The sequence below is a fragment of the Barbus barbus genome (assembly GCF_936440315.1).
Source record: "Barbus barbus genome assembly, chromosome: 29".
Taxonomy (NCBI): Eukaryota; Metazoa; Chordata; class Actinopteri; order Cypriniformes; family Cyprinidae; genus Barbus; species Barbus barbus.
In genome coordinates this window covers 12,326,145-12,398,233 of record NC_136757.1, presented here as the reverse complement: position 1 = coordinate 12,398,233, position 72,089 = coordinate 12,326,145, and the positions used below count along the sequence as shown (strand labels likewise).

The window sequence follows — 72,089 nt, the reverse complement described above, 5'->3', positions numbered from 1 at the left end:
AGGTAGTCATATGCAACAGTTGTTTCTGTTTCTCGAAACTTGTTTACTTTAACTCATGTATCTGTGATTAATGCATATATGTTTTAATGTTTTGTAGCCTAGAATTGCCACATTCGAGGACTCTTTTTTTTTATTTCATCCTGTGTTTTCTGTTTATTTCCTGTTTCCTTAGTTGCCTTGGGTTGTGTGACAATGGGAATATTTTAAATATGCATATTTGTATTTCCCTGAGAACCTCAGCGACCAGAATGACCAAAGTTTAATACTGGTGCTTTAACAGGTATGAAGTGTATTTGAAGTTACTTTTGAATGATTATGAAAGTGAAAAAAAAAAGTGGGTGACCTTACATGTGCACACACACCCAGAGCAGTGAGCAGCCATTTACTGCAGTGCCCAGGGAGCAATTGCAGGTTTGGTGCCTTCCTCAAGAGCACCTCAGTCATTGGTACTGAAGGTGGAAGAGTGCGCTTCCTCTCCCCCCATCTACAGTTCCTGCCGGTGGGACTCAAATCCACAACCTTTGGGTTGAAAGTCAGACTCTCTAACCGTTAGGCCACGCTATTGAAAGTGAACTGATTTAGATGTGTTGTACTGTATTGATTTGACTTTGTAATGTTTGTATTTGTGTGTATTTTGAAGACAGACTGCCATGGTTTTGATTTGAGCTTATGTGAATTTTATGTGGATTTTTTTTTTTTTTTTGAGTAAATTGTTTTATTATTTTGAGTTGATTTGGATTTTGTATTTTGGTTTATTTATTGCCATGCAGCAGTGATTAATGATTTATTGGTGTTTTTCCCAGTGGGTGTTTATAAGGGTGTTTTAAAGGTGCCATAGAATGCATTGATACAATATTTTAAATTGTTCTCTGATATCTACAGAAGGTATGTGGCTTAGGTAAGTGCGAACATTCTCCAGAAAAAGTTTGGCATGTCCATTTACAACCCTAGAATTTCTCCCCAGAATGAAACAGTCTGTTATTGGCTTATGTGGAAGGGTCATGAATAATAATGTTGAACTCTGCTGTGATTGGCTGTTTCACGATGCGGCTCAATGTTGAGCTCTGCTCTGATTGGCTGTTTCACAGTGCAGCTCATTCCAGTAGCTCACAGGAAGGAAACACAGGGAAAATATATATTTCAATTTCACTTTCTCGCATAGTTATATTGTTGGGTAATTATAATGTAAATAAAATGTGGGCATCAGGGAGCCACTATATGCTGGGCATTGAAACTGTTTTCAAATGCACGATCGCATTTTACTTTCACTTTCAAGATTTGCGATCGCATGTACTCTGTTTATACTATGGAGCAGCAGTACTTACCACACATTTTACAAGATCAGATGTTTGTCAGTGGTGCTCAGGATCTGTAAATCATTCGCTATCATCCTCAGTCAACTCTGTTTATGTAGTAAGTGAAATCTTATGTACTGCAGTGTAACAGGCTACCGTTAGCAAGGAGCTAACCATGTCCCTTTAGTGGCTCGTGTTATTTTATTAGAACGCGTTATTTGCTTTCCGTACCTTTCTGAATACAGACACCAACCTATCCCTGCACTTCACATCCCCTGCACACCCTGGAACATTTATTTCCATGATCTGCCATTTTCGCTGTTGTCCTCGCTTGTTTCTTCACAATACCTGCAGAACTTCTGATGATTCGGCTGTGCAGGTTTGGCTGGCAGCTGGCCTAGAACATGAGCGGGTATATGCAAATGTTGGGGGGCGTAACTATTAGTGATCCGAACTGTTACTTAACAGTCGGTGTTATGTTCTGATTCGCTATTTTCAGTGGTCTTTTTTTATTCACGAGATTTGCATAAGAATGAGGAACCAATGGTGTTTGAGGCTCACTGCATGTCATTTCCATGTACAGAACTGTTATTATTCAACTATGCCAAGGTAAATACAGTTTTCCATTCTATTTTATCCATCTATAAAAGTTTATCCACCCCCTAGATGTGGATCCAACCACGCCCCATGGATCTTGTGGACTGCAGCGAGCCCTACTTGGGTTGTACAGGAGTGGATATTTCACATGAATCAACTGTAATTTGCGCAAAACAAATTGCGGTCTATGTCGAAGACTTAAAGTACAGGAGGTGAATAATAGCCTTTTTAAACTGATTAATTTTTCTTCTTTATTGCACTCTAAATCAATAGTCTATTATTACAATGATGAATGGTCATAATATAATCTGTCCCCCTACAGTTTGTAATGAACACTAATCGTACAGAAAATAAAATCGCGATATAGAGTGTACTTATCATTTGGCAAAGGATGGTTGCCAATCCACTTAATCCACGCCAGCGCTCATATTTATAAAAACTGTCTTTGACGTGGAAGAGTGCTTAATGTCACCTCAGGGTCTGAGCAGTACTTAGCCTACTGCAGGTGTTTGAAAAAGTAAGCTGTTCTTGCAGCTCGCTGTAAGATTTTATATATATATATATATATATATATATATATATATATATCTATATATATATATATATATATATATATATATATATATATATATATATATATATATATATATATATAATTAATTTTATATGTTAATGACATTAATTAGGACTCGTTTTCGAGGCAGAGAGCTGAAACCATTCAATTGCGGGCAAATTTAAGATCATTTGCGATAGATTTCACATCTGAAAGAGAGGCGTACGTGCGATTTCTGTTTGTGCGTTCATTCTATGAATCGCATGTACGCATATCTGAGAAATGATCGTAGGATCAAATTTAGTTTCAAAAATTTGTTTCTACATAACATTTTATAAATGAGGCCCCAGATGAGTAAGTACCGCATGTGCTGTGAGTTTTACCTGCTTATTTTACGACTCCTCCGTATCCAGTTTGTTGCATCATTTTGTTCCTGCATTCATGTAGCAATTTTGCACTTTGGCAGTCAGTTTAAGATAATATAACAATATAATTATACAGTATTTTATTATTAAGTATCGGATAGTTTACAAAATCAAATGATTGGGACACCTTTTTTGTCATTGCAATAGCTTGGAAAAGTGTCCCAATTAACCTGAATTCACCCTACTCTTTGAAATCATGATTGCATTACAGTCTAAAACCCAAATATTTTACTTTTATATTATATTATATTTTACTTATAGCTTAATTATAATTATTTAGTTATTTGTAATGTTAATTGTAAAAAACAAAATAAATAAATAATAATATTAGCCTAATAATAATACAAATCGAAAATAGTTTCAATGTAGCTTGCTACTTTTTGATAGTAACTTGTAGTGTGTACTATGGCGTTATTTTATGGCATAGTATGGCGTTATTTTAATGGCAAATGTAGAGAGCGCATTAGGCTATTGTAGGGCGAAAGCACATTAATATAATGCGCGAGCGCGAATCTCTCCGCTCGCACGCGAATGGGATTTCCTTTGCTCTCGCACAAAACCGGAAGCGCGCACTGAAAACGTGTCTTTACTCTCACTCAAACTGTCCTGTGCTCTCACAAATCTCTCTGTGCTCATGCGCTAGAAATGAATTATTTTCGCACCTGAACTAAAGGTTGTCAAATGTTATCAACCAATCAGATTTCAAAGATGGCTCTGTAATTTATTTATACTAAGTCATAATAATGAAATATTAGAAATTAGTCGGATGCTTAGATTATTTGTCAATAACCTAGACTAGTTAAACAGTTTGCAATTTATCTAAACACAAACAAAAAAAATAGGCCTATATGATTCTTAAAGTTCATGTGGTCATATAGTGTGGGCACTTGGATTGAAAAAAAAAATAAAATAATAAAAAAAAAAATATATATATATATATATATACATATATATTCCACATGAAAATAATGGAATAGTGCATCTGCCCCTTATCTAAATAGTTCTAGTCTTAAATCAGAATATATATATGTGAATGTGAATGTCCCACTTCAGGTCCTGGGAGATGGTGCTGCCCAGGAATCTGAATGACTCCACTGTTGTTACAGTGCTGTTCATGATGGTGAGTGGGGGGAGAGCAGGGGGGTTTCTCCTGAAGTCCACGATCATCTCCACAGTTTTGAGCGTGTTAAGCTCCAGGTTGTTGAGACTGCACCAGACAGCTAGCTCCTTAACCTCCTGTCTGTAAGTAGACTCGTCACCGTCCTGGATGAGGCCGATCAGTGTGGTGTCGTCTGCAAAGTTCAGGAGCTTGACAGAGGGGTCTTTAGATGTGCAGTCATTGGTGTAAAGGGAGAAGAGCAGTGGGGAGAGAACGCAGCCCTGAGGAGCTCCAGTGTTGATCGTCCAGTGTTGATCGGTGCTGGATGTGTATTTTCCCAGCCTCACTAGCTGCTGCCTGTCTGTCAGGAAGCTGTTGATCCACTGACAGATGGAGGTGGGGACGGAGAGCTGAGTTAGTTTGGGCAGGAGGAGGTCTGGAATGATGGTGTTAAAGGCCGAGCTGAAGTCCACAAACAGGATCCTCACATAAGTCCCTGGTCTGTCCAGGTGTTGCAGTATGTAATGCAGTCCCATGTTGACTGCATCATCCACAGACCTGTTTGCTCTGTATGCAAACTGCAGGGGGTCCAGTAAGGGTCCAGTGATGTCCTTCAGATAAGCAAAAACCAGTTTTTCAAATGACTTCATGACCACAGATTTTAGAGCCACAGGTCTGTAGTCATTAAGTCCTGTTATCTTGGGTTTCTTTGGGACGGGGATGATGGTGGAGCGTTTGAAGCATGAGGGGACTTCACACAGCTCCAGTGATCTGTTGAAGATCTGTGTGAAGGTGTGGCCCAGCTGGTCAGCACAGGATTTCAGTAAGTCGGAATGTAAGTAGGATGTAAGTCGGAATAAGATGAACCAAACAGTGGAGATTAGCCAGATGGATGCTAGGCAACAGCATTTGAAATCCATGCTGTCTGAGCTTCACGAGCGCGCCGGCTCGCTTCCCCCGTCTGCGCGTCCTGAAGCATCTAAAGAGCGCTGCAGCTCTGCCGACTACTATGTTCAGCAAAACATTCGAATAATCGAAAACCAGTTGGAGATTTTGTGTTGTGTTCTGCCCAATGTTCAGCAATGTAATTACATAACTGTCATATAACTGTCACTGTTTTAGAGGAGAATGCCATTGAATGTGTAGCTATATGAAGTGGGTTTTCATGAAAAAAAAAAAAATCAATCATAACTAAAAACAAACACTTGATTAAAAAAAAAACTCCCAATAAATGAGATTCTATCAGAACATTTATTGTGTAATATCTTCCATCATTTACATCTATTTTTGCATTTGATGTTGATTGAATACTTATTATTGCCATCATACCAACTGAGAATCTATTGCAATGATTTTAAATTCTGTTGAGGTATCTAACATATTATGACATAACACTGATCTTTTATATGAAGTCTTTAGAGCCATAGGCTATAATATGTTGTTTTTAGATAAATTGCTCAGAGATCAACCAGTTGGACAGAGGTTATTTATATGTACAAATCATCCAAGCACCCAATTCCTAGCCATTTCTAATATAGGCCACATTTAATTGACATTGCTAAATATTATTAAACTGGAAAGAAATTAAAGATCCATCTTTGATTGTCAAAAGAATTCCAGGTTCAGTTCCCTCTCAGCCAATTAGAATTCACATAGTATTTTCATAGGTCAGTTGTGGAGGTTAAAGGTTAAAGTTTTATTTATATAGCGCCTTTTAAATGTGTTTACAAAGTATATTACAGAGAGATGCAATGTGCATTCATATAAAATAAAATACAAATACAAACATAAAAGAGATGAAGTAGTAAAACAAAGTGCAATAACCAGTTTATGTTAAAACAAAAATACAACAATAAAAAATCAAGGAAAGGCCTTTAGTAAACAAATCTGTTTTGAGATACTTTTTAAAAGTGCATAATAACTTTTGGCAATGCTTAATTTAGGTGCAAAAAGAATTAATATCTAGCGCATGAGCACAGAGAGATTTGCGAGTGCACAGGACAGTTTGAGTGAGAGGAGAGACACATTTTAAGTGTGTGCACTCTCACTGGGCGAGGGTAGTTTGTAGCTGGTCAAGCTACAGTTTCAGAGTAGCTTCCCCAAGACTGCTTCCTAAAGCATTAACATGTGAGAGATTTTTTCAAACCTATAATTGTTCGGAAATAAGAATCATTACTCCTTGAACATAAAGAAAGCACTTTGAACAGAGAAAACAAAAACAGTTTTAGGCCTATTAGTCGAGTCTCATGTGGTCCACGGTTAAATCAGTTCAATTTCATTTGGAATGCTATACTAAAATAGTCAATTGAACATATACACTAGGAGACAAAACATAAATCACAAATGTTTGTCTCATTACTTTCAGTGTTTAATTACTGTATCTTTAGTTGTATTTAATTTTTTATTTTTTTTTTTACTTCAAAATTGCACAATTATTTTATATTAGATGCTCTAAAGGAAAATAACTATAATTCTTCTTACCTGCTTTGGTGACTGTAAAGCATGTCAACAGACACACACAAAAAGCATTCATTGAGTAAATCAATCCATTTTTTCCAAACAAGTATTGCATTTTTAAAAAAATATTTTATATACAACGCTTTTTATTGTTTTTGATCAAACCATATCGGCCTGCTCAGTTTCATATTTTTAATAGTACTTCCCCAAACTAGTTTCTGACACTTTGCCCTGAAGTCTATAATTGATTAACTTGATGCAGTCAACTGACAAGAAGGCTTATAATTCTCTTTAAAAAAGGATGTGTTGAAAACAACAATTTGTCTCAAGTATGTGCTATTTTTGTTATTTTTATTAAACCTGCTACATTTATCTACATAAAAAGTCAAAATTCAAAAAAGTAAATAATTAAAATATTGTAGGCTAATTTAAACATTAACCATGTTGCTTGAGTGAAAAGGGAAGAGTTAATGGTTAATCAAGTTTGTACTTTGATGAATTGAGAAATCAAATTTTACTATAAAACTTCCTATAAGTTTCAGAGCTCAAAACTACCTCGTTAGTCAAAAAGCAGTTTTTATTGAAACCAAGCTCAGAAAATGAATTGTTTCATATTTTGTCACATTATGACATAATTTTGCAATGAAAGCCCGCCTCTGCAGAATCAGATCAAGGCCTACTTCTATATCATGGCATCTTTGGCCCCACCCACTGGAGCATGAGTGAGATGACCAGGAGAGAAGAGCAATACAGGATCACTGACTAAAAATAACATTGTCTTCCAAAGGATTTTAATCAGAGGAAATTGCATATTTATTTTCAACTATGTGGATGTCTCAGTAGAGCATTCTTTGTTTAGAGCATTCATTTCACTGTGGATGCTTTGTTTAATCAGTTGCAGTTTATCATTCATTTACCAGTGCGGTAAATTGTTTCTTAATAGCACGAAAATAATCAGTTATTAAAATTATATAACCTATACAGAAAATCATCAAAGAATGCTCTCTTGCTGAAGCTGTCAATCACACTGCACAATTATACATTCAATGACGTTGTGTACACTGCACTATGAATCGATTATTTACATTGTGTTTGCACTGTATGAAGCAAGCATTTGTGAAAGTGCAATGACGAGACACATTCATGCACTCAACAGTTTGTCGGCTATAATGCTCAGCGAATTTCCAATCCGTGGCGAAAAGGCTAAGCCTTGCCCAGCCTTACACACTGTGCGCCTATGTGCTACATTATATTTCTTAGCAAGGGATAAAGTCACTGTTTTTGAAGTAACTAAACTCACAGCTTCATTGTTTGTATAGAGAGACGCACAGATGCAGGAAATTCACACATGCAGCTTTCATCTCCCTCTAACCATACCTAAACATCTGTTTATGTTTTAGTTCCCTTTCGAGGGAACTTCGAACTGCGTTCTTTAGGAGTCTCTATGGGGGATGCCGTCAGCGTGACCCGTGTCTGAAGCATACATACAAAAACACCACATGTTGGCCGGCGACAGCCTATAACGTTACTACTGGCGCGACCACAGTATAAAGGGGCACCGGGAAAATACGTCATCCTCTTCTTCGTCTTCAGTGACTGTTTTGTTTGAAGCATGCATTCCACTGGTAAGAACGATTTTCTACTCTACTATGGCGAGCACTAGCAAGGCGTTTAAGAAATGTGTGCATCCGTGTCCTCGTTATTTGACACCTGATGACACGCACGATCTTTGCGTCTTTTGTTTGGGCGAGGAGCACGCACACGATGTCCTCGAGGGGGCAATCTGCGTGCACTGTGAGCTTTTTTCCATGAGAAAGCTCCGCTCTCGTCTCTCTCTTTTCGAGGAAGGAGGGACAGCCATCTGCTTCCCATGGTTCAAGACCCACTGATGCTGAGGCACAGAGGAGAATGAACTCGTGGGGTTCGCAGGCGGATCTGGCTGATGAGTTAGAGAGGGTGCTTTCCTCCTCGCGTTCGTCGGCCGCGAGCGAGGGCGAGCCACGGGATGATGATGACGCGATCTCGCTGACATCATCTGATCCAACGGCTAGTGCTCTGCTGGATTATGCCCAGGAAGAGCAGGAGATGTCTGAGGGTGAAGAAGTTGAGACTGAGCCCTATCAATCCTCCTGCCCTGCGTATGATGAACTGTTGGAGGTTATGGAACGCGCCATGGCAAGGCTTGACTTGCCGTGGAAGCGGGCCAAGATGGTGGCGCCGCGGGGTCGTCTCGATGAGCGTTATCTTTCTGGCCATAACCGCCCAGCTCAAGTGAGCCTCCTATTTCTTCCTGATGTCCATGCGGAGGTTGAGAAGGAATGGAAGAAGCCGTTTTCTTCTCGCATTCATAGGTTTCAGCATACCAGTTATGCTAACATTGAGGGGATGCGTGAAAACGGCTATGAGAGGATGCCCCCTGTGGAAGAGACGCTAGCCAGCTATCTCTCTGAGGGTGAGACGTCCTCTCTCAAGGCTCCTTCCTTGCCATCTAAGCCCCTTCAGGAAACATCTCGCTTAAATGGCAGGGCATACGCAGCAGCAGGTCAGGCTGTCGCTTCGTTGCACACGATGGCGGTGCTTCAGGCATACCAGGCTGATCTGCTGAAAGACCTGGATAAGGGTCAGGACTTGTTGCCTGACGAAGTAGCTGAGCTGCGCCGCACCATGGATTTGGCTCTCCGCGCCACTAAGCAGGCCGCCACTGCTATGGGCAGGTCTATGGAGGCCATGGTGGTAACGGAGAAACATCTATGGGTGAATTTGTCAGATATTGGGAAGAAAGAGAAGGGCTTTCTTCTTGATGCTCCAGTCTTGCCTTCCGAGCTTTTTGGTACCTCCGTCGAGACGGTGGTCGAGAAGTTTAGGAAGGCGAAGGCGCGCTCAGCGGCCTTCAGAACCTTTATTCCAAGAAGGTCCAGGTCTAAGCATGAATAACGCAGGGGTCCTGGCCCATCTCCATCTGGGGATCAGAGATGGGCGCAGAAGTCTAGTGTCGTTACTCGTGCCCCTCCCCCGCCTGCGGGTAGGGCTAGAAGGAGGCGTGGGTCAAGGAGAGGCAAGCAAGACCTGAGGAGGGAGGTCAAGACCTCAGCATGGTGGCGTGGGTATTCCGTTCCCCATAGCGACCCCTAGAGGACGCAGTTCAAAATTCCCTCGAACGGGAACGTCTTAGGTTACGTATGTAACCATGGTTCCCTGAGAGTAGGGAACGAGACACTGCGTCCTCTAGGTTTGGTGCCATGGTTCGGACTCAAGCTTCAGACGAAGAAGTGAATGACCTATTTTCCCGGTGCCCCTTTATACTGTGGTCGCGCCGGTAGTGACGTCATAGGCTGTCGCCGGCCAACATGTGGTGTTTTTGTATGTATGCTTCTGACATGGGTCGCGCTGACGGCGTCCCCCATAGCGACCCCTAGAGGACGCAGTGTCTCGTTCCCTACTCTCAGGGAACCATGGTTACATACGTAACCTGAGACGTTTTCTTTGTCTTCTTTTTCTTTTTGCAGAGGCTATTTGTATTAGATGTTAATGAGCGATATTTTTTAAAACACTTCATTGAATTGTACACTATAAAACTATAATCAGTGCATATGATAAATAATAAAAAAGTAAATAAAAGTAAACAGCCTTTGCCAAAAAGACAAGCTATTTATATATATATACATAATCATAAAAGTTATCATTAACAAATTACATTGAGCATGCATTTACAGACACTTTTATTCAAAGCAATTACATGTGTATGTGTGTTTTTCACATCTAGTGTTATATGACACACCTTAGGGCTCAATAAAACTTTTTGAGCCGTTTTCAGTTTCCCCTTAAGATAAAGCGTATCACAAAAAAGCTGATTTGCAGTTCACTGGGGTTGTGAGAAGCTGGAAAAACAGTGAGATGTATCTGTGTCTCATGTTACATTTCAAAACATCATTCTTAATTCTAATTGACTCTAATTGACTCAATTCTTTAATATTTTTGTCACAACCTAATTTTATTGTGGTCATCCACTTAAATATGTTAAAGAGATTTTGTATTTGCTGCCAAGAACATATTTTAAATTTGCATTTAGCAGGCTTGTGTGTCCCACTGCTGGCTATTGGTGAACTTAACTTTGTTCCCTGATGTGTCAAATGAACTTTGAATTGCTGCTGAGGTAGAACAGACAATGTTAAGAGAGAACGTCTGTACACCAGGGTTAAATAACTAAAAGAATGTTTATACCTGCAGTCAGAGTGATTCAATCTACCACGATGAACAGCAAACTGAAGGTGATACAATATTTTGTGATGTGTATAACAGCATGAAAAAAATCGAGCATTTTATCTTAAGGGACACTTAACTCACACATGGTGAGAGCTCTAGCCTCTATAACAGTATTAACACACAAAACATTTAATAACAGATGTAGCTTCAATTGTTGTTATTTCTTTGAAAGATTTAGATGTAGAATTGAGAAAGCAACATGTACTTGTTATGGAACTGTCTGACACAAAGGTAAGTATTTCAAGTGATAATGTTTATTAACAGTCTTGGTGATCTCCCAGCACCGGTGGATGATGTGAGAACAGGTGAGTGGTGATTCTCCGTGAGTTTGGTGATCGATCGTCAGGATTCTAACCGTCCCTTTCTTGATTTGCAGGTCCGTGGTGAACCGGAGTTACTTCGAGCTTGGGGGAAGATGGTAGTCACCAGGAGCTGGTTCCTGAGAGCGGGGTGGATGAAGAGGAACAAGGCAGAAGGTAAGTACGACAGGTAGGGAAGTACAGGAAGTATACTCAGCCTAGTAGCTTCGTAAGCGGTCTCTCCTTGTAGTCACTATGTGACCTGAGGACGGTGCTCTTATTGAGGGTGGTGATAGTAGCGGTGATGAGGTGCAGGTGAAGGTGATCAGAACTCAGGTGAGGTGGATCGTGGTAATTGGTTTTGTGATGAGCCTGGCCATTCTGTGACAGTACTAGAGAGAATAATAATAAAAAGTGTTTTTATGTTGCGAAATATGAATAATGTGAATATGAATATGATGAATAAAGAGTCTTTAATTTCTTTCCATTTATGTGAAGGTGTACAAGTTCTTCAGAGACTTGCTGGATGTGAATTGTTGAACAATGATAAACCAGGTCCACTATATTTCTCGGATGGTTTCAGTGGAGTTCACTGTAGACATGGACAAACATGATATTCAGATGAAAATGCCATGGATGATAACATGAAACCAACTAAAATATCTTAGTTTAAAGTTTATGTATGAAAATGTTTATCATCCTATTTGCATTAAAGCTCTGAGACGGTATCTGAATTTAAAAAAGAACAACGCGATGAGAAAAGGTGAGAGAATTACTAGAATAAATAGAAAATAAGTTTTTGCAACTGTAAGACATTTTGTCCTTCTCTGTAGTGAAACCCAGACTCTGACTCATGAGGAAGATATTCCCAGACTCTCAGGGGCTTCAGATCAGCTGTCTGGCCACTGGTTTTTACCCCCGTCACATTAACCTGACCCTGTTCAGAGATGGTCAGCCTGTGGATGATGATCAGATCACAGGAGGAGAGATTCTGCCCAACGGAGATGGAACTTACCAGATGAAGAAGAGTTTGGTGATCAGTGAAGAAGAGCTACATGAGAAACATAAATACAACTGCACAATGAAGCACCTCAATCTGCACAACAAACTGGACATTACATTTGGTAAAAAATAAATAAAACAATTATCAACAATTAATCAAACAAAACCAAACATCAGTTCCTTTAGACACCATTTACACTTTGTGTGTTTGTGGGTGTGTTTCTGTAACTCTCTATTTATACCGGCTTAACTGTCTCATTCTTATTCAGAACGAGGTTCTGAGGAATTACACAGTAAATACTCCCTTACTCCATGTGAGTATACTGGGCCCTATCATTCCATCGAACAAGTTCTGCAAGTACGGATGGAACAACATGTGTCTGAATGGTAAGTTTTAAACTTTTTGCCAGCAGTCACGTATTAGCCTAAAACGGTTCAGCTCGTACCATACCATGTTGTACTGCTATGCTTACATCAGACAGTATCCGTTTCGCTGACAACCCAGTGACACAAGTGTACGCATTGGTTTGTCTATACGATTATCAAAAATCTAGGCTGGAATATGCAACAAGTTATGTAAAAGCAATGAATCTGTGCCTTCTTGTTACACCAGTACAATTTACACTAACTTGTTGGTAACCCAGGGTTCGAGTTGCAGTGTGTGATGGTTATGAAAATCACATTAACCCCCTTGGAATTTTTGAAAAGTTCTAAACTATGAAAGTATAATAAGCAATTGTACTGTCTCTATAGGGACTACACCTCATAAAACATAAATCCTAGTAATGTACATGATCATTAGCGTTAAAATAGTAAGGCCTGGTTTCACAGACGGAGTTTAGACTAAACCAGGATTAGGCCATAGTTCAATTAGGACATTTAAGTAATTTTTATAAATATGCCCTTAGAGAAAACATTATTGGGGTGCATCTTGAGACACAAAAAACAAAGGCACTGATATATTTTAAGATCAGTCAGTGCAAGTTTCTTTCAGTTGAAACAGCTCAGACTTTAGTCTGGGATTAGTCTTAAACCTTGTCTATGAAACTGGGGGTAAACATCTTAACATGAGCGTTATTAAATTGTTTCATTTTGAAACGTTCAAATTAATTGCACCTACAATGACACTTTTTAAACCTCTTTCCTGGCACAGGTGTACTTGTCAGAACTTTGCAACTATGCCTACAGAGTCAGAGAATGTGTGCTGCAGGGAGATACCACAGGTACTATGAATTATTTATGAATGAAACTTATGCAGTCATAATATTTTCTATACCCCATGTTACTTACCCTTTCTGCATGTCTAGGTTATAAGAAGACCACAACAAATTGAGAATCCTCCAGCATGTATGGTGGACCACCCTGGCCTTGAACTTGTATGTTTGAATGTATTCTCTCTGCAGAATGCATACAACATCTACAGAGCAGACTACGGGTCATTACGACTATGGGGAACACAGCAGTAATGATTTTTTTTCCTGTATTTGAATTGCCTGTTGTTTATTCAATAGAAATATGAAATAAAAGTCAACTACTTAGTTTGCTCCAATTTAGTTTGGTGTTTTTGTTTCATTCATCTTCTCACATGTAAGAATGGTAACACGTATAAAACACTCAAAGTCCACAAAACAGTCAAATAAAAAATAAAAAAAAAACTTATAAGTATTGCGTATTTTTGAGCCAAAGCTAGAATTTAACAAACCACTAGTACTGATTATCTCTACACTGTGCTCAGCCGTTACAGATATTTGGCCTATAGAAGTTTTGTAAGCTTGGTTTGGGGCTTCCTGGGCCGAAGAATCAGAGTGGTACTTCCCTCATGTGTAGTGCAACGTATACTATGGGAGTTCCCCAACACTCAGGCAGTCTATGTAGGATTCAGACCAGCCCTTGATTAAATCTCGATACATAGCTGGCTACAACTTCCATCTTGTCGGGCTTTTCAAATTGGGCAGAGATTGTCAGGGATGGGGATCTTCTGCACCTTGGCCTCATATGGAACAGGGTCCTCAAACACCTTGTCAAATATGTAAGGGGTAACATGTAATTTAAAGGGAAATAGTTTAATTTAGCTCAAAGGGAATCATTTATGATTTTATTGGGAATTTGAACAGACTCACTGTTTTACGGCTGATCACTGAGGCGGCAGCAATTCATTGAACAATCCGTATCACAGCAACTCTGCACTGGATATTAAAATCCAAAATATAGTGAAAACGCTATTTAATAGCACAGTAACAAGATCGGCAGATTAAGACATCAACTTGTGAGCACAAAACACAAGATACTTCTCTTTTCAATATAAATAAGATTTTATTTATATAAACCTAAGACAAACTAATCTAAAACATGAACAAGCATTCACACGTTGCAGAAAGAAAGGAAAGGATGAGTATAAGAGAATGAAAATGTGATATCCCAAGTTTACAGCAATATGTGCTATTGCATAGACCTGAACAACCAATCAATGGCTTAATTAACCCTCGCATTGAGTTTCTCAATGAGGCAAAAATTTATATTAAATGCACCAGCTCAGCAAAATTATGTAAGTTACTTGCATTGCCTGTATTAAGGGGTTCCCTTGTGTCATTGTCGTTGCAGAAAGGGGTTCCCCGAAGTTGCTGATTGGCTGGAAGTTCAATAGTCTTTGAAGTGACGTCTTGGGTGTTGGCTGAAGATGCGGAGTTGGTCTGGTTGAAGTCTGAAGCGATTGCAGTCGGAGCTGAACTTTGCAGCAAACTTACATTAGAACACGAAACTCCTCGGAAAGAAAAGAAACTAAAGTAAAAAGAATAAAAGGATGTAACGAGACTAGGTGGGTTTTCTTCTCATCGTGGTGTTAAGTAGCCGCTGGCATGTAGGCCAGAGCATGCTGGAATGGCGCTCAAAGAGCAGCGTCAAAACGCGGTGGCAAAAGCCAACAGAGAAGAGCAAAAATAGAAGAGAGCAAGAAGAAAGGTTTGATGGTGTCCTGAGTTTTTAAACTCAGCTTCTGGACACATCCCCTCTGGAGTCTTGACCAATTAGATAGGCTATTATCTTAGCTAGGGGTGTTCCTTCCATCATAAATCATCACACACTCTTGCAAAGTATACTTTTGGATGTGATTTCTATAACCAGAATATGATACATTTGACAAATAATCAATTGGAAGAAACGTTTCAAGCTAGAATTGTCAAACTCATACATACCAAACACGAATATGAATCCTTCAGCTATTCAATAATGATTAAAAAGACATACACAATATTTGATTAAAACATGATGTGGGTTACATACATAATATGGAGTGATCCATAAAAATGATTAGTTTCACTAAAATGAAAATGAAAATCTAGATAGTCTCTGCAAACAAAGGAATTTCAGTCTGGTTCTTTGTCTTCTATGTGTGGGGGAAAAGTCAATCTAAGGAAGCTCGTGATTTCTATCGTGGAAGACATGTGACGGCCATCTCTTTGACCATCAGCCTTGGTTACTTGCATCTCCTTCCTGGTTGGAATTGTCAATAAGTATTCTTTTATTTTAATGTTGCAAGCTGTTTTGTGAAAGGGTTGGTTGGTTCACTTGCTTCAGACTAGTGGCGCAAGAATCTAATTTATGAGGTTGTCCTGTTTTCTTGGGGCCTCTCTGTGGAATTTCAGCTCCTCATGGTTCTATGTTCTGATCGAATCTTAAATTTGTCTGATTCAGTCTCTGATATCCTACAAATATGAGGTCCATCAGTTCATCCATGTAATCTGTAAAATACATTTAAAGTTACCACTCATTAGATGTTTCTGTTTTGAAACATCAATTTACATTAAACATTATTCATTATTTTGAATTTATATTGTAAAAGACCTGTGTACGATAATGTCATCAACCGGACATTTCACAAGTGTCCCTCTTGAACTGCTGTTGTTCCCCTTGTTATCCTCATCCAGTTCCAAGCGGGGTCTCTTGCATGGTGTTGATGTGCATAATGGTCCTGAAGCTCTGATAGAAAACTCAAAAACCTGCTGAAGCTGGTTGCCTTAAAATTTTAAGTTGGATCAACTTTTTTTTTTTTCTTTACAGTGTAGGGACAACCCTTTTAGACCATGTGCCCAGCGCGCCAACCGTGTTTCCGTCGTTAAACGTGGTTAAAGTGGATTCGGACACGTGCTCAGTGCACCTGCGCTTCAGACCATGCGCTTAGATCGTTAAAACAGGACCCACTATGTTTTATATCAAGTCAGCAATATGTTAATTTTAAGGTTAATTTTTAGAAAAAAACCTTTTAGAAATGAAACCAAAGCTATGTTTTATTGATTTCAGCTTCTGTGGATGATGAAAAGAATCAATGTAAGGCATCCAATTAAAAGTCAAGGGCAATACATGCATAAAGTAACTTAGCATTTGCTTGGTGGATGTCATTTGGTTTGTTATGAAAATGACCATCAAACGATGAAACCACAAAAGGAATGTATTATTATTATATTATATTATTATTATTATTTTTAAACATTATCACTTTACTACTGTTTTTTTTTTCTTGCTGGTCAAAAGGACATTTGTGTTTTATGATTGTTCTTTTTCAACCTGTTTTCACTCCCAAGACATCTGATACTGCCACAGAAAAATGCATGTCCCATATACAGATGCCAAAAATAGCCTTGTTTTGACCAATAACCTTCAATATTTTTTAACAACTTATATTAACTTTTTTTGTTTTTTAAATAAAAAAAAGCAATATTTGTTTAGCATTGTTTGTTGTAGTAATGACCATCCAAAGATGTGTACAGTGTATGGTCGTGGTTTTAATTAACCACAATTCATTTTGTAACTCCATTATTTTCATAAGATATATATCCTTGATTCAATAAAACTGAACTAGTTAAAATAAGAAATATGATGTCAATTTATATCTTGTTTTTTTTTTCTTCTTCTTCTTGGAAGTTTGCTAAGGCCCTCTTTTTTTGTAAATAACAAATGTTCTGTCAAGGTGATCAAGATTAAAAACTCTTATGACGTTATTCATTTCATATGATACACTAAAAAAAGATAAGGTTCTTTACACACAGTAACAGTTCTTTTTAGAACCATATTTTCCTAATGAACCCTTCTATACTGAAATGGTTCTTTGTTCAAACGTACCTCAGTACTGATTTTCTGAAGCTCAGCCATCAAACTACACAAATGGTCTGCACACACTCAACGGGTAAATGGTTCTGATTTCCTGCCAATCATATCTTTTTCTTTATATTCAATTTAATTTCATTTAAATTTATTGTGTGTGTGTGTCTGTGTGTGTGTGTGTGTGTGTGTGTGTGTGTGCATGTTTATGAGGACACAAATTTGTATAATGACATGGGTATGACAGAGGTATTACAATATGAAGGTGGTTTATGAGGACACTGCCTATGTCCCCGTAATTCAAAAGGCTTAAAAAACATACTAATGGTGTTTTTTTGAAAATCTAAAAATGCACAAAGTCTCCTGTGAGGGCTAAGTTTAGGTGTAGGGTTGGTGTAGGGCAATAGCACACACAGTTTGTTCAGTATAAAAACCATTACGCCTATGGAGAGTCCCCATAAACCACAAAAACCAACATGTGTGTGTGTGTGTGTTACGGGGCTGACAAGACATGAGACGTGCGGATCCATATGCAAAGCTTTATTATAAAACATGGTCGGTAAACAGGCAGGGTCAGACAGTGGCAAACAGGTATGGCAAGGGCAAGACAAAGCAATCCGTGGAACAAGCGTGGGTCAACGATCAGCAAACAGTATCCAAAGGGCAAGGCAGAGAGATAATCCAAAATCGAGAGCAATAATCCAAACGGGGAGCGAACAGAGTCCAAACGGCAGAGGCGAAGGGTAAATCCAGGAAACACGGGCAGGGTCGGGCAGGGTCGGGCAGGGTCAGACACGGCAAGATAAACACGGCAAGACTAGGACTAGAACAATGGCTCTGTAGAGTTGCTATCGCTAGGTGAGTGATAAACGCTAACAATACTCGGCCCTGATGCTGAGGAAGTCCATGGTTTAAATAGTGTGTGTGATTGTGAAATGAGCATCAGGTGCGTGTGATGAGTGAATGGTGACAGCTGTGATCTGTGCAATGCATAGTGGGAAATGGAGTCCAGTGTGCTGTGTAGTGTGAGAGTCAATGTGGTGAACGGGTGACCTCTGGTGGTGGTAAAACAGGAGAGCATGGACCAGATTCGTGACAGTGTGTGTGTAATCCTATGACGATGATGTGTCACCCCACAGCCATGATCAACTGCAGAGAGAAACTACCACTCAAAATACACACACAATGATGGACATAAAGGCATCACAGAGGATTGAGACTTTACCGAAATATTATTTACTGAAATATTGAATGAAATCAAGATTATTTAAATATTCTCTCTCTTTTGCCATTAATTAGTTATGCAAAAATTTGTCCTACAATAGTGGTTATATAAAGTTTACATACACTGTTAAAATTTTAGATGAATGAATCCGAGAAAAATCTTGTCATCTTTCTCCACATTAAAAGTGATATCCATGCCAGTAAAATTTGGCCATTTAGTGGAAAATTTGATTTAGAATTGTATTATAATATGACATGTATAATTCAGTTATGAAATATCAAAAAGTCTTTCAGTACTATATATTACTTTTTCTGGAACTGTAATCAAATACATATTGAGATGGTTGCTGTAATGGCATAACCCACTTGCAAGACCAAGTAGCAGGAAATAGTATTTTATAAGATTAAATCCATAAATCATACATCTTTCATGTTGTTTCTTGCTCTGAAGCTAAAAAGAGAAACAATTTAAAGTTCAGATATAATGTAATTTAAATTTATTTTGTTGCTAAATGTTAAAAAAAAAAAACATCTCCATTAAACACTAAGAAACTTACTTGAAGTAGATGAATATCCACTTTTATGTGAAGTACTGGAGCCTGGTCCTGAATAAGAGTTAAACCATGATAAAGGTTAACTTTTTTATTTTATTTTATCTTTTATATTATTTTTTCCTCAGATGAAATAAACTTTACTAGGTTGCTTTTCTCTAAACACATTAAGAATGAAAACTTTCAACAGATAATTTACCAGAAGCTCGTCTCTTCCTCCATTTGATGAGTGCAGTTATGATGAGAACAGCCGCACACATTAACACCAGCACACTGATTATTATAGATAGAGCAGAGGATCCAAAGTCAGATTTTTCTAGATCCTTATCTGTGGTAAAATCCAAGAAAATCAGTCAGAAAACAAATGTTTATACTTTTGAGATTTAGATTTTGACTTATATGAAGAAACAGATTTACAGCTGGAACAAAATTAGTTGTTTTGGTTTGAATATATTATGGACAATCTGAGGACCTCATATGATGACAACCCTTAACCAACCTATAATACTATCATATCTTCCTATAAGTTTGATTGCAACATTAAATCATTGCTGTTAATAGAGTTCACTGTATGTTTGTATGGACATCACCTTGGCATACAAGATCTCACAGAAGTGAGTACACCCCTCACATTTTTGTAAATATTTTATTACATCTTTTCATGTGACAACATTGAAGAAATGGCACTTTGCTACAATGTAAAGTAGTGAGTGTACAGCTTGTATAACAGTGTGAATTTGCTGTCCCCTCAAAATAACTCAACACACAGCCATTAATGTCTAAACCGCTGGCCACAAAAGTGAGTACACCCCTAAGTGAAAATGTCCAAATTGGGCCCAATTAGCCATTTTCTCTCCCCGGTGTCATGTGACTCGTTAGTGTTACAAGGTCTCAGGTGTGAATGGGGAGCAGGTGTGCTAAATTTGGGGTTATCGCTCTCACCCTCTCATACTGGTCACTGGAAGTTCAACATGGCACCTCATGGCAAAGAACTCTCTGAGGATCTGAAAAAAAGAATTGTTTCTCTACATAAAGATGGCGTAGGCTATAAGAAGATTGCCAAGGCCCTGAAACTGAGCTGCAGCACGGTGGCCAAGACCATACAGCGGTTTAATAGGACAGGTTCCACTCAGAACAGGCCTCACCATGGTCAACCAAAGAAGTTGAGTGCACGTCCTCAGTGTCATATCCAGAGGTTGTGTTTGGGAAATAGACGTATGAGTGCTGCCAGCATTGCTGCAGAGGTTGAAGAGTACAGCCATTCAGCCTGTCAGTGCTCAGACCATACGCCGCACACTGCATCAATTTGGTCTGAATTGCTGTCGTCCCAGAAGGAAGCCTCTTCTAAAGAGGATGCACAAGAAAGCCCGCAAACAGTTTGCTGAAGACAAGCAGACTAAGGACATGGATTACTGGAACCATGTCCTGTGGTCTGATGAGACCAAGATTAATTTATTTAGTTCAGATAGTGTCAAGCGTGTGTGGCGGCAACCAGATGAGGAGTACAAAGACAAGTGTGTCTTGCCTACAGTCAAGCATGGTGGTGGGTGTGTCATGGTCTGGGGCTGCATGAGTGCTGCCGGTACTGGGGAGCTACAGTTCATTGAGGGAACCATGAATGCCAACATGTACTGTGACATACTGAAGCAGAGACTGGGCCGCAGGGCAGTATTCCAACATGATAACGACCCCAAACACACCTCCAAGATGATCACTGCCTTGCTAAAGAAGCTGAGGGTAAAGGTGATGGACTGGCCAAGCATGTCTCTAGAGCTAAACCCCATTGAGCATCTGTGGGGCAAGGTCTCTAACATCCACTAGAGTGGAAGAGGACTCCAGTGGCAACCTGTGAAGCTCTGGTGAACTCCATGACCATGAGGGTTAAGGCAGTGCTGGAAAATAATGGTGGTCACATAAAATATTGTCACTTTGGGCCCAATTTGGACATTTTCACTTAGGGGTGTACTCACTTTTGTGGCCAGCAGTTTAGACATCAATGGCTGTGTGTTGAGTTATTTTGAGGGGACAGCAAATGTACACTGTTATACAAGCTGTACACTCACTACTTTACATTGTAGCAAAGTGTCATTTCTTCAGTGTTGTCACATGAAAAGATATTATAAAATATTTACAAAAATGTGAGTGGTGTACTCTTCTGTAGCCACCACCAATAAGCTTATGTAGAATTTCATTTTCTGTGAAGATGCTTTGCAACGATTTGTATTGTGAAAAGCGCTATACAAATTAACGTGAATTGAATATGCTGTCCATATATTTAAAAATTATGTTCTAATGATTGTTTGCAAGTTTTTTTTTTTTTTTTTTTACCAAAAGCAATATCCAGTTTGTTGTCCAGGTTTAGGTAGCTTGCTGTGCAATTGTAATATGCGTCATGTAGTTCTTCTTTACTGATCACCAAACTCTTCCTCATCTGGTAAGTTCCGTCTCCGTTGGGCAGAATCTCTCCTCCTGTGATCTGATCATCATCCACAGGCTGACCATTTCTGAACAGGGTCAGGTTAATGTGACGGGGGTAAAAACCAGTGGCCAGACAGCTGATCTGAAGCCCTTGAGAGTCTGTAAGAGGCTTCCTAAAGAGTCTGACTTTCGGTTTCACTTTAGAAAGGAAGGTTAGAAACAGTGGACAGTAATGTGGCAAAATTCTATGAATTAATTATTTATATATGGCAATATGAGTCTTTTTTATAACATCCCAAACATTTAGTCTTTACTGTCAGTCATGCTTTTTTGAGTTACTTTATGTTGATATTTTTGATTATATCTTAAATAGTTAAACCTGGAATAAAAAATGTTACAGCCCATCAAGCTCTAATAAAGACAAAAAAGCATTACTAAAGTAGTTCATACAACTCATGTGCTATAATAGGTGAACTATTAGTTTTATTTAAACTAATGCTAACTTACATTTTCGCATCACAGTGTTCTTTTCTTTTTCCAGGAATGCCCGCAAAGTCTTCACGCAAACAGGATGATAAACATGTTCATACAGAAACTTCACATGAAGCCATTCCATCTGACCCATGCCTTTTATTCTCATCCATGGTAAATTAATTTGCATAGTTCTTTTTACCACATCAAAGGTGAACTCTTCAGTATTTTGTCCATTAAAAGCATCCCATGAAAGAAACAAACCTGGCTGATCATTGTCAAGCAATTCACATCCAACACGTTTCTGATAAACATGTAAACCTAAAAATGGATGGAAATCAAACAGATTCATTTTCACTGGCATATTGAAATAAAACACTGTTTTATGATTATATAATAGCAAATGTTGCTTCTTTAATCATAATTTAACTTCTAAAAAGAGCTTGAGAAAATATATTATGTGATAAATGTTAGATAACACTGAGATATGTTGCCAAAAATTAGATGATGCCCCCCAAAAAACGCATAAATGAATCTCTTAATATTGAATTTTTGATTGCTGGTAATACCAAAATTTATAGGGTTGCACTTACCATCTGTGCAATTTTGGTGGTCCTTAAGATAAAATGTTCGATCTTTCATGATGTCATATATATCACTGAATATACCTGCACCATTGTCGTCACTTAAATTACTCTGACTGCGGTGGACAGCTTTCAATGATACTGAGTCATAGTACATCACTTCCACATCATCTAACATAAGCACAAGAGTGAACTCTGGAAACTGTGTCTGTCCAGCAATGTATGTGGCAAAAACCATCAGCGAGTGAGAACCTGTGGAGACGTGGGCAAGGATAACATTTTCTGACTAAGCAGATGCATTATAACTTTGCTAAACTATACATTACAAAAATTATTACACCAGTAAGATGATGATTGATTATAACTGCTCATTTAGGGTCCCCAGTTCTCAGCTCAGCGATTAATGTGATCAAATTGAGGAAGTTATATGCATAGCCCAAGGCTGATACGTCTGAGGTTTACCTGTGCTAGTAAAAGAGGGAGTACATGCCAAATGTCACCCATGATGTCATAGACCTACCCTTACAAAAATAGTTTGATTCCATCTCTCCCTTGCTATAAATAATCAAAAACAAAAAGCTGCTCCCCCAAAAAATAATGTATAGTGGCATAGTGGCATAATTAAATTATTTTGTAAGAAATAATGGGTTTATCAAACAACACTGTAAAACATCAAGTTCCCCCTTTTAGTTCCCCTTTTTGATGGATAAAAAATAATACCGTTTTAGCATTTTGTCTATAAACTGACTATATTCAGATTAAATGCATGCTAGACATGTTGGAACAAACAAAGTTATCAAATAAAGATATCACTGAAACGTTCATTTGATTTACTCATGTAATATGAACACATTCTTTATGGAATCTAGCCAGAGATAGTAAAATTAATAAGAGCCCAAGATACCCCCTCTCGTGCCCCAGAGTATAGTCAGGGGGCCCATGTGCACATCATGATCACAAGAATAGCTGTAAACTGACTTACCTGCTTTAACAGCAGTCAAATATGACAAAAGACACACAAGAGACTGCATTCTCTCAGTAAATGAATCCCCGCACTTTAGGGTATGTTCTTGTTGTTGAGTGTTACAGCCTTCCAACTGCAAATTAAAGAAGTGACTTTAGCTAATGTTTGGAATTCTCTGCTGGTCTTACCGGTCTTTCCAGTCTCGGTTAAAAAAGTGAGATATGCTTTATCTTTAATCATTTCATATTTTCGTAATGCAGATTTCTTAAGAAAACCATGGATTAATGTGATCATGACGGACTATGTAAGGGTAGTATCAGCCTAAGACTTTCAAAAGTATGTGAAATATTTACAGTTCATGGCACAGAATCTTTAAATATGTCCAAGAGTTTTACACACTAGTCTGTTATTGTGGGGACATTACCATGCCCCTAAACATGACAAAACAAAATGGCACAAAACGAAAGGTGATTGGTTGCTTTACATATCAGTCATATGGCCTTTTGGGCAGGCCTTGGCAAGACTAATGATGCATTTGATGTCCCCGTGAAAATGAGATAGTGCCCACTTAGGTGCTCTACACAGACTCTGTGTATAGGGAGCAGCAATATTGATGCTACCTGTACTATCGCTATAGGTCAAGTATTTGGTGCAGAATAGGTTAAGGGGGTTTATTTGTTCAGCATAAGCAATCAGCACTGTGACTGACATGACAAAATAGCTGTGCTAAATCTGTTTATTTATTCTGAAAGGTTGTATTTTTGCTTAATAAAGCTATAGGCCTACATAGTTTTTCTCTGGCAAACATCACCTCAGAAGTGAATTTCCCAAAACCGTCATTAGCTAACTATGGTCATAAGTTCCATTGAACTGAGACATAATTGAGCAAAAACTATTTGAAAAGGAGTCACAACTAACTTGAAAACAACTGACAGAGGTCTTCATGTATAGTTCATTAATGTAGGTTATTTAGGGTACAACAATGGTACATATTGACAATGGTGGAACATGCGACCATAGTTGATTTTGGGAAACGCACCCCAGAGCACTGGGAAAAGTATTTATTAAAAAAAAAAAAACATCCAGCTGCCATGGAAAAACAGATTATGTACAATAATAATCAGAAACAGAAAGAGCTTAATTGCCAAGTGTGCTTACACACACAAAGAATTTGTCTTGGTGACAGAAGCATCCAGTGCACAGATGGAATAACAAGTGACAAGACACAGATGACAAAATAAACAAGTGATTAAAAATGTGAAAACAATACTGAATGGACAAAAAGACAACAAACAATATATTGAATACACAGATGTGCAATATACAAATTATGCAAGGGAATTTGGATAGATGTAACATATGTTAAACAAATAATGTATAATAAATATAAGTATGGATAATTGGGTATATAAAATTATTAGGCCTATAGTAAAAGCATTATTATGATTATAATCAGTAAGCCTACTCTTTGCTCTAACAACCACACAAATATTCAGCCATACGTTTTGTCACACATCATGAATCTGCAATGCAAACAACTTTTAGGCTCAATAAAATAATTTCTGGACCGGTTGTGGGCATAGATAAAAATAAAAAAATTAAACTCTCTGTAAATGCCAGATTAGATATTATTTGAAATATTTAATGTGCTCATTAATTACATATTTACAATTTTCGTAACATTCACGATATTTTTATTATTACAAAATGCATTGGCGTATGTGGTTAAATGCAAAGAGAGACAACCCTTTATATTTCATGTTGCTTATGGTTTTAGCAGTACCATCTAGTGGTAAAAAAACGAACTGACACAACAATACATTCAAACTTTCTTAACCTACTTGGGGCTTTCTTGGGGCTGCTCTAAATGGGAGAGACTGTATCTCTAAATGGGTTGTATAGAAGGTTCTTACCTAAGCCCACCCCTAAACAAAACCCCACTAACTTGAATATCTCTGTTTTATTGAAAATATACTTATTTGTAATACAGGCTTTCCAAAAAGATTTGATTAATTGAAAACAATTAAGATATAAACATGAGAAAACACCAAACAAGCTACACTTATAGCCTGAAACATAAAGGAGGAACACAATACATTCAAAATCATGGAACACCTGTTGCTTCTCAGTACAAGAAAGCAAAAAAGAGTTTGCAATAGTAAAGAGAACAAAAGCATTCGTTAGCAGTGGTGCAGTTAAACCAGATGACTGATATTTTCAGCTTGTGCTAGTAACTCATTCTGTTGGCTGCTCTTTCAAATTCAAATGTTGAAAAAAATTGTGTATAACATCATATTAAAGTTCATTTAGAAATCTATTATTTGTTAAAATATTAGATGTACATTCATAAATATGATGGGAGAGTTGACAGATCAAAAACTACTATCAAAAACAAGAATATCTTTATTAAGGCCTCATTAAGATGTCAGCTGACTGTAATGAAAAGTCTGAACACAACAAGATTATTTCAAACCATTGCTTGATGTATAAAGCACATTTTAGATATAGCCATTTTAACATTTTTAAAAACATTAATAAATTCACAATACATTTTATTTGAAATGGTAATGTCTCCAGAATTAATGAACAACCTGCTACATTTCCAACAAAATATAATTGTTGAATAAAGTTTTTGTTTGTTTGTTTTTTTGGAGTTCAAAAACAATGTGCATTTCCTCACAATAAAACATAGGTATCATGTTCTAATAACCTTTATTTAACTAAAAGTGTTACAATTATAGGCTTAACATAACTAACTTTTATTATAACTGCATTTTCTCTGAATAGCCATTTCTAATCTGACTGTGTGAAGAACCCGGAAGAGTGGCTGTTGCTTGTTTTGTGATGTCACGATAAATTCATCTCACCAATGACCATATTTAGACTTCCTCCTTCAGCTGCGGTCACTGGGCAAAACTCCAGTATTTCCAGCCAGCAGCTCAAGTGAAACTGAAAGAAAAAAATAACACCTTGTTTATCCGAACAAGTCATGTCATTGTTAATAATCAAACTGTTTATTCTTATTCATTTTTTAAATAACAAAAGACAGCAAGATAGACCAGATCATGGTTATTAAGACACTTACTGGCTCCCCTGTAGGGATGGAAAGATATTTGAGACTTCGTTCAGTGTCTTCTTGACGGAGATTACCTCCATGAGCAATGCCAACGTCTTCATGTCTGTAAAAGCTCTCCCGTGAAAAAAGTTTGTTACACACAAACATTCTTGATGTGTCGGGAGCTGATGGCCAACCCACCGCCTGCAGCCACAATCTAGCTGTCAGCATCTCGGGGGAACCAGTGAAAACCTGTCAAATTCTTACACCGAGCCAACAAACACTTGCCACCCATTCTGAATTCAGAGCCAGCCTGGCACCAACTCTGTTTTATAGAAAAAGGTCACATGACAGAAACCATATTTGAATTCTCTCAAGCAGAGACAGGCAAAGTCAGATTCACATATGCTGCATTAAACATATAAAGGACAACGGTCTTCTTCAGAGAGTGGAATAACTGCAGTATCCTCATTCAAAATATTTATTGTTTTTATCAAACAGGTGGCTTTTCCTGTTTCTTAGAGGGGTGGTTGATTGCGATTTCACTTTTTTCATTTTAAATAGTGTGTAATGTTGCTGTTGGTGCATGAACAGCATCTGCAAAGTTGCTGCGCTGAAAGTTCAACGTAAGCGGAGATATTGTCTTTTAAAAATCAGGAAGTTTAATGCCTACAAAAACGACTCAAATGGGACTACAACGAGATACTTCCCGGGTTTTATACATAACAAACCCATAAATTTACATCAACCCTCCCTCCAGAACATGCAAAACAGGGGGCATGGCCATGTTCTGAGGCTTTGTCGAAGAGGAAGAGTTATAGTGGAGAGCTGTAGCCATGCCATCGAAAGTGTGTTATTTTCACCCAGCTGTCAGGTCTTCTGTGTTCGGGCTTCCTACGGACACTGTAGTTCGTCAACAATGGTTAAAATTTATGTTTGATTATGTTCCTGACAATTACAATCGTAACTTAGCTCTCTGTGCTGCGCATTTTACGGAAGACAGCTTCCAGAATCTACACGAGTTCAATGTCAGATTCAACTAGAAACTATTATTAAAACATGGACCAGATCCAACTTTAAAACCAGAGGCAGCAGTTGTTGGGCCACAACCTGTAAGTAAGATTTAATAATTTTAAATGTATTTGCATGTATAATTTCAGACATAATGTTTTAGTTTTAGCAAGGACGTAAACAAATGCCAACGTTGGCTTTAGTAGCCAGTTAATTATGCTATTTCGTGTGTCTATGACAAACGCGTACAAACATTTTGGACCCGAATTTGTAATTATGTACTAATTTTGTAAATGTATTTTCCATGTATACTTCCATTATTTATATTTGACCGGAGCACATGCAACTGTCGCCCGTAAAGGTAATGGGCGTGAAGTTTCCGGACAATGTGCAGTACGCTGTTTAGCAAATCACAACACACCGGCCCAACTAACCAATCAGAGCCCATTGCCTGTTTCTGAGGGAGTGGTTTCATAGAATCAGGAAGTCAACCGGTCGTTCTAATGACAGAGGAGAAAGCGGCTTACTATAAAGGTGAAATTTATGAAAAATAAGGCGTTTTTTAACAAACGAAACACGAAGACATGTTATATTGCACCCCATAAACACAATCAAGCAAAGAAAAAAGGCAGTAAACCACCCCTTTAAACTTTACAGTAAGGTTTAATTGTTAACATTAATGCATAAACTAACAATGAACAACATTTTACAGCATTTAATAATAATTATTTATAGTTTTTTTATTGATGTCAAGTCAAATCTTTTAAAATTGCTAGACAACTCTGAGGTTACCAGTGCATTTAGGCTACATTTGCATTATTCAGATGTGCTAGAAGAGATTAAAAATTATACAAAGGCTTTCTTAAATTAAAAAAATAATAATAATTTAAGAAAACTACATTTTGCCAGATGAAGGCCACATTGCATTCTACTGCAAAATAACTGACAGAGCCAGAAAAAACAATTGTTTAACTTTTTAATTTTTTAATATGTTGCGTTTGCCTACCAGACCAAACATTTATAGAGCTAATTAAGACACAAAATGTGAGTTTAAGAAATACAATTATGCATCATAACAGGGTACAACAGGGCTAAAGGCACACCTCAAGAAAAAATGTGCTATTCACTGTGCCTAAAATGTATAATTGCAGAAAAATATAGCCTATACGCTTGTATTAAACATTAATGAAGCAACAGATTTTGTGCGAAAATAAATCATTCAAGTTGTTTATTTTATTTAAAAATCTTACAAATGTATGAGGAGGCAAGGGGGGCCTTTTACCCCACACACGGGATAAAAGGCTCACCAGCATGGAGTAAAAGGCACACAGTATTGATACAAATACTTCAGCTAAAATATATATATTTTTTAAATAATGTCTAAATTAATACTTGTTCAAAACAATCACTTTAGCAAAGTTTGTACTATTTTCTGCTTATTTTGGCAAATAAAAGAATTAGCCTAATTTTTGTTCAATAGGCTAAACACTGTCCTTAAAATATGTTAATATAAAAAATACATGTTAATATACAGAAACAAAATCATTTTAATAAGTAAAGATTCCGAAAGCATTGAAGAAAATCCAATAATAATTGAATATATATTTACAGTTGTAACAACAAATTATATTTTATATGATATGATTAATATCATATTTTTAAATATGATGGTTTCATTCTAAACACGGTAATTATCTATAATATGGACACCCAACATAATATATGATATTTACCATCTAAATCTAACCATGTGTGTCAACAAATGGAAAAGTCAGCAATCTATTAATTATCATGTTTATTACTGTGCGCCTTTAGCCCCAACAGCAGGGGCGCTTTTTACCCCAAATACCATATTTTACATATTCTTTAGTTATTTAAAAACTGTTGCTTTAATTAGCCTATCTTAAACAAAACTGAAAATTGCTGAGAAGACCTTTGTATCGAAATATATGCTTTAATGTTAGCTATTCTAATTTGCTACTTAAATCTACAACATTTTTAAAAAAAAAAAACATAAAATATTAGATCAAGCACAGAATCAACTTTGCGCTGCTGCGCGCGATCGCGTCAAGGACCAGACACGTGCAGCTTGAAAAGCGAATGTTTCGGAAAGTGCTATGCCACGTTTTTGTGCCATCTAGTGGTTTAGATGAAAATAATATCAAAGGCGCCTTATACCTCGGGGCGCCTTTAGCCCCGTTGTACCCTAAATAACCTGCATTAATGTACTATACATGAAGACCTCTGTCAGTTGTTTTCAAGTTAGTTGTGACTCCTTTTCAAATTGTTTTTGCTCAATTATGTCTCAGAGCAAGAATTCATTTGCGTGGTTATTTTAAAGCTCCAAATTGTCTCATGTTCTTATGATGAGTTTCACTTTCATAGAGGTGCTAGTTTAACATTCATGTAAAATAGCCTCGTAATAACTGTATTAGTTTTAGAGTAGCCTACTATTCCATCGAAACCCTCGAATTTGCATCTGATTGTGTATGTTAGAATAGGCCTATCTAAAGGAAAATAACCGTAGCAATCTTACCTGCTTTGGCGACTAGAAAGCATGTCAAGAAATATAGAAAAAACAGCATTATCTGAGTAAATAAGTCCTTATAAAATCATAAATCATTAAAATGGTTCATCTCGATTTGTTTTTCTATCCCTGATCTACCTCATTTCTGATCAAACCAGTTCCGCCTGCTCAGCAGGTTCATTGGTAACAGGCTTGATTTTCCACTGCCAGTAAGCGCTAACCCCGCAGTCGATTTCATTGGTCAATTTTAGAACTGGCAAGAAAATAAATAAGTAAAAAAATAAACAACAAACAAATAAATAATACAGCAGCGATGCATATTTCAGTCTCATTAAAATGTGTTGTGGATCGGTCAGTTTTTAATCAAATTCTCTGAGATTTAGATTTTTAAATGTTAATGTTAATTTTAATGTCGTTATGTAGCCTACGTCTACAACTTTTAAGACTTTTGCATCTTAATGTCTGTAATTATTCTCTAGTACACATATCACCTGATGCATTGATGTAGTCAGACAATGTCTGTCCAGCAGTACCATCTAGTGGTCAACAAACGAACACATGTCAAAATTCCTTATACTTGGTTTACCTCAAGCGCTGCTGTATTGCCCTCAACTTCCCGTAGAGACTATTATATCACAGCATGACAACTCAAACTATTGGATGATGTAAGTGAAAAAAAACTTGTTTTATGAAAAGTTGCTGACATGTTTTTCGATTCATCTACACAAGCTGTTCGCTGAAATGGACGGATTTTTTAGAATTACACTCATCGGTGTCTGTGTGCTTTACATTAACGCCCAAAGTAAGTATTACAATTATAAAACGATTTTCTCATTTCTCATCAACAGAGTAACATACTTACATGGAAAAAGGAGTAACACCTATTTGTGTCATATTTGAACAGAACATAGGCTATCAAGTAATGTGTTTTTTATAGCCTAGTAGAATGCAGGCCACAGCATCTACATTTAACATATGAGTGTAGTTGTAACTGTAGGTATATGTTTTATTATTATTATTATTATTTACATCCTGTAAATAGCTGCAGTTGTGCTTGTTCATAAATTATACATAAATCTTCAAAAATGAATATGCATCTTCATTAACTGCAAAAGAATATCTCTGTAAAGGGATCTGAAATTAAGTATAATCATATCTCTGTCTATATGTACATAGAATTATAATTTTATTATAATTATAATTATAGTAAAATGTATTATAATTATAATGAATCATAATAATAATCTGACTTGTGAAAATATTTTAGATTATCATGAATTTGGACTGATTGAAGCATACGGTGACTCAGATCAAGAAGATTTCATTGTCAAATTTGATGATGAACATATGGCACATGTAGACTTCAAAGAGCAGAAAGAAATCATCACATTACCTGACTTTGCTGGCCAAATTGAGCTTCCTTCACTGTATGAGGATGCTAAAAAGGGAGTATCTGTTTGCAGAACCTTCTTTGACATGTTTAAAGAGGTGTATGCCAATTCATCTGAACCACTTGGTAAGAGATAAAACAGGCATAAAAATGTTTTACTGAAATGTTTGAAATGTCATATTATGATTGATGGTTTCTATCTTTTCCAGAACCCCCATGGAGCTCAATTTATCCCAAAAGTGATCCACAGTTGAATGTCAAGAATACCCTGATATGTCATGTGACTGGATTCTTCCCTCCACCTGTCAGAGTCTCGTGGACCAAGAACAATGTGAATGTGACAGATGAATCAACTCTCAGCAGATATTACCCCACCAAAGATGGGACACTGGGTGTTTTTTCTCGACTGAGCTTCATTCCAGAGGAAGGAGACATTTACAGCTGTTCTGTGGAGCACAAAGCCCTTCAACAACCTCAAACCAGAGTATGGGGTGGGTTTATATTGTATTATTCACATTTAATCCCCTTTAAAACACATGATGAATTTCACAAATATTTGTGTCTGTGTGTACAGATGTGGAGATAACAGAGCCTAGCATTGGTCCATCAGTGTTCTGTGGAGTTGGTCTGGCTCTTGGGCTGCTGGGTCTCATCACTGGAGTCTTTTTTATTGCCAAAGGAAACTGATACAATTACACTGACAACTGTAGATGTTATTTTGTTTTTGTTCTCACGTTTAGTTGCTTATGTGCTAAAGTTAAAATATAATTTATTTTAGTGTTCATTTAGTTAATTTATGTTTTCAGGGCTCTATATTGTAATACGCAGCAGCAGACATGTTACACCTGCAATAATGTACAATACCTTTAAGTCTTCATAAGACACGATATAATATTCTACTTTTGCGTGGTGGCTATTTAATTCTATATAGCGTACATTAGCTGCATTATGGGTCATGACTCATGAGAAACTGCTGTTCTTATGTTGTAATAAATGTTTTTTCAACACTAAATTAGGTTAAAAGTTTAATATCTAGACTTGGAAAGGGACTTGTGACATGTCAATCTCATATATTTTTTTTGTGTTCAAAAAATATTTTATTTTCTCAAATAAAATGAAAGCGAAATAAAAATTGAAACATTTTGTAAGGTTTTTTTTCTCAATGTTGATGTAGATTTATGAGTGGTGTCAAAATTAGTGCGTTAACACAGAAGATAATTTTTTCAATTTAACGCAGGGGCAGAGCTAGGTTTGACCACCCCACTCAAAACTGCTCTGTATGCGTGCCCTTCCAACGACAGCTCGCTGTAGTCTGTATCATTTCATTTCAAAGCACGAAAGAAACTAGCATGTAATGTTGTGGTTATGTCATCAGTTAAGTCACGAAGTTACAAAAAAATGTGATTAAAGCTGCCTTAAAACTGTGCATGTAGTACAAGTAAAGCAGTAGGCCTATCAGATCCACATCAAGTTCAGCAGCGGCAGCTCTTAAAGTAACAACAGCCAAAATATCTTAATTACCAGCTGCTGTGATGTCCGCTAAACAAAGAACAAAATAAAAAAGAGAAAATCAATAACTTCTGTAGTTTTAAGCTTTAGCTTATTTAATTTATAATTTAGTGTTTGATAACTTTATTAAATTATATTTTTTACTTGCTGCAGGGCACGGGTAAATGTGGCATTTAATGGGTTTATGTGAAGATTGTTTTAAGTTCACTTAAATTAGATATTTTTATAAAGCCTAATAAATTATTGCAATATAAAAGTATATTTAAAAACTTTACTGTTAGGTGGGATTAATCGTGATTAATTGGGATTAATTTCAGAAAAATTTGATTAGTTTTAGTTGTTTTTTTATCTATTGACAGCACTAAGATTTATATTTAAAGTAACTGCAATTTGCATTGTGACTGCACAGTTAAAAAGGCAAGAGAAAATACTGTGATGCAGTGTCACAGTCATGGGAAAACAGTTCAGATGAAAATTTACATGCAACCTTATGCTGTGAACATAGCAAAAAAAAATTGAAACCTTTTTCTTACTGCTTCATTTATTATGCAGTGCAAAAGAACAACAGTTTTGAGGTGTCTCTAGTAATTTGTTGTAGTCTGTCAAGTGCCTTATTAGTGACTAAGAACTAGTCAAACAAATGAGAACTACAGTAAGTGGTGGATCACTCAATGGTATTGGAAAATTAGATGCTATTATATGCAGAGCATATTATTCTGAATGAGTACATTTAAATGTAATAGAGTAATACATATTTATTGTAATAAAACAGTATATTAAAAATAATCTATTATTTTGATTTGATATACTTTCATGGTTTATCACAGAATGTACTTCAAGAATGGAAATTTGCAGGTCTTGACAATAACAAGTTTTTCAAAAAAGAAAAGAAAATCTTCATCAGAAAATAAAGGGTGTAAACTTTTGGGGTAAGAACGGAAACTTTCCACATTTTATGGGATGAGAGGGTGGCCGACTCCTGTGCGTCCTCATTTGGAAAAACCCAAATTACAAAAACTACTGGAGTCAAATGAATGAACAATTACTTTATAGACATTTGCCATCCGCCATTTGACACCAAATACCCACTGACCTTTCACTTCAGTTTTTCTGCAGTTCAGCTCTTGTGACAAAAATGTCCCAGTGTAAGTTACATGATCACATGTTGTTTCGTGGTTTAGTGATCTGCTTGATTTTCCAGTTTGATGAGTTGCGATGGCAAACTAGGCTGGCGTTATAAGACATTTACTGTAACTGCACTCAGGCTCATTCCATCTCTATGCCACTAAAACAACTGAGTGCACAATGCGGTATGATTGTGTGATATACCTGGCCTTGTTATTGCCTGCTTTGTTTCAAACAGGTAAGGTATAGTCTTTTTAATAATGGTGAAATAGGTCTACATTACATTTTTGTTTATATTTGAATAAGTAAATATATTTTATTTTGTGATTCTTTTATTATTATTATTTATTATTATCTACTCTTTTATTATTATTATTTGCAAAGTTCAGCAGACTGTGTCAGAACATGTTCATTATTGAACTGTCTAATGGTTTGTTGGCTGCTTGTTTTCTCAGTTCATGGCCATTATGCATTCGTCCTAGCTCTCTGCCGTGTACTTGGTTCTCTACAAAATGTTGAGGTTATTTACTCAGTCTATTATGACAAAACTGAATTGCTGAGATTCAACAGTACTGATAACACAGTTGTTGCTTACACTGAATATGCAATGAAATGGGCGAATGAATTTAGTAAAAAGTGGCTACATAATCAGGCAGAGAAAAACATTAGAGACTGCAAGCACTTTGGACAGCTATTCCTCCCTATGATAGAAAAAGCAGGTGAGATGCATTGAACCAAACATATCAATAAACCAAACACATCAGTGAAAACACAAAATTAACCTCATTATTACAACAGTAAAACCAGAAGTCTTCATCCGGTCAGTAAGGCAAGCCAGTGGTAAAAGTCCAGCCATGTTGATCTGTAGTGCCTATGACTTCTACCCCAAACCCATTAAACTGACATGGATGAGAGATGATAAAGAGGTGACAGATGATGTGACGTCCACTGAGGAGATGGCTAATGGAGACTGGTTCTATCAAATCCACTCCCACCTGGAATACTTCCCTAAACCTGGAGAGAAGATCTCCTGTGTGGTGGAGCATGCCAGCTCCCATAGACCCATGATCTATCACTGGGGTAAGAACAGAGCTGATACTGCAAAATATGACCACAGAAACCAAACTATTTAGTTTGTTGCCTAAACAATTTAATCAACCACAGAGAAGTCTTGTTCAGGCCAGCATATTATTATTGCTCATTGGTGCATATTCTTAGTATAATTCCCACAGATCATGATAAAACAGCATAAATACATGCATATCACTGTAAAAAGTGATAAGTTGACTTAACTTAAAAAAAATTGAGGAAACTCCTTGACTTAAAATTATTAAGTAAATAATAATTTTAAAAAATAAGTTGACAATTCACTTAACGTATTTTTTTTTTTTTAATTATTATTTACTTGATCATTTTAAGGCAAGGGGTTTCCTTAATTTTTTTAAGTTAAGTCAACTTATCACTTTTTGGAGTGACTACGTTAAGTCAACTTATCACTTTTTACAGTGTATACGGAACAACATACATAAGTAAATACATAAAATAAAGGTAACACTTTACAATAAGGTTCCATTTATTAACATTAGTTAACAACATTAGTAAACATGAACTAAGAATGAACAATATTTCTACAGCTATTAATCTTAGTTAATGTTAATTTCAGCATTTACTGATGCATTATTAAATTCACAAGTTGTGTTTGTTAACATTAGTTAATGTAGTGTGAACTAACATGAGTAAACAATGAACAACTGTACTATTAACTAACATTAACAAAGTTTAATAAATAGTGTAATAAATGCATTGTTCATTGTTTGTTCATGTTAGTTAATACATTAACTAATGTTAATAAATGGAACCTTATTATAGGGTGTTACCAAAATAAAATGTTTATTAGGCATTCCTATCTTATTTAAAAACAAATGACACTCAAGGAATTCATTTGGTTGTTGGTTATCTACAGCAATATCTCAAGACATCTTCTAGGCTAATTTTAGTGACAGAATTATGTACATTGCATAACAAACCATGGGATATTTTAGCACAGTTTTATTTTGTTTGGCAGATCCATCGCTGTCAGAGTCTGACAGGAATAAGATCATTACAGGTGCTGCAGGGGTGGTGTTGGGAGTAATTATGGCAGCAGGAGGACTGATCTACTATAAAAGAAAACACACAGGTTAGTGTGCAAACACACTCATACAATTTTTCAAAAAAAAGGTAATAAGGCATTAGAAATCTCATGGTTTCTCCATTTTACGTATAAAATACTTATGACTGTGATGTACTTTCATTTATAGCACGTGTTATATCAGCTGGAAGTCGAGACATCAGATACTCTGAACCTCTGCATACACTGAGTGGCACTGAAGAGTGGTAGAAATACACTGCCTGGTTGCCATTTAGATTTAAATCAGCAAATACTGAATTTCATATAGGTGGTCCAATGAAATATTGGACTGTGCAACTTTTCTTTTGGATAGGCAATGTAAAGTCAACTCCAGCACATCCCAAAGACTTTTAATGGGGTTGAGGTCAAGACGCTATGGAGGCCAGTCTTTCACAGTTTGAGCCTGATGAATCCTGACATTGTCATCCTGGAATATAGACATGGGTATGTCTTCCTACACGGTTGTTTGAGAGATGAAAAGCTATGCACCACATCAGTTAGGGTTAAAAGAATTGTTGCCAAACATACAACATGCAAGAATCAAATTAATCACTGCAATTATGATTCGATTCTACGATTTTAAGTATTTGCTTAAGTACTGATGACAAGCAACTAGTGAATCACTCCAGTTGTTTACTGAACAGAACCAGTTTAACTGTAATAATTATTAAATAAAAATATCCTCATTGAGAACTACTTGTGAACTATGACCAATTGACATTTTTAAGTGAATTATCGTTTTTTATTATTATTCTATGTTTTTGTTTGAAATAAACAGAGAACATCCATCCTTTGGTAAGAGTAGTAGTCACAATTTCAAACTGTAGCCGACTTATTTGTGGGATATCATATTCATAGATTAGTTTCCACAAAGAACCCAATTGCTTACTTTTAAGACGTTACTGTTGTGATTAGTAATTAATTGGTTAATTGGTAAGTTTAATGTTAATGTAGTACTACCTATTACTTCCTGCATAGTTACTTGTTAACAACGGACCATTATTCTAAAATGTTACCATACTAATTAATCTATGTTCATCTGTTGATTCTGCATCTGTCTTTGGAGTGCATGCAAAGGAGTGTATGAAAAGTCTGATATTCAGGTTTTTTTATTGCAAATACATTGTAAATAAAATGTTTGTAGTATTTGCAACAATGTTTTAAAAAACATAAGGACAATGATCCTAAGGACAATGTCATGAACTGAGAAATCAAGATTTCCATTGATCTTTTGACATATAAGAGGTCATTGTACTATAACAAACATCCTGTAAGTTTCAGAACTCAAAACTTTCTCGTTAGTCTAAAAAACGCTTATATTGAAGACAATCTGCCAAAACAACAAGTTGTGGAAAGTGACACTTTATGACATAATAGTGTGGCTAAACACCGCCTCCGCAGAAGAAGATCAATGCCTGCTTCTACATCGCTGCCTTTCTAGCCCCACCCTCCAGTTTGTGCAGGCAGTTCATGACCCCTTTAAGACACAACAACAATCTAGCTAAATATGTGCGTTAAATAAATAAATAAAAACATGAGGAAGTTTGACAGAATAAATTCCTGATCTTTGTCATGCATACAGGAATCTGTTTTACATTTTGTTCTCCAAAGCAAGAAAAAATGAGAGACTAGAATTAAAACAAATAAGTGGATGAAACTGGATCTGCCTGCTTAGTGGGTTCATCTTAGTTACGATTTCATTGGTCAATTTATTCACACAGTCATCTGCTAAATAAATAAAGGTCAACTCTTTTCTTCCCCGCACAACCTTTCTGCAGCCAACATTTCCCATTCTCACACTACAGATCAGAAAAAAAGTTATTTTTGTGGATTGGTCAGTTGATGACATTCTCTGAGAAGACCAGTTTACAATTGAATGATAAAATGTTTCAGTGTTGTTAACAGTATGTAAATCTACAACTTTTGCGACTATTATTCTGTAATCTGTACAAAAATCATATGTTGCACCGCGTCGTAGCCCTAGTTCATGTTGTTGCTGATGGTTATCCAGTCGCACCATCTAGTGGCCAACAAACGAACTAGCACGTAAAGACAGTCAAAATTCCTTATATCCTTTAATTTACTTCTAGCGTCGATGTTTTGCCGTCCTGCCATACTTCCCGTAGAGAGCACTCAACAACACTGAATGTGGTATGCAAGAGCTTTGGGCAGCTATACCTCCCTAAGAAAGGAATAACAGGTGAGATGCATTAAATACACACAAAAAAACATTTTGAGAATACCTAGATCAATCAATATCATCATGTCAACAGTAAATGGCATGGATGAAAGATGATAAAGAGGTGACAGAGGATGTGACGTCCACTGAGGAGCTGATATTATATTTGTTTGCTTAGCCTAAACAGTTTAACCAATCAAAAGTTTTCAGGCCAGCATCATTATTACTAATGCTCAGCTGTTCTTTTGAACTTATTCTTAGTATGACTCCTCATGTTAAAACAACATAAATAGTAATACAATAAAGTGCCTATTTAGTCATTTCTTTCTCATTTTTAAAAACTGAAACTCTCAAGTGACTCATTGTGTTGTTACCTAGGCTAGCAATTTTATTTTCAATGTTTCATCTCAAGGCATCTTCTAGGCAAATGTTAGTGGATAACACTATTTTATCACACTTTTATTTTATTTTTATTTTGCAGGGTCATCTCTTTCAGAGTCTGATAGAAATAAGATTATAACAGGCGCTGCAGGGGTGGTGTTGGGGGTGATTATGGTAGATTATGACTGATTTATATAAACCAAAACACACAGGTCAGTTTACACACACACACACACACATGCACACATTTAAAAATATATATAATAATAATATATAGAACAAATAGAGCATTTAATATCTAAATTTTTACAGCACTACTCTTTCAATTGTTGTCTAATTTGATGTTTAATCATTTTTTGCAGCTTAAAGGGTTAGTTCACCCAAAAATAAAAATTAGCCTGTGATGTACTCACCCTCAAGGCATCCTAGGTGTATATGACTTTCTTCTTTCAGACGAATTCAATTGGAGTTGTATTCAAAATTGTCCTGGCCCCTCCAAGCCTTACAATTGCGGGTGCTTTTTGTCAACAGTCCAGAAGACGTGAAATAATGTGCGCGCATCCATAATAAAACCTGCCTCACACGGCTCCGGGGGGTGAATAAAGGCCTCCTGTAGTGAGTCCATGCATTGGAACCAAAATTCCATCGGTGACAGAATGGAGCAAAACAGCCTTGGGAGAAACCAGGCTCCGTCAGGGGGCCAGTTCTCCTCTGGCCAGACGAACCAACAGTTTGTGCTGAGGACTCATCTGGTTCCCGTGGTCTTGACCCAATGGCTGTCTATGGGACGAGGTCTTCACTGGGGATCTGTCTCTGGGGCTCATCTAGTTGTCCTCCTGACATTCAAGGATGTAGAGGTCGTCTCTAGGTGCTGATCCACCATCTGGGCTGGATACAGACTGGATCCGGGTGACTGCAGTGACCATCTGATCTGGACAGTAGCCCCTCACTGCAGAACAAAGGTCCAGGGGGCGGGGTTGGGTCCACATCTAGGGGGTGGTCGATTGGTAGGTTTAGGGGTGGGGATGGGTGAGTTTAGGGATTAGGGGGTGGAGACGGGTAGGTTCAGGTATATGTAAGGTGGGAGGAGTTGAATCTAGATCCATCCACGCCCCCTGGATCTTGTGTTCTGCAGTGAGGACCATCTCGATCTGGATACCGACTGGATTGGGTGGCTACGAAAAAGAAAGAAACAGACTAATATTAGCGTAGTAGATGCCATTCTTCTTACGATGTACAGTAACAAGTACATAGGGTGGTATGGGAAGTGTTGCCGGTTCCAGTTGATTTGAATAGAAACGTATTAGTGTGTTAGGTGTAAACCAGGTTAAAGAGATGGGTCTTTAATCTAGATTTAAACTGATAGAGTTTGTCTACCTCCCGAACAATGTTAGGTAGATTATTCCAGAGTTTGGGCGCTAAATAGGAAAAGGATCTGCTGCCTGCAGTTGATTTTGATATTCTAGGTATTATCAAATTGCCAGAGTTTTGAGAACGCAGGGGACATGGAGGACTATAATGCGAGAAGACCTCGCTCATGTTCAGAGTTGCTAAACGATTATTAACCATAATTTGCTAGATTTTAAAATCTATACGATGCTTAATAGGGAGCCAGTGCAGTGTTGACAGAACCAGGCCAATATGGTCATACTTCCTGGTTCTAGTAAGGACTCTAGCTGCTGCATTTGGAAGCCCAGTTAGGTCCTCTCTCCAAGAATGTATGCAAACAAATACAACACATTAGTGCTGTTAGTAAAGTTTTTTAAGATGAGATCAATTGCCAAATTAAAATATATTTTTGGGGGGGCAAATAATTGTAATTAGTGATCCATGCACCATGCAACATAATTAGATTTCTCTTTACTATATGGCTGCAAGGCTTCATCTGTCTGTTCAATCTGGAGTGTAATCTCTGTCATAGACATATCAGTGAAGATAAATTAACTGATTCTTTATGGATTATCTCAACTGATATCTATTTTATGGAGAATTAACACAGTGGCTCTATTCTAAATATTTGTTTCAAGGTCCAGTGACAAGTGACAAGAAAAAAGAGAATGCAGGTAATCAAGTTACATGCAACTGCAGCTCTTGCAGACTTTGAATTATATCAAGTCTGAAATTCAAGTTTAAGGATTCACTTTTTTTGTTGATCAGTAGAGGGCGCAAATAGACAGATTTTTGTGTGCTTCAACACTGAGAAAGATGAAACATTAATGGAATTTTAGAATAACATACATTTTCCAGATCCATTTTTTATTACAGTTTTTTTGGATTGCTTAAGCACGTTTTTCAAAACAGGGCCCGTGTTTTCAAAACACTACACACAATTAGCACAACCACACACCCAATTAGCAAAACACTACAGATCCTTTGCATAATTAAAAGACTCTTGTAAAAACTATACACTTCTGTTTAAAAACTACACTTTGTTACCATATGAAACACACGGTTCACATTTTAATATACTCTGTTTGCACGAGTTACACTCTGCTGTGATAAACCTAAAACACTTTTAGCACTTCTACTTCCCTATGATTAGAGTAGGCTACCATTAACAAAGTACAAATATAAAGTAAATCCACCAAACACTACACAAGACCAATGTTGCAGACTGAAGAAACTCATTTATTTCTCAACACGCCCAAAATGTTGACATGGAGATTCATAATACTGTAACAAAATGTCACTTTACGTATTGTACTGCAAGTTTACGGTTACAAAAAAAAAAAAAAAAAAAACACACTAGACATTGTCTCTTCGCCTAGCTGGATCTGGCCAGAGAATTTCATCAACATCGCAGGCAATGTTGTCATTAGCCAGACACCTTGGAAAGAAACGTCTTGAATGACGAATCCATCCTTGCATTGCTGCTACCTCCATCTGGTCACAGGCCTCCTTCATGGCTTGGATGAGGGGTACCTCAGCCTGGAGATGGAGATCATATACCTTCAACCGCCATGCCGAGAAAAACTCTTCTATAGGGTTGAGGAATGGAGAGTATGGTGGAAGATATAGGATGGTGAAATGTGGATGTTGCTGAAACCAGTTCTGAACCAGAGCAGAGCGGTGGAAAGACACATTGTCCCAGACAACAATGTATTGCATATGATCGATTTGATTTGCTGCTGTTATGTTGTGCAATTGGTCCAAGAATGTAAGTATGAGTGCTGTGTTGTAAGGGCCCATATGGGCATGGCGGTGGAGGACCCCATTCTGTGTAATGGCTGCACAGAGTGTTATATTACCCCCACGTTGCCCTGGGACATTGACTATAGCCCTGTGGCCAATGATGTTTCTTCCCCTCCTTCGTGTTCTTGTCAGGTTGAACCCAGCCTCATCTACGTAAATGAACTCATGCTGGATCTCCTCTCCATCCATTCGTAAAACTCCCTGAAGAACAGTGTCAGGCAAAATTGTGTAGTTCAGTGTAGATCTAGTATACATATTACAGTACAGTAAAAGATTGAGACAGTATGCAAGATCACACTGCTAAAGTGAATACATACCTCTGCATAATCATGCCGCAGTCGTTTCACCCTTTCGGAATTGCGCTTGAAAGGCACTCGATAAATTTGCTTCATTTGAATATGTTTTTTTTTTAGGATGCGTGCCAGTGTTGATGTTGAGACCTGATGGATATCGTTGAAACTGGCATTGTTATTGACAATGTTAGCTTGGAGCTGATTGAGTGTTATAGCATTGTTGGCCCAAACCATGTTTACTATCTTCCTCTCTTGCTGTTCTGTGAACATAGGAGGCCTTCCCTCTTGTCGTTCCTGACCTTGAAAAAACAGTATACAATAGTACAGTAATTGCACAGGAAAAGGTAACAGAAGTGCTGATACTGCATAGAATACAGTACTGTAAGCAGTTACTGAAACCGTGCAGATGTTTTTGATATGGTGATATTTTTACAATACCTATTTTCCAGTCTAAATGTTCTTATCACACTTGCCACTGTGTATCGGCTTAGATTTGGCTGTACTCGCAGTCCAGCCTCCCTCAGCGTCAGGCCGTGGTTGACAACGTGGTCAACCAGTGTTGCGCGGATCTCATTTGTCAGATTCGGTCCTCTTTGAGCACCTCCTCCCCTTCCTCCTCCTCCTTCTCGTCCTCCTCCTCGTCGTCTTACTCTTTCTCTGACTCTTTCCATTGTGATTGAAGACCGATGAACTCACCTGCTGCTTTTTATAGTGCTTATACACCTGATTGGTGTGTCTACAATTAAGCAAACAAGTGTTTGCACACCTGATGACTGTGTTGAACCAATTGGTTGGACGGTGCGGTAATTTGACAGTCAGTGCTTTGGTATTGCAAGGAAGTGACTTCATGATAGATTTTTGTGTGTAATGTATGTTAAGTGTGTTTAGTGTTTTGCAAATCACTGTGTGTAGAGTTTTGCAACAAGTGTGAGGTTGACAATGTGCTTATAGTTGTGCAAATATGGGCTGATGTTTTGCTTCTTGAGTGTAAGGTTTTGCTAATAGTGTACTACTTTTAATTTTAGTGTGTAAGCAATCCAAAAAAACTGTAAATGATTTGAAGGACTTCCCCATGTGAAACTTGAATAGTATAGAATTACATGTCTCACACTGGAATGTGCTCTCTCCTTGGTTTAAGAAAAGCACCCAACACATCAAAACATACATTTACTCTTCTGGCTTACTATGACAGCTTATGTCATAAAAGTCATTTGGGCCTCTCATCTACATGACACAAACATTTACTTTATTCTTCATCTTTAAACATTAGAAAATATAAAAGAATATTGACTGAAACCTCTAGCTGAGAAAAAGGACTTCATATCTGGATGTTTGTGGAAAGTTTCGGATTAGAGCTTGGGTTTTAACAACACAGACTTGAAGAAGTTGCGTATTCTCTCTCTCTGTGTGTGTGTGTGTGTGTATGTGTGTGTGTGTGTGTGTGTTTGTGTGTGTGTGTGTGTGTGTGTGTGTGTGTGTGTGTGTGTGTGTGTGTGTGTGTGTGTTAGAATCTGTCTGTACAGGACTGGTCTCCAGGGAGATTCATAAACGGCACCCAATATATGGCATATGGACCTCTTCTTTCACCCTGACCCATGGGTGGCAGATATACGTCTCTGGAGAGACCTATTGCATCTGACCTCTGATTGCTTGTCACCTAAATAATCACTGAAGATATGCTTATGTCCAAGTGTGGAGATTTTTGAAGTTTATCTATTCTTCGACCAACCAGAATCCTTTTTGTTTAGCAACTAAACAAATGTCAAACTAAATTGTGATGTAATTTTTGAATGATTTCCTGACTACTGTAAAATTCAAAGGACCTACTATAGCAGACTTTACAGAATCAAAAAATCATCAAATTCTGATTCACTATATGTCTCTTTGTGACAAGTTTATTACAATAAAATATCTTATTTTAATGAAAATTATAAGATAAGAAAATATATTTTATTTTTTATTGAAAATTATTTGTATTAGTCAATCTTTGTTTTTATGTCAAAATGTTGTTTAACCTTATCTTTCTTTTTTCTGTTGTCCAGAGCATGGACATTACGGATATTTCCAAATTCAGTGTCGAGTACCTGACTCTCAACAAAACATTGAATTTATCTTCTCGGTCACCTACAACATGATAGAATATCTGAGATACAACAGTACTGAGGATAAGGCTATTGATAACACCGACTTTGGGAAGAAATTGGCAGAGGACTATAACAAAAACAAGATTTTACTTGCACAAGCAGAATTTGTGCTGAACCAATGCAACAAAATTGGAGAGTTAATTGTCTCTTTGTCAAGGATGACAGGTAAAACCATTCCTTATTCACTACATTATTAATATTAAATACAGAATATATAATTTTATTAGTTTCAAAACTTTGGTATTTTGGTTTGATATAAATAAGACATCTGGGCCAACTCTTTCTACTTTTACAGTACAACCAGAAGTCATTATCCGGTTAGATTATGTGAATCAGAAAGCCATGCTTGTGTGCAGTGCCTATGACTTCTACCCCAAACCCATTAAACTGACATCGATGAGAGATGATAAAGAAATGGCAGCTGATGTGACGTCCACTGAGGAGATGGCTAATGGAGACTGGTTCCATCAAATCCACTCCCACCTGGAATACTTCCCTAAACCTGGAGAGAAGATCTCCTGTGTGGTGGAGCATGCCAGCTCCCATAGACCCATGATCTATCACTGGGGTAAGAAGAGTTATGATTAAATTATAGGGTGAATTTAAGGAATTAAGATTCAGTTGGTTGCCTCACTAAACATATTTTAAGAATTTTCTTTCATTTTACAGATCCCTCTCTACCTGACTCTGAAAGGTCTAAGATCATTCTTGGATCTGTGGGGCTACTGATGGGGGTCTTCGTGGCAGCTGGAGTTCTGATTTACTATAAAAGAAAACACACAGGTATGTATTTACAATACAGAATGAAGACAGATTTGGTGAGCTGATAGTGTGATTAAAAAAAATCCCTGTCATTATCAGCTGATATGTTGGAAATGTTGTTGTTTTGCTGCTGTCTACAGGCTTTTACAGACTTCCAGTTTGTTTACTTCCAATGGAAACAATGAACGGGACTGAACAGCAGTAAGCCTTAACATCTGGGACTGCACCAACTCTCCATATTACCATTTTAGAGGACCATTTATCAAAGACTTTATGACACAGCAGTTGTGAGCACTCTAAAATGTTCGGGCTCAAAGCATTTTTTTCAAACGGTCTGGTCGTAAAACTTCTACAGTACTATAATTACGGTAGCCGAGAGAGCTCAACGCGCTGCAAATAGAAAAAACACCTGCAAATTAAGAAAACAACTTCCTCAATATTACAACGCACACGCTGCAAATGCTCACAACAAAACGAAAAAAAGGAACGCACTGCAAATAGAAAAAAGCTGTTGCAAATTAAAAAGAAAATAACTTTCGTCAGTTTGACAACACACGCTGCAAATGCTCACAACACACAACCAAACAAAGAAACGTATTGCAAATAAAATGTATTTGGTTGTATTGTGAGCATTTGCAGTGTGTTTCTTTATTTCTTTGTATTGTGAGCATTTGCAGTGTGTTTCTTTATTTCTTTGTGTTGTGAGCATTTACAGCCCCTTCTGTCAAACTGATGAAGATGTTTTCTTGATTTGCTGGTGCTTTTTCTATTTGCATGTGTTTTCTGAAGCTGCAGCGTGTTGAGCTCTCTCGGCCACTGTATTGCCAAGGGCAGTCGTGGCCTAATGGATAGAGCGTTGGACATGTAACCCAAAGGTTGTGGGTTCGAGTCGCCGGTCCGGCAGGGATAACCAACACTCTCTCCACCCTCAATACCACGACTGAGGTGAGACCCTTGAGCAAGGCACCGAAACCCCAACTGCTTCCCAAGTGCTGCAGCAATAGCTGCCCACTGCTCCGGGTGTATGTTCACTACTGTGTGTACACTTGGATGGGTTAAATGCAGAGCACAAATTCTGAGTATGGGTCGCCACACACCATTTCCCTTTGCCTTTTTAATAAAATTTAATTTACATGAATTAGATATGACCAGCCAAACATGTTAATTAAGTGCATCCTACACACTGTTTTGTGGACTGTGTGAAACAGGCCTTGTTTATGTTATTATAAATTATATAGCCGAAATGGTCTTGACTTCTTGGTTTTGAAGATTCCCCTGTTCTTGTGGTCTATTTCAAGATTTAAATCTCTCAGGTTTTGTCTAAAGTTGTTTTAAGTATTTATTTGTTTTGCTTTACAGCTTTCACCTGCTAAGGCTTGTCGATGCTAAGTACACCATTTATTTTACTCATCAATCTGTTTTTGTCAATGCTTTGAGACTGATATTCCACAAGGTTTTATTTTGGTGATAAAGCCACCAAAGGTCACTGCCACCCATATATTGACTGTGTCTTATACACCCATTATAACAGTCAAACATTCCTTTTATATAGCCTACTGAAAGATTTTAGAATTTAGATGTTACATATCGTCTTGACAGGAACAGGCCCTAAAACGATCCTAAAAGCCAAGCTCACAACTCATTTTTTATTAAACCAGATCATTTATTGAATCCAGAGTACTGTACTGTACATTTTGCTTGGCTCTTTGATCAGTACACTTTAAGAACAGGAATACTGTTGACTACCATTTCCATTAACAGAGAAAAAGAGTGTCATTAATTATTGCTTTTCAAGAGTATAGGTGTAGGCTAGGAATCATCAGATTGTTTTGATGTTGAGCTAATAGCAGACAAATCTAGGCTAAGTGAGGCTTTAAAAAAAGTATGACATGCCTATCATAAGTTTGCCTTTCTCTCCTTCTGTCCATCAAAAGTTTTCTCCCACCGCCCTGGGACTAGTGGCGTTGGCCTTTGATTTTAATACTGAGAGCATAATTTATGTAAGATGTTTGAATAGCTTTTTGAGTGCGGCTACATTAAAGAGAGTTCCATGTAATGGAACAAAAAAAGCATATGCAGATTTTATTTAAATATATTTCAAACCTCCAATGAATTGTATAGAGTTGACAAAGGCAAAGAGGGAGGAAGAGTTTTGGAAAACACTATTAATTCATTGTGTGTGGTTTCAGTGCCTGTTTGCTTTGTTTCTGTAACACTTTCACTCACTGAAATTGCACTTTCATCTGTTTCTCCATTCTTAAAATGAGTTAGCATGAGAGGACTGTGAGGTTTTGTGTTAAATATGTGTTGTGTGTATGTGTTATACTGCACTTTATCACAACCAGTCACGCCTGTCTTTGAGGCAGTTTAGTTTTCGTTGATTCATTGATAAGCCAGATTGTTAGCAGTTAATATGTGTCAGCGAGTCTGCAAGTTGTGCAACTTCTTTGTTATCCTCGTGCTGATGCAACAAGATGTGTTTTCTCTCTCTATATATATACACTATATATATACAGGGTTTACAACATAGTGTGAAACACTAAATCTTTCTTCATATTTCTAAGTTTAATACTTTAAAGTCAAATATTGGCAATCTGTCATTTACAATTCAGCTTTATGTTCAGTTGTCTCTTGCAATAGTAAAACAATGGTAAACATGGTAACTTAGAAAGACGGTTACCCTCTGTGGATCTTTTTACTATTAGTACTACTTAATTAAGCTTACTTCTTTTTAAGGGGTCGATGTCAATTATAGGGTCATCTGGGCTTCTCTTCACTTTTGTAAATATGTGTCTGTGGTCATAAGAGAAGTCTGTTTTAGTAACTAACTCTTTTACAGCAAAATTGTAAAAATACAGCAAAACTGACCACTTTAAAGATTATTTTGTGTTCTTTTTGAAGCTAGAAAGCTAATCCCTGTTCATTGTAATTGCATGGGGGGGAAATGACTGGCACATTATTCAAAATATCTCATTTTAGTGTTAGAAGAACGAATGTCATAGAGGTCTTACATTTTTCATTTAAGGTCAAACTATATCTTTAACTTGATATGTGTGCTGCTCTCCAAAGTTTCTCCATGATACTAACATACATAAAGACACATGCACACAGAATGGAGCAGGTGGAGGGCTAATCTAATATAGCTGTTTTTTTTTTTCATTAGGTTGAGCTCTTTTGAATCAGCTCATTTGTAGCCTGTTCATTGAGCTGCTATACCTCCAAGTGTGAAGTGTCCAACTGTGGGGACCGAATGAAAGAGACACTATGAAGAGTGAAAGGGGGGCGACAGAGAGAGAAATGTTGAGAAAGTTGGAATGAGGTGGTGTTCAGAAAGAGCGAGTTGAAGGGAAAGAAAAAGACTGAATGACTGATAAAGGGAGAAAGAGTTACACTGAGCGTTCGCATGTGCCCGTGTGTATGCGTATGACGGAGAGAAAGAGCGAGCACTGAGAGCGGTATGCTATGATGGTATTGTTTTTGTGACAGAGATCAGTGGCTGGCTGAATGTGCTTTATTTGCAGTGGGGCTGCTCTCCCAGGCTAATAAAATGTGAAGCTCCCGCTGCCTGCAGTGGCATGCTGTGCACAGCGGGAGGCAGGGCTTTTTTGTGTTCCCCTGCCCAAATTATGGAACCGTCAATACCCTCCCTGGATCCCGTCAATAGAACCACGCTTTATGACTGATGGGAGACCAACTTCAAGGCTATCCTGAAAAAATGGAGAAAGGGAAAACAAGCGAGAGAGAGGGAGAAGAAAAACTTGACCTGCTTTTCCCCAAATATGGTCTATATGCTTCGGCAGTCTGACATAGAAGGTTGTTTTTAGGTTCGTCTGAGCTTTTGTGAAGACTGAGGCGCTCAATAGAACAACAAACCATCACTATCGTTTCACTTTCTAAACCATGTGGGAGGGAACGCACTGCCATCATCGCTGTTGTTGATTTGCCTTGATCTGAATGGTGACATACCCTCAGGGTGAAGTCTGAGACATTAGACGCACTGTTGCTGTGTTAGCGTTAGCATGTATTCCTTATGAAACCTGAAAGGGATTTTCCAGCGTGTTCATAGACTCAGGGTTTTATTGTTTTGATGGAGGGGGAAGGCTATGGGGGATATTTGTTGTGGATGGTATGAGGCTCATTAGCAATAAACAGACATTTGATTGGGATAATTATCCACAATTGTACAAGTACATGTAAACTTAACAGGTTAGGCGATTCAAAATGTCCTTACAGAAATTTGATTTAAAGGTCCCTTGACATGCTGTTTTTTGGATGCTTTTATATAGGCCTAAGTGGTCCCTAGTACTGTATCTGAAGTCTTGTTCCCGAAATTCAGCCTTGGTGCAGAATTTCAGCCACCAGTCCCAAAATGAGCTTTCCTCAGGACGAGCCATTTCTGTGTCTGTAGCTTTAAATGCTAATGAGGAGGAGAGAGGCGGGGCAAGGTGGAGGGTGGGTGTGTGGCCTGCAGCTTGCGCCACGGTACCATGCGCTAATGTTGACAGTGGATGTATGGCAATGGCTCGTAGACACGCAGTCCTTCAAGCTTTTCAGTTTGACCCAGAATCTGATCCGGATGGAGAAGCACCAGAAGAAGAAGTTGCAACTCAGCGGCTACAGCAGGACGTCTCCGAATGGTTAGTGTAAAATATTGTGTCTGGATACGGTCAGTGTTTCCCACACATAGAGTATACCTGGGCGGACCGCAACAATATCCACCGACTGCTGCCATCAGCTCCCACGTCTCACACACACGAGCGCGACATTAGCACAATATTTAGTAACTTTCAGACCCTTTAGGCGGCTTTTTTTGCCATAACGGGTACATACTAACAAACCTAGCGACTTAAAAAAAAAAAAAAAAACCTTATCATTCAGTTGCAAGATGTCTCCAGTACTGCCCCGCGAGCGCGAGGTCTCTCTCCCGGCGAAGTGTCGCCTCTCTCGGCGTCTGTTCTGAGCAGCGAGCGGCAGAGAAGCAACGCTTTCAGTTTGCCTTAAAGCAGCAGACTCATCAATAAATAATTTACAAAACAGCATTTCCAAGCACTTGTCGCTTACTGACTGTTTGGACTTTTAAATATGAACATAATTTGTCTGTTAATATGTGCAGTTTATTACTCAGACGCAAAACAGTGCTTCGCTCGTTTGCAAGCCATGATGTCTCTCGCTCGCCTCGCACGGTCGTAGGGCGGGCAAAGCAGAGAAAGGGGAGGTAACCTTTCCCCGTATGACGACATAAGGGGAGGATTCCAGATCGGGCCATCTGAGCTTTCATTTTCTCAAAGGCGAAGCAGGATACCCAGGGCTCGGTTTACACCTATCGCCATTTCTAGCCACTGGGGGACCATAGTCAGGCTAGGGGAACTCATATTAATGTTAAAAAACCTCATAAAGTGAAATTTTCATGCCATGGGACCTTTAAAAAGTCATGCAAATTAGCACTTTTGGTATGATGGCATAATTAACTTTTGGAAGTAAATCTAAACTTAATATAAATTAGCATTTACACACACACACACACACACACACACAAACATATATATATATATGATCAAAATGGTAAACTATATGGTATTATCTACAATATATTATCTCTATTATTAATATAACCATTGATAAATGTATGCAAGTTTGTATTCTTTGTATTGAATCAACAGGTCAGTCTGTGACTGTTTTGATTCTCCTTAGGTCAATTTTCTATAAAAGGTCAGAGTTCACCAGACTTGAACTTTTATACATCCCCACTCTCTCATATTCATTATAATTACGAATCCTATGAGCTTATAGACAATTGGTACAGTAGAAGTCAATCAAACAGCGAGTTCAGAGGAAAAATCTATCTGTTCTTCTGGATCCCTCACCCCAAAGAATTCTGTAGAGCGGGAGAAACATCACAGTGAATTATTAAACATCAAGTACAGAAAAAAAAAAGAAAAAAAAAACAAGTAAATTCGTCTGTCCTCCCTCTCTATATCCAAAAAAAAGAAAAATTGAAACTTTTTCTTTTTCCCTTCAGTTTGGAGTTGGAACTTCAAGTCATTTTTGTGGCTGTTCAAACGGCCGGGAACACGGAGCGTTTGCTGGATTCCTGTGTGCGCATTCAAAAGCCGCCTCCCTCAGAAGTGCCACCTAGCAGCGTGCTAGCGCGGGAACCTCGTGCAGCGCAAGGATTCAGATATGCTAATTGATCAGCGGGGTAGCTCTGAGCATCGCTGCAACCTGCTTTAAATAGACAGCTGCTTCCCTCTGTATTCCCCCAACCTCCTTTCCTTCTTCTCTCCTTTTCTCCTTCGTCCTCCCCTCTTCAGAAATCTCCTCCTCCTCTCTCACACTTGCCCAACTCCTAACTTTCTCTCGCTTTCAGTTTAGCATTGGAACAAACAGCAGTAAATTAACAAGAAGTGGTGATGAATTGACTTTTGAGCAAAGGGAATAGGAAGAAAAGTAAGGGAGAAGGACAATAAAAATGCAGAGGCTGTTTGTCTGAGAGTGAGAAAGGCCTCCGCAGGCTGTTTATGGCAGCTACGGCCGCATTAACGCTAAGTCCCGCGTGCTTCTTTTTTTCTCCTTGTCCAGGGCTCATGCTGAGCAGGAATCTGAGCTGATTGGGTTTCATTCACAGGTCTCTGAGTCGGCAGTAAATTCATCCGGGGGTTCCCTGAGGGGCCCCCTCAACACCTCATCTCCAGCTGGCTGAGCGTGATTGTTGAGGAGCTGAGGAGTCACGTTGGGGTCATTCACTATGGTACTACTAAGCTAACTCGCCTCGCTCCTTTCTCTGTCTCTTTCTTCCTCTTCTCTTTCCTCGCTCCCCTCCCGCAGGTTGCTAGGGCCTGGTATTTGCTCTCCGTGGCTGGGCTGTAATGACAGCCTCGGTGCCCCTGCTGGCTCTCGGCTAGCGTTTCTCTTTGTGCTGCTTGTGGTTATTGGGAGTGAGAGGGCACAAAAGGGTGATGGCTTACAAACACACACATAATTGCACATTCACACACACTCCGCATTCACAGCTTTTGGACCAGTTATATAGGAGGAGATACATGCACATTGGTATTATTTTAGTTAGGCTATTGATCTCATAAAAACACTGTTTGAAAGCTTCAACCATTCAACTCTCCTATTATTTGTAATAAAATATTTATTATTATTTTAATTCATTTGTAATATATATATATATATATTTACACACGTGGTCAGAATTGTTGGTACCCTTGGTAAATAGAGAAGGCTGTGGAAATAAATCTGCATTTTTAATCCTTTTGATCTATTATTTTAAAAAAATTACAAAAATCTAACCTTTCATTGGAGAATAAGAATTTAAAATGGGGGGGAATATCATTATGAAATAAATGTTTTTCTCTAATACACATTGGCCACAATTAACGGCACCCTTTTATTCAATACTTTTTGAAACCTCCATTTGCCAAAATAGTATAGGAGTTTTCTCCTATAATACCTGATGAGGTTACAGAACACCTGACAAGACAACCCGATCTCATGAAAGTGCGTATAAATAGTACGCCAAATAAAAATGAAAACTCGTGGTATTTATACGCAAAAATGGACTTTGGCGTGTATATGCTACGCAATGGGTAGGATTAGGGTTGTTGGGTAGATGCATATCATCTGTACGCAAAAACTGCATATTATATGCACACCAAAAACATTCGTATCATATATATACGCCAAAGTCCATTTTTCCGTATCAATACCACAAGCTTTAGTTTTTATTTGGCGTACTATTTATACGCATTTTCATGAGACCGGGTTCGACAAGAGATCAGAGACCATTCCTTCATCCAGAATCACTCTCCTTCAGATTCCCAGCTCCATGACGGTGCTTCTTCTCTTCAGTTCACCTCACTCATTTTCTACAGGGTTCAGGTCAGAGGACTGGAATGGCCAGCAGAAGCTTGGTTTTGTGCTCAGTGACCCATTTTTGTGTTGTTTTTAAGTTTTGTTTTTCGATTATTGTCCAGTTGGAAGATCCAAACATGGCCCATTGTAATATTTCTAACAAAGTCAGTCACTTTTTTATTATTTATCTGTTGATATTTGATAGAATCCATGATGCCATGTGTCTAAATAAGATGTCCAGGACCTCCAGCAAAAATATAGGCCCACAACATTAAAAATACAGCAGTATATTTCATTGTACACATGGTGTACTTTTTATCCCTGTGTTCACCAAACCCATCTTGAGTGTTTGCTGCTAAAAAGCAAAAATGTTTGTTACATCTGGCCATAGAAGCCAGTCCCATTTGAAATTCCAGTAGTGTCTGACTGAATATGCTGGAGATAGTTTTTTGGTGAAAGCATTTTTTTTTCTTGAATTTTTCTTGAAGCCCTCCCGAACAACATGTGATGTAGGGGCTGTTTGATAACTTTTTTTAAAGGTTTTCTGACCCCGAAACTCAACCTTTTTCTGCAATTCTCCAGCTGTGATCCTTGAAGAGTCTTTGGCCACTCAAACTCTCCTTCTCACTGTGCATTAGGACGATATAGACACACGTCCTCTTCCAGCAGATTCATAACATCATATGTTGATTGGAAATTCTTAATTATTGCCCTGATGGTGGAAATGGGAATTTTCACTGCTGTAGCTCTTTTCTTAAAGCCACTTTCTAATTTGTGAAGCTCAGTTATCTTTTGCTGCACATCAGAAATATATTCTTTGGTTTTTCTCATTGTGATGGATGATTAATTTGGAATTTGGCCTTTGTTTTGTTTTCCCTCCTATTTATATTTCTGTGAAACAGGATGCCATGGCTGGATAATTTCATGTTCATAATCACGCTGGTGATTATGAACATGAAATTATTAAGACCAGACACAGAGGCAGGGAAGCAGAGGACTTATAAACACTGGGGAAAAGATCATTAATAAAACAGGCTGGATAGAAATAAACTAATAATGAGGACAGGCAAACCAAATATGGGCACGAGAGGAAGGGAAACACAAGACACAGGAAGACAGGACTGACAACTATACAAATGAAAACAAATTCAATAACTATAATATTATCTCAATGACACTAAATTAGCAATGCAACTGATTTCCAACATATTTCACGTCTGGTATTATCTCACTATAAACTCTTTCTCACAATTTCAAATCAATATTTAATGTCCATTCATTTATTTTTTTGGTATGTTTAAAGTCACTCAAAGAGGTTTTGTATCATCCTGAACGGTTTTATTTTGCAGTAATAACCGACTGAATCCCTTTCATCACTTTTTATGTAACTATTTGATGAGTTTAAAATGTCATTTTTATTGACAGACTGTTTTTAGACTGCTCCTTTCTCTTCAGGGGATCTCTACCCTAAAGGCAAATACAGTGTATATGTTCCCTTTGGGAGAGGGCCTGAGTGTTTATGGTGCTCAGAGGGTCAGATGCTCATTCAAAAAAGCCCAATCAACACAGACATCATATCACACCTCCTCTAAATACAGCCGCTCTTAAAACGGGGCAAACACCAGCCATAAAACCCCTAATGACAACACCAATAAAACTACAAAGACATGAAAGAGCCGGCCAAAGCCAGCAGTGAACGGCTGGCCAAAACTTCCTTCCTGCTTCTGTGTCTACTGAGGACAGAAGGAGGAAAGAGAGAGCGAAAGAGACCGGACAAATGTGTGTGTGAAACGTGTTATCTGCAGTGTTCTTTCTGACTGCCTGAACAGTTGTTTCAGCATGAACATATCAGTTTGCCAGTTGTTAATGTACTATGAGCAGTGGATCACAGCCCCCACAACTTCATTTAACCCTTCAGAAGCTGGTAGCTTCATGTCTTTGATCCATATTCCAAAATGTAGGCATTTTTTTGTACATTTCTTTCTCTAACTGAGCAATGAAATAAGTATTAGGACACTTAAGCAACATTTATGAATGTCAGTGAACTTCTAGAAAACAAAATATCAAAGCAGTTGTAAGATAAGCACAATTTACAAGCAAATATTTTACAATTCAATGTCCAGCTGGAAAACGTCATTGCAAATGACAAACATGAAGGCATTTGGTAGAAAAGCTCTGGAATCATTTGTTTGCAGATTGTCAACATAATCGTCTGTACACTTTGTGTAGCCACTGTATATCATATATTACAATTGAACAATAATTTTCTAAACTTTTATGTGCATTGCAATGTGAACATACGTAGTTGTACCAAATGGTTACACAATGATTAAATGGCATCAAAGCAATCCTACGAATTTCCACTTTAACTGTTTTACAGTTTGTTCAAACAGAAGAGAGGTCTTTTGCACCATCTCTATTGTCCATGGCATAATTTCCTCCCCCCTTTGTGAAAAATAAGAATACAAAGAGCATAACAGATGCCTTGTTGGTCTCCGCAGTGACTTTCCCCTAGTGAGTCTTTAACAAGGCTCCAGATATTAAAAAAGAGTTCAGTTTTTCTTGACTAGGGCCAAGTCTTTTTGTGTGCATGGCAAAGAGCCACAGAAGCTGTGCTCTGTTTATTATATCATGCCTGATAAACAGCAGCATTTAGAAACTTTCTTGCCTTTGTAGTAGAAAAAAAGGAGAAATAAATATCATATCTTGAAACTAAACAGAATTTCATTCACTTTGAGTTTTAATCCTCTGATGTGAGTCATTGGGGACCTCAAAACACACCATAATTACAATATGCAAAATTTTTCCCCATTAGAAGTTAAACTTGACACCAATTAGATATGAAATTCGAGAAAATCTCTTATCATTATAATATACTTTTGATAAGGGCCCACTAAACAATGAAATTAATCCCATAGTGGTTCAAAAAGGACTGATTACTGGCAAATCGTTGTTTTCCTTTCTGAGCTGAGTTTAGATTCAAGCCATATTGTTGCTCTGAGGAAAGCATTTAGTTTAGACTCAGGAGGTAAGAAAATTATCTGTTTTTTTAAGAGAAATGTGCTCAAACACATTTGGGCTTCTTATCGTGTCTCCAAAGTATTTTTCTTTTATGCAAAAAGTCAAACATTCCAAAAACACAGCAAAGGACTCTAAACAGCTTAATTAGCTTGAAGAGCCCGCAGCATTGAAGCTTCTGAATGTACTTGTGTGTGCGTGCGTGCATGTGTGTGTGTGATATTGTTAATGACAGCACTTAAGAGATCAGAGGAAGAATAGATGTATGAGATACACAAAATGAAAGGTCAACCATTTAAAGACACGTACCTTCTTCAAAGATACAGCTGTGTGGAAAGGACTGACATTTTGACCTTCCGGATTACGTAATAAGAGACTAATCTGAGGTGTTTAATGTGAGTAGTTTACATGTTGAGATATACGGCACCAAAACATATTTGGACTACTAAGTCACACTTAGTAATGTATGCACAGCACAAGTATATTTTGCAAGCAAATAATTTGACAAAAAGTACTTTTTAATTGATAAAGGTTTAAAGAAATTATAAATTATAAAACATTAGATATACTATTCAAAATGATTATTAAAAATGCTGTTTGTTTGTGAACGTTTTATTGCTTTTTTCACAAAAAGGCATTTTAAATGATGAATGTTTATAGAAATAATAAATTATAAAACATATATGCTATTCTAAGTGATGACATTTCTATTACTGTTTGTGAAACTTTGCCTATAGTTAATGTGATGAACAACACATGCGATTACTGTTGCCAAAACATCTGTGTGTCTGTAGTTTTGTTGGTTAGCATGACACTTTTAGCCACTGTTGGTAGATGCTTTAACAACACCATTTGGATGCAAAGCTAACAGGTTCATTCAAAACTGAAACTGAATTTGAAGTTCACAAATTCAAGTAATATGTTCTTTGTTGAGCTTTACCTGTCTGATTTGATTCACCACAAGTTTGTTGCATATCACAGCAGGGTTTCCTGCACTGGTTTTCAGCATCGACTCTTGTCACCTTCTGCAGATTTTAACAGATAGCATGGATTTGCGCAACCTGTACATACTCCAATTCACCAAAACAATTTATTGCTACAATTATACCTGAGCAACTTATGGCTGGTTTTGTGGTCCAGGGTCACAAATGCTTCTGAATGAGTTTACTACATCTATCAGAGCATCTACTGAATCAACATTTGACTCAATGAATTTTGAGTTTTATATCAGTCCATTATTTTTTCAATAGCCTTTATGCTAATCTTACTTGCTAAAATATATTGAGAAAGCAAAATATATTCTTTTAAGCTGTATCTTTGTTCATGTTTTATCCCATTGATAGATTTCCATAAGCATTATGAAATGTCTGCTCTAAATTGTGCAGCATTCTTCTCATATTTATCTCTAAAAAGTTTGTGGTGGTCTCAAAGGTAATTATATCAAGTGGGTCCCCGCATTAAAAAAGTTTGTGTTCCCTTGCACTAAATGTGTAATAATGGATAAGTGAAGTTAGTTTTGAGAAGGAAAAAAAAATCAGCATAACCTTTTTTCCAGAGGTTACTGATAGGTTTGATATTTTGTTTCATACATTGATTCATGCATTTTAAAACATGGCTTTTAAAAAGTGACCAAATATTTGTATACAGATGTGTTTTTAATGATAGTTGCACTCACTTCAGACTAATAGTTTGAAGGCTAAGCTGATAAAAAAAAAGCAGTAAAATGGAACCAATAGTTGTTTGACTTGATAAGAAAGGGCTTCTCTTTTATGGACTCACTTTGTCTGGACTACTGTCTGCTGAGCACTTGCTGTTTGAAAAGTTTTGGAGAAGCAGTAAAAAGTATCATTCCTCTCACTCGTGCGAGCAAAAGCGGCTTCATTAAAGAGCCTGAACCCTCACCAAACAGAGACGATGTGAAAGAAAGCGACACCAAGGTCGTTGTCCCTCACCTTGGCACAAACATGTGTCATCTAGCTCTCTGCTGTGAAGGATCACTATATTTCTCTCCATTCAGCCGTATTTGATGTGGCACTCACCTGTCACGCTCTCCGGACAGATGAGAAGAGAATCTCTCCTCACGAAGGCCCGCCAATCAAAGCACCTGACACTGGCCTCAAAGAGGGTTTGACGGAGGGCCTGTTGACACCCCTCAGCCGGCGCCCCTCTTCTTTTAAGCCCCACTTCTGCCTAACATCTGCAGCAAGATGAAACAGAATCATAATTGGGTGCAATCACGCAAGAGGCAAAGCCAGAGCGCTTCTTTTACAGACGTGCTAACATTACAACATGCCTAGCGCTCTTTATCCTTAAACTTGGCATAAAAGGGTTATATTGTCTTTAATACAAATATTTTTAATTGTCATAGACATTTAATAATAAAACATTCTGGTTTTTGAAAGGGAATGACATTTGTCCTACCTAATCTAGATATCAAAGCGCATTCAGTAAATTAATATGCATGGTTATAATCAATGTGGGATTTTGCACATTATATATATATATATTATAAGGCACAACTGTTTTCAACATCTGCAATAATAAGAAATGTTTCTTGAGCAGCAAATCACCATGTTAGAATGATTTTTAAAGGATCATGAGTCACTGAAGACTGGATTAATGACTGATGAAACTTCAGCTTTTCCATCACAGGAATCAATTACATTTTAATTATAAAACTGATTTTTGTTGACATAAATGCTTATATATGCAGTCATATATAAGCCCGGTCTCATGAAAATGTGTATAAATAGTATGCCAAATAAAAATGAAAACTCATTGTATTGATACGCAAAAATTGACTTTGGCGTATATATGAAACAAACGTGTTTGGTGTGCATATAATACGCAGTTTTCATGTGCATATGATACAAAATTTGTTGGCGTGCATATGATACGTAGTTTTCGCATATATATGATACGCATCTACCCCACAACCCTAATCCTACCCATCACGTAGCATATAAACGCCAAAGTCCATTTTTGCGTATCAATACCATGAGTTTTCATTTTTATTTGGCGTACTATTTATACACACTTTCATGAGATCGGGTTGCATATATAGTCAGACTGAAACTGAACTTTAAGTGCGGTGTGTCTTTCTGCAGAGTATGCACACTTATACAGTCAGATATATAAAAACAATATGCATAAAAGACACTCAAAGGACAGCAGAAATAAGCACACACAAAGTCAAAGTTACAAAGTCTCTATTTTTTCTCTTCATTTGTATATCGATTGCACCCACTTCTCCTTTCATTCAAGTCAGTGGCTTCACTAGAAAGCTCAAACACTTCAATGTGACACTCAAAGGGCCCCTACAAAAGGTGTTTGTGTGTCAGGCACAAGAATGTTCCCTCTAATCACTTTCGCAGTGAGAGGAGGGGATGCGAGAGAAAAAGAGGGCAAAAGAAAACGGATTAAAACACCGGAGTGTGTGTTTTCTCCGCACTATGTTTAATCAAATACTTTTGAGAGCAGCATTTCCCAAAAGATCAGTGTGTCTCAAAAAGACTGCGTTTGAAAGATGTACCTGACCCTGTTTTCTGACGTATGTCAGCGTGTGATGTGCTGACGTTTGAGCACAAACAGAGAGGAAGAGGGGTGTTGTCTGACTCTATTCTCACTTCAAACTATATCATATAATTTATATATATATATATATCAAGTCTGTAGAATATTTTGGGACCGCCCGCTTTTGACTGCCTCAGAGCAGGATTCAGCCCTGACTGCTGACTTTAGTATGTATTTTCAGAATCAGAATCAGAATCAGCTTTATTCGCCAAGTGTGCACAAACACATGAGGAATTTGTTGTGGTTTTAAGAAGCTCTGGTACATAAATGCATACATATCTGACATGAGAACAGAAACATTTAAATAAGACTTAACAATAATAATAATAATAATAATAATAATAATGTGTAAGAATCTGGAAGAGAAGATTTATGTACAGATTTGTGCCTCATTTACTCTATATATACAGCTGTTTAGAAAAAATATGCATATATATTTACAAAGTACTAGGAAGAGAGTCAATAATAAGAGATGGGGAATGAATTACAGACATGAATTACAGGACACAGGTAATAATTCCTGTGTTAGTTGTTTAGGCTGGAGATGGCATGGGGAAAAAACAGTTTTTATGCCTAGATGTTCTAGTGCACAGAGATCTGTAGCGTCTGCCAGAGGGGAGAAGCGCAAACAGGTCGTGTCCAGGGTGAGAAGGGTCTGTGATGATGTTACCTGCCCGTTTCTTCACTCTGGAGTAGTACAAGTCTTGAAGGCTGGGCAGGTGGACACCAATGATCCTTTCTGCTGACCTAACAGTCCGCTACAGTCTTCTGGTTTGTTGGCTGACCCAAACCATACAGTTATAGAAAAGCACAGGACCGACTCAATAACAGCAGAGTAAAACTTTGTCACGTACGCCTGTGGCAGGTTGAACTTTTTCAGTTGACGAAGAAAGTACAATCTCTGCTGAGCCTTTTTCACAATGGAGTCGATGTGAGTATCCCACTCCAGGTCCTGGGAGATGGTGGCGCCCAGGAACCTGAATGACTCCACTGCAGTCACAGTGCTGTTCATGATGGTGAGTGGGGGGAGAGCAGAGGGGTTTGATGTAAAGGATACACAATTACACATTGTGGGGTTCATTTCTATGAACACAGAGGAAATTTATATAGCTCAGAGAGCTCTAAGAGAGTTTTAAGTTATGTTTCATTTAGATAGGCCTATCAAGTTCTCTTAAAAAATAAGTTATAGAATGGACCATCTGGGTAAACTCTATAATCTAGAGGAGCCATTTTATATGCATCAGCCTCAATTACAAAATGATATGGTTTCGGTATTTGGATAGAACTGAATGTCATACGCTGCATGCTGCATGGAACCTGCTTGAAGAATGAGCAAGAAAGAAACGTTTCAAATCACACCAACCACATATTGATTAATAAAGTTATTGGCTTCACAGACTCACCAATATTCAGGTATTCAGCTTCAGGCACATCCCTTGTAGATTCCGTATTTAATTTTAAGTGAATAAAAAATGGGGCTTTAATGGAAGCTTTTAATGGAATGGCCTTATCTTAAACTCCTAAATCAAGTATTAATTTCACAGTCTGTTTTCACTGGTATGTATGTATACATCCATGCATGTATGTATTTATTTATCTTTTATTATTTATTACTTTCTTTTTTTATCATTTATTTATTTATTAACTTATGCAAGATTTTTTTTATGTTAGGGTTAGAGTAAGTTTAAAATTTTTGTTTTGTTTATTTGTTTTTGTTTGTTTGTGATCAACATCAAGGTCCACAACAGCACAACCCAGAAGAATTGTAATTCTGTCCTGCACAGCCTTTTTTTAATGGACAATTAAATGTCATCAATCCTTATTTTTGTTTTTGAAACAATTTGATAAGAAATTGATTTCTAGATAATGACAAAGTTCAGTTTGTGGCAATGTTGAGATATCTTCTAAAACTTTAAATACAGTAGATATGATGTAACTGGAGTCTTTTTCTCGGGAGCCATTTAATGTCTCCATTTCGATTTAATCTTGTCCAGGAGTAGCATTGAAATAATACATATCTTATTCTTTCAAATGTGTACTTACCAAATGAAGGATGTCTTTGATTTGGTAAGCCTGTGCATTAGTCAGTCTTCGGAAATAATTTAAATATCTTGGCCCCTCTGGTGTCATGATTTCAGGGCCTTTTCCTTCTTGAGGAATGGGAAATGGGACACAGGTTTTCCTACTGTGTGTGCGTGTGTGTGTGTGTGTGTGTGTGTGTATGTGTGTGTGTGTGTTTGTGTGTGTTAGAGAGTGGCAGGTGATTTGAGGCTGTTTTGATATACGAGCTGGAGGAATGTGCATGGGTACAGTAATCTTTGTGTGCAGGAAAGTGTCAGAAGGGGGTCGATAGGCAAAGATGAGGTAAGTGCTCACAGCTATGAAACCATATCTTGGACAGATTAAAACACATTTTCCTCTGTCCCTTTCAGCTTGTCCAGGTGTTAAGTCCTTGACATGTTCCTCCATGTGTAAGGTTTCTTAGTGTGTGTGTGCATGCTCTCTTTGAGACTTGAGGCAAACACTTTTACTGTAAACGAAGCCTTTGAACTGTAATTTAGTTACAGTGCAGATGTTAGTTTTCTGGGTAAACGATGAAAAAGTAACCTTGATAGTTGTCTGAAACGCATTGTGATTTGTTTGTTATACAATTAAAGAAAAACATATTGTGTATTAGTGAAAGAAGTAAAAAAAAAAAAAAAAAAAAGCAGGTGGATACTGAATACATGTACTAAAAATTATACATGTGAAATGTTCTAATCCATTGTTTTTCAAGTACAAATTACAGACAGAAAAGTATAGGGAGTTTAGAAGCCTTTCTTTCTGTGACAACTGGAGCTGCAGAAATGCTGATAAACATTGAGTTTTCCCAGACGCAACCACTGATTAGCATTAAAGACTTGACTGTTCCGGCTTGTCCTGGTTTGTACCTGTGCAGGTAACGCTGTCAAACATGCCAGCAACTCTCAAACATACACACTGAAATCCCTCTCTCAGTTCTTAGTGTGATCTACACGTAATTGCACATAAGAGCCCATTTCATTTAATGAAAGAGCCTTTTCCTGGAAGATAAGCTGCCTTCTGGGTAGTATTATTATTTTTTCAATCACACTTAAAGGGATAATTCACCAAAAAATACAATTTCTTTGATCATTTACTCACCTTCGTGTCGTTCCATACCTGCATGACTTTCCTTCTTCTGCAGAACCCAAAGGATGTTTTGTTATTGTTGCTCTTTCCCATGCAATTAGCTTCTAAATATCATAAAATAGCTCCATATGACTTGTGTGCTTTATTTCAAGTCATAAGACAGATTTGTGTAGTGAACAAACCAATTTTGTAAACGTTCACTGATCATTTTCCAATTCCATCCAGTAAACATGTTATCTACTGTGACTGAATCCTTGAGCTTGAGAACTGAATCAGCACAATTTTTGAACAAATCATTCAGACCATTTTTGTGAACCACTACAACCAAGTGATTGAAAAGATTTGACTCGTTCATGAATCGGACATCATTACTTCCCTTGTGAACTATGGATGTCAAGACGTCCAGTGATTAACAGCTTAAATATCAGCATGTTCCTCACACAAAGCTATTGTATGACTTCAGAAGACTTTAAAATGTAGCGCATGAGTCATATGGACCACTTTTGTGATACATTATGCTGCTCTTACATCCTTTCGGAAGCTTGAAAGCTCCAGTCCCATTCATTGTAATTGCACAGAAAAGAGCAGCCAGTACATCATTCAAAATATCCTTTCATGTTGCACTGAATGAACATGATTTGTCTTAAAAAATCATAAGGGTGTCAAATACCTTTCATAATCTATTTATATCTCCTTTTGCCCATATAACTTTCCTTATTTTTTAGCGTTATGTCATGACTCATTTTCTGGTTTCCCTCTTTTTGTCTATTTTTTTACACCACCCATGATGACTCCAACGCTCATGTCATTTATTTTTTGTTTCATTCTCTTCCTCTCATGGTGTGTATGGAATTATTTAATTTCTGTGAGAGGTTCAGGCAAACCCAGTTCCAGGGAAAATGTGCGAGTTCCCTTCCTCCTGTCCTGCCTAATCCAAACACAACTTCAGAGGAAGAGACACTCCACATGTGGCTGCATGAAAGGAAATGCCGAACCTCGGGTGAAAAGACAACACATGAATGAAAATATCATGTCCCCCCATCTTATCCCACACAGTTCCTCTGAAAAAAATATCTTTGAGTTAAAATAAGAACGTTATATGTAAACACCTGAGGACTATGCCTCCTCAGTATAGTTCTCCTCATTATACTTCCACAAAATCAATATATAATTTAGCCTATCGCAACAATATTTTTGAGCACATTTTCTATTGCAGAATATCCCATATATTAGCCAAGGCCTGAACAACCATTCAGATTAGTTTGTTTGTTCTGCAGATTCTTATTAATGGCGTTTTTAACTGTTTAATGTGATGGACAGGTGAAGCAATTTACAATAAATTGAGTTGTTTTTGTCGCATTGTCTTTGTTTCTTTCCTCAAGTCTCCCTAGCCGTTTATATACAGATCCCTGTTCCTATGATGAGTTTCTGATGCATATGGCACACTAAATTGGAAACCCTTTCGCGAAATCATAAGTCAAAATCTGATTGGCTGACTTTTAGAGGATTTTCAGGAGGCTAGTTTGTTGTGGTCTTTAATGGTTAACAAAGACTGTGTTCACGAAAGTTGTGGCAATGAGTGCATCACATAAGCAGCTAAATGCTGGATTTAAGAAAGTTTGTGAAGGTCCCAGGTTAAAAAGTATAAAAGATGTGTAAGAATTTAGTTTGTAGTTAAACATAAAAGAGATGCTTTCACGTGTTTATCTATAGGCTATCGGAAAAAGTATCATTTTCCCAGCTTGGCCAACCCATTGCAAAAGGATTCTCAAGTGATCCCATTTTATTAGTTATATTTCCTCTGCACATCTATCATTGAAGATCAGGTGAAGTAGCCTCACTAAATGGGGAATATGTGCAGCATATGCCAGTCAGCATGAAAGTATTGAGTCAATGTGTTTGGGTCACCTGAATTGCTGATTGAGCTAGATGTTATGTTCTCAAGTGTGACTGCATGAGACTAACGCCTTTGTAGAGAATTTTAAATAAGTGCTGATCAATTATCAGAATTGAGCTGTCAGTCAAAATGGAGTGGAAAAAAGGTGTTGAACAGTTAAGAAAAGTCTAATAAAAAAAGTTTTGGGTGAAATTGACTGCAACAGAATACACAGAAAGCAAGCAACATGATAATACTAGAATGATCATATTGTAATGAATAAAGCTGTCACTCAATGCGGATACACAGTTTGCCTTGGTTTTATTTTTTTTATAAGATTCCGTTCTATTTGAAAAATATGATGCAGTTTTTGAATTTGCCTACATTTAAGATTTCTTCTTTTTGGAAACCTGGGAGAACTGATAATGCTTTATAATGTTGCCTACTAGGCTTTAGAACCAAGCTCAATCACCATTCAAAATAGCTCAAGTTTATTGTGTGTGGTTAATTTTTATGAGTTGTATTATTGTGGTGCTTTGTCTTGTCTGAACTTTTAGGGGTTTTGTTGTGTTTGTTCAGTCATGTCAGCACTCTGCTGCAGGACTTCTTAAAGCCTTTGCTTCTTAGAAGGAAGTCGCAAGGATCACAGGAGAAGGGGAGCACTAGAACGAAGGAGAAAGTGAAGGAGGAAGAAATCAATGGAGAAAATTTTGCTGCAGGCTCGCTTAGTTTTATCTGCCTTTGAACGAGTCAGCTTTAATTTGACTTTGATCTCAATTTGCTGCTGCATGAATTGGCTTCTATGCGCTATAATGAATGGAGAGGAAAGTTTTCTGGAGGATTTTCCTTTTCCAAAGCTCTCTCGCTCTCATTCTTTCATCATCTCTCTTTTCCCTCCCTCTGTCTCTCACACTTGGGCCCAAAAATAAACCCTCCAAAAGTGCCCTTTCTATTTGTAATTTCCTCAGATGGATCGAGACGGCTCTAAATCATCAAATTAAGTCGACTGAACAGTCCTATTAGATATTTTAACCAAGCTAAAACTCTCCTTGAAGCCAGTGATTAAATTTGTTTATGCGTAAGTGCTACAAACCCAAGTGAAGTTTGAGTCCTCCACTGAAAGTTTGGCAGAATGCCTTTAGTAATAGTACAGAACGTCTTACTTAGGACATAAGAGAATAAATGAAAGCTGCTTAGTGCTCGAAGCTTAGGGGAAAGGACTTCTTTTTAATCTATCTTTTCACTCACTCGCGCTCTCTCTTTCATCAGATTTTAAAGGCAGTTGGTTCACAAGTCTGCGGCGGGATGAAACAGTCACAGACTTTGTTGAGAGTCATAATTCACTGGTCTTTTCACAGCTCCCTGTATTCAGAGGCTTCTACGGACCTGGGCAATTAAACATAGTGCTAGTTTGGGAATCGCTCCCTTACAGGCACTGCTTTCTGGGTGCTTTATTCTAAAGGCTATGACATGATGTTTAGGATCAGCCTTTGGCTTTTGTTAGTCAAAACACACGTAGACGCTCTCGCTCTCTCTCGGGAGCATGTACATTAATCTTTGCTGAGGCCCACTGCAAACACCCAGTTGTAAATGCATTAGCGAGAGGTTTCGTGGCTGAATAGGGTGAAGAATGAGAGACAAAGTGTGGTGATGGCAGTAATAAAGAGATTGCGCTCAGATTCTCTCATACACACACAGACGCCTCACTTCCTTTCTCAAGGGAAGTAACAGGTTGACACAATGAACAGCTGGACAGATTCTCACTGACACCCCTCCCTTTAAACACACAGACACACGCTGCTCTAGACCTTTGCCTGAATTTTTGTTTTACACACTAGTTCATTCAATCACTATTGAGAAATAAAAACAATTCTGTGTCATTATCAGCTGTCCTTTCTAATGACTTTTTACTCACTTTCTTCTGTGGAACATAAAAGAACATGATAATTTTTTTTAAATATCATAGTGTTTTGTTCTGTGTTTTGTTTTGTTTGTCTGTACAATGCAAAATTAATGGTCAACAAAATATTACCAACATTCATAAAAATATATTTTGTGTTCCAAAACAACAGTTTGCTGTAAATTTTTGTTTATTAACTCATGTAACGATACCTAACATTGAAATAAGATATTTAATCATGAAATAATGTAATATGTATTTTTTATGTAAAAAAATGTCAAAAACTATGCCTGTTACAAACAAACAACAACAAAAAAAGACATAAGAAATTACATTTATTTTATGATTTATTTTTATTTGGCATGCAAAGACAGAGTGATGTACACAGAGGTGCTCTGTTTAGATTGTGTTCGTGTTTAAGAATCAGAATCAAAATCAGAATGAGCTTTATTGGCCAAGTATGTTTACACATATAAGGAATTTGTTATAGTGACAGAAGCTCTACAGTGCAACAGAAAGACAGCAACAGGACAGGACACAGATAATAAAAGAATAATATACAAATAAACAAATAAGCAATGTACAAAATCGCAAAAACACAATATATAATTTAGACAACTACGTGTGTACAGGCCTGATATGTGCAAATTTGAAATGAAAAAATAAGTGTGGTGAAAAAATAATGTATAATAGTGTTGTGTGTTCCACGTTTAATGTCAAGTGTTCATGAGATTGATTGCCTGAGGGTAGAAACTGTTCCTGTGCCTGGCCGTTCTGGTGCGCAGTGCTCTGTAGCGTCTACCAGATGGCAACAGTTCAAAGAGGGAGTGTTCTGGGTGAGAGGGGTCCAGAGTGATTTTAGCAGCCCTTTTGCTCACTCTTGATAAGTACAGTTCTTGGAGAGTAGGGAGGGTTGTATCAATGATTCGCTCAACAGTCCGAACTACTCTCTGTAGTCTTCTGAGGTCAGATTTGGTAGCTGAGCTGAACCAGACAGTTACTGAAGTCCAGAGGACGGATTCAATGATGGTGGAGTAGAACTGTTTCAGCAGCTCCTGTGGCAGGTTGAACTTCCTGGGCCTTTTTGACAATAGAGTCAATGTGAATGTCCCACTTCAGGTCCTGAGAAATTGTGGTGCCCAGGAATCTGAATGACTCCACTGCAGTCACAGTGCTGTTCATGATGGTGAGTGGAGGGAGAGCAGGGGGGTTTCTCCTGAAGTCCATGATCATCTCCACAGTTTTGAGCGTGTTAAGCACCAGGCTGTTAAGACTGCACCAGACAGCCAGCTCCTTAACCTCCTGTCTGTAAGCAGACTCATCACCGTCCTGGATGAGGCCGATCAGTGTGGTGTCATCTGCAAACTTTAGGGGTTGTTGATTCTCTAGAGTGCTGGGGGATGGTGTCTTGTAACTGGTGATATCTTTCATACCTTTCCACACTGAAGCAGAATCACTGGAAGATAATTTTTCCTTAGTTTTTCAGAATAATTCCTCTTTGCCACTCTGATCTTCTTTTCCAGTGTGTATTTGGCCTGTTTATACAAAACTGTATCCCCCTTTCTGTAAGCATCTTCTTTGGCCTGACGATGCTGTCTAAGTTTTGCAGTGAACCATGGTTTGTCGTTGTTGTAAGTTAGATGAGTCTTGGTAGGAATGCACATATCCTCCCAGAAACCGATATAAGATGTTACAGTCTCTGTGAGCTCGTCCAGATCGTTTACAGCAGCTTCAAAAACAGTCCAATCAGGGAGAGAGATACAGGCTTGTAAAACCCGCTCTGTTTCATTAGTCCATCTTTTAACAGTTCTTAATACAGGTTTAACAGATTTAAGTTTCTGCCTGTAGGTCGGTATGAGATGAACCAAACAGTGATCAGAGAGTCCTAAAGCTGCTCGTGGGACAGAGTGATATGTGTCCTTTATCGCTGTGTAATAGTGATCCAATATATTACTGTCTCTGGTGGGACATGTAATGTGCTGTCTGTATTTTGGCAGTTCGCGGGAGAGATTTGCTTTATTAAAATCCCCGAGAATGATTAAAACAGAGTCTGGGTGTTTTTGTTCTGTGTCTTTGATCTGATCAGCAAGTTTCTGTAAAGCTGATCTCACGTTCGCTTGCTGTGGAATGTAGACACTCACAAGAATGAAGGAAAACAGCACATCTTCTTTAACACAGTTACATCTGTACACCACCTCTCACTGATGTAAAAGCACGTAAAAGCCGCTCGATTTACCCGTTGATTCTGCGTCGTGATCCGCTCTGATCAGCTGGAAGTTAGGCAGATGTAGCATGCTGTGCGGTATGGCATCGTTCAGCCAGGTTTCCATGAAACACAGAGCAGCAGAGTTTGAAAAATCCTTGTTTGTCCGGGAGAGCAGAAGAAGTTTGTCCGTTTTGTTGGGTAGAGAGCGGAGATTCGCTAGAAGGATGCTAGGCAATGCCGTTCTAAGTCCGCGCTGACGAAGCTTCACATGCGTGCCAGCTCGCTTCCCCCATCTGCGCGTCCCAGATATCAGCACAATAACAAACTCTCCAAAATATCGTCTAATTATCGTTATCAAAAAAATCAAAAAAAATATCAAGATATTTTTTTTCAATATCGCACACTCCTAGTTTCAACTAAGTAATATTTAGTGGTTCGCAAATAACTTATTGCCCCATTACGGACTAACATATAGCTGGTTCAACCCAGAATATCATACAGGCAATAGGATCAATAAGTAACCACATACAACTGTCTTAAGGCTAGAATACATTGCACAGCTTTTTTTCCCCATATTTTCCCCAATTTACAGTCTAGAGGAGTCAACGTTCCAAAAATCAGAGCCAGTCTACAGATTTTGAACAATCATAGATGACAGATTTCACAGAAAATCACATAGTAGACTGTGATTTTTTTTACTTCGAACTTTGATTCCATCCAGTTGGAAGAAAAAAAAATTAAATATGCTTAATACTTTTCATTTGTCATGTGTCTCCTAGCAACAAAGTGCATGTTTCTGCATGACTTGGAAGTAGTGTGTGATCTTCAGTTGTTTAATGAATGATGCTCAGTTTTTCTCTGTAACCATTTACAAAGTCATCAATGATGCCTAGTGTTTTAAAATCTGTTCAGATTTTAAAAGTTGTGTTGTGTGTTCCAGCCTTTAACGAAACCCAGAACACCTTAGCAATCACATAGTGAAAAGAAAAAAAAACTCAACCTAAAGTTGTATATTGTCTTGTGTGTGTCTACAAAGTAATAAATATAGTCTTTGTCTATATGTGTTGGTGTATCTGAGAGGCAAGTCAAGGGTCGATTGCAATGAAAAGGCCAGTATAGGGAGAAAGAAGAGGACTCTAATCTAATTTGACTGGAGTGTGTGTCTGTGTGTGCGTCTTCTCAGTAAGAGAGTACTGTGGGAATAACCCAAGAAGGCCTTCTGTGTGAATGGTTCCTCCTGAGCAAAACCAGTGGGGTGTCCCCATATCCTCTTTTTTATATCCCTCTCTCTTTCCATCACCCCTCCTCATTCTTAACCCCCAGGACTACTGATTCCAGCCTGGCCACTCAGACAGAGACAGATTAGATGACAAAAAGAGGGCAAGAGCAAGAAACATAGAGTCCCTCCTGATTAGTGACTGACACTCAAGTGCCCCAACAAGAACTCTGGGTACTTTTCAGTCACTTCAATATGTCAGAAGTACTCTGCAAACATAAACACTGTTCTAAAATCTAAATATTGAAGAAGGCTTCAAGTTCTTTGCTGATTTATTGCAGCGTTACTTCAGATGAGACAGTTTCAATGCCTTTGCATTTAAAGCCATGATCCTCACATATATACTAACCCACATTTAAAAGTTTAATCTTTAATAAGCACATTTGCACTTAAATGACACTGACAAATCATTTTGCAGCATTGGGGTTGTAAAAGATGTAATTTCAGTGGTTGGCCTGCCTGTCTGGGGATTGTGTGAACACTCAAAGTTTCAAGTTCAGTTAAAAGATGGCCACTTGAAAGCTGAATGAGGTCAGAGCGAAGAGCGGCTCTGGAGACGGGCTCTCAAAGTGAGTTTCTGACACTTCTATTACTAACACAACACATGAAGTCATCCGTGTTTACAACACACATCAGAGCTCTCCATCAGCTCAAGCCTACAAATCAACCCGACCGCAAGAACTGCAATGTTTTGATGTTGTTTCTGAGGCCTTTGTTTATTGATTATCTCTGATGTGATCCAGTTTTGGGTTGTGAAAAATAAGCTTATAATGTGGATTATATGTGTCATAAATTTAAATAAACTAAGCCAAATTTGTTAATGCCCAATGAAGGTTTTTTGTGGTGAATCTTGTAAAAATATAAATGTGTCTTACATCAAGAAAAAAAACTGTTTACAATTCAGAATTTACTTTTTGAAGTTTTTTTAATGCAATGCTTTTCATCTGTCAGTGCTAATTCTTACAACAATGGAAAATCTATTCATGTTTTTAAAGTGAGCCTATGATTAAGTGTCTGATACATAAAGGGACACATTAGAGAAGTGAGGCGACTTTTTAAACAGCCTTTTGCATTTTGAAAATGAGGGGGATCTATGCAATGAGGGGATTCATTTTGTAGTCTGTGATTCTGAATTCTTACTCGGATAGACATGTCTGCACCGCTGTATAACTTTCATCCTTTGCTGGTCTGTCAAGAATGAATGAATTTCGCACATGCTCACGCAATCACAGAGAGATCTGACTAAAATGTAATACTTTTGGGTAGAGACTATATAGATGCAGAATATAAATAGCAGGTTCTTCTATTAAAGAGCAGTCTACTTAAATATATACATGGCACAATAAGTTTGATATAAGACTGGTTGCATAAGTAAAATTACATATATACAGTATATATTCGTTTAAAAGTGTGTGGTCTTTATGTGGTTTTTGAAAGAGTAATATCGTTAAATATTATTACAATTCAAAATAAATGTATTCTTTCTTTATATATTTTAAAAAGTAATATATGCCTATGGCAAAGCAGAATTCTTAGCAGCCATTACTTCTTCAGTATCTTCATATTTTTTATTTATTTTTATTAGCTTAATATTGTTGAAAACTGTGATATTTTTAGGATTCTTTGATCAATAGAAAATGTATTGATTAAAGATATATATTGTTATTGTTTATTTGAAATATAAATCTTTTGTATTATAAATGTCATTACTGTCCCTTTTGATAAATTTAATATATCCTCGCAGAACAAAAGTGACTGACATATGATTTTATTTTATTTTGTTACAAGCACTATTTGGCATATCAATTTTATTTTCTTAATTGTTAATATTATTATACTAATGATTATTATAATCATAAATTATTACAATAATATAAAATGTTTATTTTCTTTGTCATATATTTAAGCTTTGACAGCATTGCTTAATTTTACCAGTCATGCCTTTAAAGTATAAAGAAGTATAAAAATGATAAAGAAATACAGTATATAATCTTTATACAAATACACTTGATAGCAGACGTGTGCAGCCTGATTCAAAGTACACTGTTGTTTGAGAGGAGAACAGAGACATTGTAAGCAGATTATGACTGTGGCCCTCCTGTATCTGTAACCAACATGGCCTTCAGGGCCTAAATCCAGCAGCAGCTCCCACACTTTAAACCACACACATTCTGCAATATAAAAATAAGCTGTACGAAT

At 37.5% G+C, this 72,089-nt stretch overlaps 5 protein-coding genes and 1 long non-coding RNA gene across 8 annotated transcripts in view; 3 read left to right on the top strand and 3 right to left on the bottom strand.

Annotated features, from left to right (window-relative positions):
- LOC306849070 (DLA class I histocompatibility antigen, A9/A9 alpha chain-like) overlaps positions 1-8,298 on the bottom strand; it is a gene marked incomplete at both ends in the record, with an annotated part of 10,638 nt that extends 2,340 nt beyond the window's left edge. The window contains one exon of the mRNA XM_079383930.1: positions 8,151-8,298. Coding sequence (XP_079240056.1) covers positions 8,151-8,298 — 148 coding nt within the window. The remainder of the gene's footprint in view (positions 1-8,150) is intronic.
- A 9,312-nt stretch (positions 8,299-17,610) lies between these two features.
- LOC306849180 (DLA class I histocompatibility antigen, A9/A9 alpha chain-like) lies at positions 17,611-23,440 on the bottom strand. 2 transcript variants are annotated; one of them, XM_079384036.1, is made up of 7 exons: positions 23,315-23,440; positions 22,342-22,584; positions 21,785-22,069; positions 21,188-21,475; positions 19,059-19,187; positions 18,866-18,913; positions 17,611-18,233 (listed from the first exon to the last, which is right to left on the bottom strand). In XM_079384036.1, exons 1-7 carry the CDS (start codon positions 23,361-23,363, stop codon positions 17,908-17,910), a joined length of 1,368 nt encoding a protein of 455 aa, XP_079240162.1. In that variant the 5' UTR covers positions 23,364-23,440; the 3' UTR covers positions 17,611-17,907. The 2 variants fall into 2 exon arrangements, with proteins under 2 accessions (XP_079240162.1, XP_079240163.1); XM_079384037.1 differs by having other exon boundaries at positions 17,612-18,759.
- Positions 23,441-23,954: 514 nt separating this feature from the next.
- Positions 23,955-30,045, bottom strand: LOC306849179. The gene is made up of 3 exons (XR_013782300.1): positions 29,899-30,045; positions 26,382-26,676; positions 23,955-26,245 (listed from the first exon to the last, which is right to left on the bottom strand). It is a non-coding gene; the product is annotated as an uncharacterized lncRNA (long non-coding RNA).
- A 400-nt stretch (positions 30,046-30,445) lies between these two features.
- On the top strand, positions 30,446-32,422 carry LOC306849771 (H-2 class II histocompatibility antigen, A-U alpha chain). Its single transcript, XM_079385069.1, has 4 exons — positions 30,446-30,691; positions 31,157-31,405; positions 31,489-31,770; positions 31,854-32,422. Exons 1-4 carry the CDS (start codon positions 30,631-30,633, stop codon positions 31,964-31,966), a joined length of 705 nt encoding a protein of 234 aa, XP_079241195.1. The 5' UTR covers positions 30,446-30,630; the 3' UTR covers positions 31,967-32,422.
- Positions 32,423-34,005: 1,583 nt separating this feature from the next.
- LOC306849695 (rano class II histocompatibility antigen, A beta chain) lies at positions 34,006-37,734 on the top strand. Of its 2 annotated transcripts, none has more exons than XM_079384934.1 (5): positions 34,006-34,151; positions 34,369-34,632; positions 34,712-34,993; positions 36,021-36,092; positions 36,214-37,234. In XM_079384934.1, the coding sequence occupies exons 1-5, from the start codon at positions 34,094-34,096 to the stop codon at positions 36,291-36,293; spliced, it is 756 nt and encodes a 251-aa protein (XP_079241060.1). In that variant the 5' UTR covers positions 34,006-34,093; the 3' UTR covers positions 36,294-37,234. The 2 variants fall into 2 exon arrangements, with proteins under 2 accessions (XP_079241060.1, XP_079241059.1); XM_079384933.1 differs by having other exon boundaries at positions 34,057-34,151; positions 35,979-36,092; positions 36,214-37,734.
- Positions 37,735-44,259: 6,525 nt separating this feature from the next.
- Positions 44,260-45,239, top strand: LOC306849068 (rano class II histocompatibility antigen, A beta chain-like; the record flags this gene model as incomplete). Its single annotated transcript, XM_079383929.1, has 4 exons — positions 44,260-44,437; positions 44,568-44,840; positions 44,942-45,055; positions 45,175-45,239. The coding sequence occupies 4 exons, from the start codon at positions 44,260-44,262 to the stop codon at positions 45,237-45,239; spliced, it is 630 nt and encodes a 209-aa protein (XP_079240055.1).
- Between the last annotated feature and the right edge of the window lie 26,850 nt (positions 45,240-72,089).

Bases quoted from the DNA above. Each gene is read 5' to 3' on its own strand.
- LOC306849771 (XM_079385069.1), top strand. From the start codon at position 30,631: ATGGACGGATTTTTTAGAATTACACTCATCGGTGTCTGTGTGCTTTAC. The intron at 30,692-31,156 runs GTAAGTATTACA...AAAATATTTTAG, and splicing joins GCTTTACATTAACGCCCAAA to ATTATCATGAATTTGGACTG. The intron at 31,771-31,853 runs GTGGGTTTATAT...CTGTGTGTACAG, and splicing joins ACCTCAAACCAGAGTATGGG to ATGTGGAGATAACAGAGCCT.
- LOC306849695 (XM_079384933.1), top strand. From the start codon at position 34,094: ATGCGGTATGATTGTGTGATATACCTGGCCTTGTTATTGCCTGCTTTG. The intron at 34,633-34,711 runs GTGAGATGCATT...TTATTACAACAG, and splicing joins CCCTATGATAGAAAAAGCAG to TAAAACCAGAAGTCTTCATC. The intron at 36,093-36,213 runs GTTAGTGTGCAA...TTTCATTTATAG, and splicing joins CTATAAAAGAAAACACACAG to CACGTGTTATATCAGCTGGA.
- LOC306849180 (XM_079384036.1), bottom strand. From the start codon at position 23,363: ATGCAGTCTCTTGTGTGTCTTTTGTCATATTTGACTGCTGTTAAAGCA. The intron at 22,585-23,314 runs GTAAGTCAGTTT...ACGTCTCCACAG, and splicing joins TTTGACTGCTGTTAAAGCAG to GTTCTCACTCGCTGATGGTT. The intron at 18,234-18,865 runs GTAAGTTTCTTA...TTCTCTCTGCAG, and splicing joins TGGATATTCATCTACTTCAA to TTGATCATGGCTGTGGGGTG.